At 37.6% G+C, this 72,089-nt stretch overlaps 3 protein-coding genes and 1 non-coding gene across 11 annotated transcripts in view; 2 read left to right on the forward strand and 2 right to left on the reverse strand.

The window, feature by feature from the left end:
* Nucleotides 1–829, reverse strand: part of LOC128514791 (zinc finger protein 501-like) — a 5,374-nt gene extending 4,545 nt beyond the window's left edge. For 3 of the 4 annotated variants that reach the window (XM_053488661.1, XM_053488659.1, XM_053488657.1), the window contains exons 1-3: nt 751–780; nt 413–533; nt 79–202 (exon numbers count right to left, since the gene is read on the reverse strand). In XM_053488661.1, coding sequence (XP_053344636.1) covers nt 79–202; nt 413–484 — 196 coding nt within the window. In that variant the 5' untranslated portion in view covers nt 485–533; nt 751–780. Of the gene's footprint in view, nt 1–78; nt 203–412; nt 534–750 lie in introns of all 4 variants that reach the window. The other variant, XM_053488658.1, reaches the window with a different exon arrangement.
* A 14,576-nt stretch (nt 830–15,405) lies between these two features.
* On the forward strand, nt 15,406–43,197 carry LOC128514804 (uncharacterized). Of its 5 annotated transcripts, none has more exons than XR_008356561.1 (9): nt 32,058–32,353; nt 32,555–32,675; nt 32,886–33,009; nt 34,732–34,800; nt 34,882–34,954; nt 39,130–39,186; nt 39,274–39,488; nt 40,707–40,866; nt 42,984–43,197. XR_008356561.1 is itself a non-coding variant. In XM_053488683.1 (9 exons), the coding sequence occupies exons 2-9, from the start codon at nt 32,604–32,606 to the stop codon at nt 43,079–43,081; spliced, it is 849 nt and encodes a 282-aa protein (XP_053344658.1). In that variant the 5' UTR covers nt 32,061–32,353; nt 32,555–32,603; the 3' UTR covers nt 43,082–43,197. The 5 variants fall into 5 exon arrangements, 4 of the variants coding, with proteins under 4 accessions (XP_053344661.1, XP_053344659.1, XP_053344658.1 ...); XM_053488683.1 differs by having other exon boundaries at nt 32,061–32,353; nt 34,901–34,954; XM_053488685.1 differs by having other exon boundaries at nt 32,061–32,353; nt 32,570–32,675; nt 34,901–34,954.
* Nucleotides 16,412–25,922, forward strand: LOC128514793 (zinc finger protein 585B-like). Its single transcript, XM_053488666.1, has 2 exons — nt 16,412–16,612; nt 23,416–25,922. The coding sequence occupies exon 2, from the start codon at nt 23,418–23,420 to the stop codon at nt 24,729–24,731; it is 1,314 nt and encodes a 437-aa protein (XP_053344641.1). The 5' UTR covers nt 16,412–16,612; nt 23,416–23,417; the 3' UTR covers nt 24,732–25,922.
* Nucleotides 43,198–45,485: 2,288 nt separating the features above from the next.
* trnae-uuc (transfer RNA glutamic acid (anticodon UUC)) lies at nt 45,486–45,557 on the reverse strand. The gene has a single exon. It is a non-coding gene; the product is annotated as a tRNA-Glu (tRNA).
* Between the last annotated feature and the right edge of the window lie 26,532 nt (nt 45,558–72,089).

Raw genomic sequence — 72,089 nt, forward strand, 5'->3', positions numbered from 1 at the left:
GTTGATTGATGAATTAGGTTTAGACTACAAATGATTACTGAACGACAGATTGGACTGTAATGTGTTCTGCTGACTTACAGAGGTAGTCTTCATCTTCACTTTCTTCCTTCTTTACATTCTTCTGAAGGTCCACAGGGGTGATGTGTTCCACAGAGGCTCCACCTGAAGCCTGACAAGTTTCTGTCTGCACGTCCCCACAAAGCTAACGAGAAAACAATAATAATACTTACGTACAAAAGAAAATCATCATCTCACATCGATCTGTCACTCACTGAGGAAATGATAATAACTTTACTTTTCCTTGATTAGGACAGGACGCAACCCAGCAGTAATGAAGCTGATTAAGAGAAGAAGGTAAATCTCTTCATATTAAAGATTACAGTTTAATTCCACACATATGATTAATGGTTACCTGTGAGCCAGCAGGACCAGGAGTGCATGGAGGTGTTTTAGAAGAACACAGTCCAACCTCTGCTGATTCCATTATAAGGTCTTCTGAGGTCTAAAGGGTCGTGTTTCTGGAAAAGGAGGATCTGATCAAACACCAGAACCCATTGTAAACACACACACACACACACACTTCATAGGGAATTCATACACACACACTTCAGTTAGTTTAACTTAGCTCAGGGTTTAAAGTACACTGTAGTGAACTCTCTTAAATATATTACCACAATATCAGGTTTATGTTTTTAAATCAAACACATCTGTTAATAAACCCAGTCAGGAATATTTAAGGTAAATAATTACCTCAGTGAGAAAGCTCAAATGAGATGGAAAAACACCAAGAGACTCTTCTTCTGTTGTACGTTTACAGCAGGGGTTAATGTTCACACTGCCCCCTGCTGGATGATTCTGTCACTGCCCCAATAAACAGCTTGTAAATTCTTCTGGGTGACCAGAAAAATATTGCAGTTTCATGTAATATGGTTGCAAAACACATGCTGAGAATAGTTTAACAGCGTCATTCATTCAGTAGCATTTGATAGCAAACATTATTTTAAACAGCGGGCTCGCTGCAACTTCAAAAAAAGTTCCTCCGGAATACCTAGAGGAAAGACACCAAGCACAGGAAGATCATCATAAAATATTGTAATCAGCATGGATCTCCACAGCCCGAATCAAAAATGTGTTTCCTTCTAGCTCTCCCTCTTAGTTATGCTGTCATAGTTAGCTTGCACTCTGCACTAAATATACATTCACATTATACATTGTTTGACTGTTATCTCTCCTTCTCTTTTGCTTTCTCCTCTTCTCCTCCCTCTCTCCCTCTCTCTCTTTCCCTCTACCCCTCTCTCTGCCGAGCTGTACATGTCGCTCCTGAGCTGCCAGTGATCCAGACTCCCTCTGCCCCCTGGAGCTGTCTGACTCGTCCCGGTGTCCTGCTTCTGGTTGGAGATCTTGTCGCATGGATGCCTCATGTGGTCTGCTTGGGATGTGTGTGTTGACTGGGGGCTGACTTCGCAATCTGAAGTTTCACTGTAATGCGATAACATTTGTGCACTGTACCTGTCTGCACTGATCTCCACTGTGACCCGCTCAAATGGCTGGCTCCAGAACAATGTATGTCTCCTGCAGTATCTCCCATTCGTCTTGGCTCAGAGGATCAACATGTGCACTGATAACAGCCAGGGAAGAGATGATTGCATCCTTGGACTTCAGTCTGTTTAAACATATGCAAGGTTAAGTTACACTCTGTAACACACTCTTGTGTACCTCAGCAGGCATGCCCATCTCCTGTGGAAGAATGTCCACTATCGCCTTTATTTTGTCCACAGTGGGGTTCATCATCTTTAAAGCATCTCTTACAAACAGGTTGATTGTCCAAATTCAAATTCAAATTTTATTTGTCACATACACAGTATGAAATGTAGTGAAATGCTTACACGACCGCCAGTGACCTTAAAAAGAGAATTAAAGCTTATAATAAGTAATAAATATGAATAAAAGAAATACGATAGAAAATTTAAATAAAAAAATAAAAATAAAATGTAACTAGGAAAAATAGAACTGAAAATAGAAATATACTGTACAAATAGAAATATAATGGTGTGCAAATATGCATAGAAAAAGTGACTTTGTGCAATGGTTATTAAAGTGTCTTTGTGCAATGGTCCAGAATGTAAATGTAAACATGTAGTGTAGATGAGAAGGTAGATGAGCGTGGAATTATCCATAGTGTCCATGGATGTATAAATATTAATTGATTGATTGATTGTGAAAAGATTGTGTTAGTTCTGCATAGTGGTGTGGTTGAGAGACCTTATCACCTGCAGGAAGAAGCTCCTCCTCAGTCTCTCTGTGTTGGCCCTCAGGGAGCGGAATTGCTTCCCAGACCGCAACAGAGTGAACAGTCCATTGTTGGGGTGGCTGAGGTCCTTCACGACCTTCCTGGCCTTGGTTTAGGCACCACTTGTGTAGATCAAGTGCAGGTCAGGGAGCTTGGTGCGGATGATGTGCTCAGCTGATTGCACCACCCTCTGTAGAGCTCGTCTGTCCTGCATGGTGCTGTTCCCGAACCAGGTCGTGATGTTTCCCGTCAGAATGCTCTCTATGGTGCAGGAGTAGAAATTCCTGAGCACCTTGGAGGGCAGTCTAAAGTCTCTTAAGCATCTGAGGTGGTAGAGACGCTGCCGGGCCTTTTTTACCACAGTGTTGATGTGACAGGACCATGGCCAGGTCCTGCGTGATGTGAACACCGAGGTATCTGAAGCTGTCCACTCTCTCCACTGGGCTCCTGTTGATGACGGGGGTCTGGTAGTTCCTCACCTGCTTTGTACTGAAGTCCACTATCAGCTCCTTTGTCTTGCTGATGTTCAGGAGGAGATTGTGTGTGCAATCAAGACATTTCAGGATTTTAATTGCTTTGGTTATGTTAGCTGCATTGTCACTAAAACAGCAGTTTTTCACGTTGCCACTCTTTTGCCACTTTAAGCAGCTCCTCTGCTAAGTTCTCAGGAGTGTTTCTATTACTAAACTCAAAAGAATCCAGAAGACCAGACACCAGTTTGTAAATTTTAACAAAGTGGCCTGTAACTGACATGTAGGATGTGGTAGTTCGGGATGTCCAGCAGTCAGTTCTAAGACAAACTGCTGCAGCTTTTTTTTTTTTTTTAACCCTTTCTTGCAGTAAAGCACATACTGTACTTTGTCATAAAGGCTTAGGATGACCTTTTGAGAGAGTGTTTTCTTGCTTGGAATTAAATACGTTTGATTAAGACCATGAGTAGAGTTTAGGAATCCTTTATTATCCATGATTGAAAATGATGGGAAATCACATGCAATTATTTTAGCCAATTCCTCATTTCCTGGGGTCATAGCCTTTTGTAGAAACTGGCTCATAGAGCTCTGGGTTGCAGGTTTCGATCACAGTGGTGGTGTACTGGATGAAGCTGTAGATACTGCAGCAGCAGCAATAACAGTGGCAGACACAGACACTTTCATTAGTAGCAGGTTCACTTGCTTGACTTTTTTCTCTCAACTGCTCTGATGGATGTACAGTTCTCATGTGCCTGGACAAGTTGTTTAAAAAATATATTTATTATTATTGTTGCATCAATAAGTAAGGGGACTGAAAAATCACCAAAATGACTTATGAGTTGCAATAAAAAAAAAAAAAAAAAAAAAAATATATATATATATATATATATATATATATATATGACTTATGAGTTGCAATAAAAATATATAGTTTATATTATGCAAGAACCCCACATGGGTATTCTAAAAACTGTGGTTTGACAAAGCCACCTTTCATAATAAAGTGTGCATGTCAGAGGACACGTACATCGCCCCGCCAAAAACGTCACCCATGGATTTAACTGAGCAAATTAAGAAAACCAAGCCTTAAAAAAAAAAAAACTTATCAGTGAAAACCACTTCAGTTTGCTAGGGAGGATAAAGAATGACTGTGGCGCATTGGAAAAAGGTCATGTGGGCTGATGAGTCCAGATTTACCCTGCTGCAAAGTGATGGGTGCATTGGGGTAAGAAGAGATCGGACGAAGTGATGCACTCATCAGTGCCTACTGTACATGCCTGTGGGGGGCAGTGTTATGAGTCAGGGTTACTTCAGTTGGTCAGGTTTATGTGCCCAAAAAATGAGGTTAGCTGATGACCTGAATGTAATGGATAACCAAGTTTTTCCATCAAAGAAGTTTTCTTCCCAGATGATATGGCCGTATTCCAAGATGACGATGCCAGGATTCATCAGGCTCAGATTGTAAAAAAGTACAAACAAATGGTTCAGTGAACATGAGACATAATTTTTACACATGGCCAACACAGAGTCCAGACCTTAACCCCATTGAGAATCTTTGGAATGTGCCTGAGAATGTTTTATGCAGCGGTCTGACTCACTCATCATCTGTACAAGATTTTAGAGATAAATTAATGCGACTTACAGTGTAAATAAATGTTAAAATGTATAACATTATAAATAAATACAGTGGAACGTAGGATTACGAGCATTATTCGTTCCGGAAGCGGGCTCGTATTCCAAAACACTCGTAAACCAAATTTAATTTTCCCATAAGAAAAAATGGACACTCAAATTATTTATTCCACAGCACAAAAAAAATACATAAAAATAATTAACACAAAATATGAAGTAAAAATAAAACAAATTAACCTGCACTTTACTTGTAAAAAAAAAGTAAAAATTAATCATGACAGATAAGTTTTTCAGTTTATGTGCGCAGATGCTCTGTTTGCGTGTATGTGTGTGTGCACACACACACACATTAATGGAGAGACTGTTTTATCGAAAGATTTAGCAAGGAACAACACAACTAGTTACACTCGCGTGAGCGCTTAATAACAGAATCACTACTTTAAAGTAACAACTCTCGCCTTTACATACCCCCCTCCCATCCCCTCCTCCTCTCAGCTTCCCGCACAAACACACACACACTCTCTGCCTTACACAGAAACTCTGCAAGCATTAAGACCCAGCAGGGGAGAACCACAATTCTGCAGCGCAAGGTAACGTGACGCTCGGCATCAAAACAAGAAGCAGATGCGTAAAACTCTGTACTCGTAAACTAAGACTTGTTCGTTTTCCAAGTCAAAATTTATTAAAAATCTTTGCTCGTCTTGCGGACACTTGCTAACCACATTACTGTAAATCCAAATAGGTATTTTTTAAGTATTGGGTCAGAAATGAAGCTATAAAACAATGTACTGAACAAACTGAACTTGTTGATGATTTTACACACTCTCACAACTAAGAAAGAGACAGAATGAACTAGTATACAAATTAAACCTGATCAGAGATATTTGGAATATTTCGTGCCAAATGGCTTGAGAATGGTGAGAACACTAGCTTTTTTTTTTTTGCTCTAGAAAAGAGAAATTATAAAAGAAAACTGTTGTCTTCTCTTCTGATTAATGACGTGCTTTGCACAGACTCAGTAGAAATCTCAAGTGTTGTCTCCACCTTTTATGAGAATCTATATGAGTCTCATTTCAATTAAAATGGGTGTTCTGATTATTTTACTATAATTAATAAGTTTGTACCGGCCATCATTAAGACGGAGAAATCAGATTGTGATGCAGACATATCACTCTTGGAAATAACTGATGTCTTAAAAAGCTTAAATCACCTGTTAAAGATTGTCTAGCTTCAGGATTCTACCAGCACTTTTGGGATGTCATAAAAATGCCCCTATTTTTAATGTTTATTGAATTTATCAATGAAAAAGAGATGATTGCATCAGTGAAGCAGGGTGTCATATGTTTTATCCCTAAGCCAGACATAGATCTCCTTCTCATTGAAAACTGGCATCCAATCACACTTTCAAATGTTGATTATAAAATGAGAATGTGATTGGACAACCTCAGACAGACTTTATAAAAGGATGTCATATCAGTTATAACATTAGGCCCGCTCTGTCATACTACAGTCTAGTACCTCAAAGATTACACTGTATTTACCCTGTTAATTCAATAATTCCTAAATATGTCAACATTGTAGACCTGTGTACATTCTGCAACAATCAGAAAGAATGTATTCCTCCTTTTGATTCAGGAATCTTACAATTTTACATTAAAGACATACTTATCTTCTTCCATCACAGTAATAAATCATTTGAATATATTGTCACATTTTATATTTTAACGGCTAAATTCTACATTAATAAATGTAAATTTTCTAAATCATCTTCTAAACTATCACCTTTCCTCTGTGAAATACAAAACCTTTTGAACTCTAATAGAAAATCATAAGTTATTCCTCTAAGCTTTTAGTTAGTTATTTGTCTGTTTATTTGTTAGTTTACTCTGTTTACTGTTATTACTTATTTGTACAGTATATGTTTGAACAGTTTGTAAATCCTTTGTGATAAAGTGGTTATTGATGTTGAAGTAGTTACTGATAAAGTGGTTCTAAATGGCTACTACCTTGCTTGTCGGAATTAAAGCTGAAGATGATTGAAAAAATTGAGCGAAATCTTGGATTGTGTGAACTTTTTTTTTTTCTTTGGTTAAACAGAGGATCTTCAGCAAGTGAATCAACATAAATATTTTTCCCATAATAAACTCAAAGTATGGAGGAGTGAAGCACAGAAAATAAAGGAAATCTCTGTGATCCACAGTGACAATAAAACTTTGGAACATCTGTACAATGTCTGTTGTTATAGCCACTGGCTCTTTCCTAAACCAGAGAAGACCGCCATGCAGACTGGAATTTATGTGTGGAGCAGACAGAATAACATTATTCAGGCCAATGCCTTGTGTCTGGGTGCTGGAATTAAAGACAACTCTGATCTGATCTGACCTGTCTTTTGTGGAAAGTATACCCCAAAGGTAGGCAGGTACTGGTGTTTATCCAGGACGTGGGCAACTTAAGCATGGCCATGATTAAAGATGTTAGTTAACAAACTGGGCCTTCAGCTCTGGCTTTCTGTTTAGGGTTTTTAAAAGTGCTATTAGATGAATGTTGTCTAAGAACATAAATAGTAGGAATATATAATACTAGTATTAATACACAAATACTAGAAAGCCATACTTATTCCATTCGTAAAAATGTGTATAGATCAAAATGATCCGATTGTCCTTAATGCACAAGTCAAGGGCAATGATGGCAAGAAAAACCCCCTGAGATGGAAGAAACCATGAGAGGAACCAGACTCAACAGGGAACCCATCCTTATTTGAGTCAAAACAGATAGCAGGAATTAAAATTTAAGAACACGCCTGAAAATTCACACAGAAAAACCATACCCATGCTGGTATGAAGTTGTTTACGTATAAAGGTAATCTCAAAGTCCATCATCACCTTCACACTGGAAAAAAGTCGTATCAGTGCTCACAGTGTAGAAGGACAATTACAACAAAAAGCATTCACAGTGGAGAGACGCCGTATCCTTGTGCAGACTCTGGAAAGAGTTTTAATCAACACAATATTCTCAAAACTTACCTGCATATTCATACGGGAGATAAGGGTTAGGAATCAGAGCTCACAGTGTGGCAAGAGTTTTAATCAACAGAGCAGTCTTCACTAAGGAGTGTCTGTTTCACAATGGTTTGTCCTTGCTCATGTTTTTCTCCTATCCTATAACTTTGGACATTATCTCTTTGGTAAAGATTGTGTCTTTGGGAATGCACACTTTTGGTTGTTTAGACTATTCTCATTTACACTAGAATTGTTAATGTTCAGCTAAAATCATAAATCTTGTTTACACTAAAGTTGTTAATTTTAAATAAATTCATGAATCTATCTCAAGTTACCAAGACTACTTTAAAAAGGTAATTAAAAGTCCAAGTAAAGTCCATGCAAGTGTCCATTCAGTCAATAGGTCTAAAAAAAACATTCAGTCTTTTGTCTTGTATGATGTTGAAGACTAAACTATTTTGTTATGTTTCTTTGTCATTCTGTAAATATTTCCTTTTGTTTCTTCATTCCTCATTCATTCTACATTAACACTCTCTTGTCTGCCTTAACTGCCCATCAAAATAATCTTGTAAACAGTCTCTTCTTTAAAACACTTATATCACTGCCTCCTTATGATTACTTACGTGTATTCCTAGTTTTTAATTGCTTTTAATAAAATGTCTGACATTTGAATAAATATTTTAAAAGGACTTCAGCTAAAGCAAACATTTCAGTTTTTTTTGACAAAATTATCTTTATAATGATGAAGAAAATAAATATAAACTAACTAACACAGATCTTACACAAGGCTGTTTTACTCTAAAGCACATTCTTGCCAGAGACCTTTCATTAACTTTTCGGCTAACCGAAACCCACCCAGATCTCAGCCGAATATTTCCTTTTTCTGGTGGATCACAGTCAAGCCGGGGCTCAGACAAACAGATGCGATTTGCTTTTTGTTACCTTTGGTTGGCCAGACTCCAGCACTAGCACCAGAATTATGCCAGATGTGCAGAATGTAAGCCAGACTCTGTTCATACTCTGTTGCTATCTGGGGCATGTAAGGGCTAGTTACCAAACTTCATTGCTTTTATAGCATCAGCTGAATTGCTTTAATGCCACTGAGTATTTAAAAGTGCCTTGCTATTCAGAACCCAATTTCAATACCTAAGCAAATTATATTATTATCAGTGAGGCAATAAGCATGAAACATGCTAGTTACAATGCCCAGAGATGAGGCTTGTGTATGTTTCTAGTAGTACTGTCCCTTTAAGAGCAGAACTTTTTCCTCCACAGCCAGGAATGTGTAAGGTCCCTCAGCCAGGATTCCTCACAAACACCATCAGGGAAATGACAGGAAACCCTGGTTAGTCTCTGGCTATGAGAAGATGCCTGAGGAAGAACATCAGATAGCCACAGTCTGCTGGATCGAATCGTATATGAAAGTCATTCATACATTAACATGGAAGTGGACTAATGTTTAGAATGTGACAGCATCAGACCATTTTGCTTAGAAATCTCTGTGTGCATGAACCATGCGGCAATCTCATCCTCTGACCTACAGCGAGGGCCAAATGTTTTTAGAGTGAACCGAATATTAATTTTCACAAAGTCTGCTGCTTCAGTGTTTATAGATCTTTTGGTCAGATATCACAAGCATTTCATAAGTGTCAAAGGCTTGTATTGTCAATTGATAGATAATGTTTTTTTTGCTTTTTTTTCCAGCCCATCATCAAGGGAGAGAATGAGTCAACATTGAAATGCTGGTTTTGTTTAATTTTTTTTCTTGTTGTTTCCATAGTGGTAGAAATAAAAAAATTACTATGGTTAATTTACTGAACATTAATTTCACGATAATGCTTTCTGAGATAAAAAGGTGAAGAGAAGCACCGGTGAAATCAAGGGCTCTTCTTTGACAGGTTTTAAGTAGTAATGTCATGAGCGTCATTTTATTCATTTATTGTTTTTAAATTGCTGTTTAGGATGGGAACTCCTTTTCCTCCAACTGTTTTCCCTCCACTTAGCTTACGAAAAGGCAATATTTAACCACTGTTGGGGGACGATACACTGCAAAAAAGCCAACTTCTAAAAAGTTATCTAAATAAAGTTTAAAAAGTAAACTGAACTAAGATGTTTTTATTTGAAATGTTCAGAAATAATACGTAGTTCATTCAACAAATATGTTGCGTCAATGTTAAAAACTGTATTATACTAAAAATCTTTTGTTGAACTTACATTAAAGTGTTAGTTGTGCGTTAAAGCGTGCGTTTCTTGTTGGTGTGTGCACATGAGCGCATGGTAATTTGAAACTTCAACTGCCAGTGTTACTGAAAGGGCAGCATCGCGCCAACAATTCACTTGTTTCTGCCAAGTTACAGGTGAGTGCAATCAGTTTCATGATCGAATAGCTTTATTATTATTATTTTTTCATATGTGATGTGCTACCAAGCTAACTGCCTAATCTGTTTTACTAGTCTAGTGTTGATTTGAAAAAGCGTGCCGTTTTAAAGCAGTCCAGCTTTTCTGCCAAATTATAGGTAAGTTACGTATTAATCATTTTTTTTATTATCATCTAACTTACAGTTGTATTATTTGATGTGTAAGATTGGATGTTGGTTTCCCAATATAACTATCTATTCGAATGTAGCTGCTTGCCAACGATTTCGCAGGGTTAGCTTTTTCCGCATGCCTGTTGGCACTGTTTAAACGTTGCGCATATTCTTAACGGTTTTGATAAGTATATCGAGAACATCGTGTGACAATCAGGCAATGTGCGTCACTTGAGATGTTTGTTAATTGGTTACCTCGACTAAACGGCCAATAAATTGTATTGTGGCGCTGGCTATCCAGACCAACTTAACTTACCTCAAGACAGTTCACTAGCTGGAAATTACATTTTAGCTATGTGAAATGGCTGAATTATTATTATTTTTTTGCAAATTAGTAGTCCAGAAATGAAGACACTTTTGGATAAGGAGGTACTCTTTAAGATTCTTTAATATACAACATATATTTAAAATACTGAAGTACCTTCTTGAATAGGGTAATTAAAGCAAGTTTGCATATCTTTCGTTTGTGTTGTGTGGGAATCCAACGGAACTGTGAAAGCATTGTGCAATTAATCACAAATGATCCTATTTACTCTCAATTTGAGATCCATTTAATCCATAAGACTTATAAGGTGGTAAAGCATCTGCACCCTTTGTAAACTTTTTTTTTCCAGGCCAGTGATATTGTCACTCACCGAAAAAGAGCAGCTCTTGAGGGACTGTCACTCGTTCTGCATGAAAATTCGGTTTTCTTGTTCAAGATGTATCTGGTAAGTTGCCTTTTTCATACCTTATTTGTAATTTGTTGGCATGCTTAGTATTACATTTGTTTATTTTGTTTGCACATTATAAAAATAATAATTAAAGCTGCAAGCACCACCTTTGCTCAAGCCCTAATAACAATAAGTAAATATGTTCACATGTCAATTAATGCAGCTTCCTATCACTTAATCTTCTAGGACGTTGACCCTGAAGACCACAGCACCAGATGTGTAAAGATCGGAATCCTTACTGTAGTTGAGGATGATGTTGGCACTCCTGCTTCACTGGCCACTGTGATTAACCGTGCAATAATCCTGGAAGAGGCCATTGTTCTTCAGGATATGCCAGATCGGACTGATCCTTTGCTTACTTGTTCGGTTCCTTGTATGCACTCAATATGGAATACCCAAAAGAACTGAAATATACTTTTGAAGTCATTCAGAAAATCTTCATGGATCTTGGTGATACCTGCTCTGCGTCCAGTCACTTAAATAAAATGTGTTGTAGTTGACCATTTTGTGGATGTTATTGAAGCTACGGCAAATGGGACAATGATTGTTGCAATCAAATTTAATAGTACATACTGATTTATCACAATGTATAATTTGGTTCAATCTTTGCAGCCAATAATACTGAATCTTTGAGCTTTATTTTTATCATGCAGTAAAATGCAGTAAAATAGTTCATGTTATATATGAATCATACAGTACTTTACTAAGATTTGAGGTTTATTCAGATGCAATGTTAATGTATTCTTAAGTTGATCTGTCGAAATAATACAAAATTCTTCATCCAGTGTTTGAATCTAGTATACTGTAGTTTGACATATACTCATGTTCTTTTTTTCATGTTAGTTTTGGATTTTATGTATTTTGCTGTTCTGTCGAATAAGAATGCTTTATACATTGTGGTTCAAGATTTTGCTCGGATGCTTTTACTTATGTTCGTTTTGGGTTTTTGGGCAAAATATAACTTGTTTTTTGGAGCTCATCTTTCAATTCATTTAAAAAAAGTGGGAGTTTTTATAATTTACAAATTTTCCAATTATTAACATTTCTGTACTATTTTTCTATAAACATGCCTAATGCAGAAGACATGTATGGCATATCGTAGACTGTATTTTAATGTCTTCAGACAAACTAGTAAAATAGAGAGAGAAATTTGTTTTGTGGTTTATTAAATTTTAATTATGAAAATAATCATGAACACATAATAGATCAATCTGTAGTAATTGCCTTCAGCAAACAAAAAATATTTAGTTTTGTTATTTGTTAGGTAAACAAATATATTTATGTTGTGAGAACTAAGGATTTTAACAAAATACTTTGAGTTGCTTTGTTTTCAGACCCTGTTTGTTCGGTTAATTTATAAAAGTGCTTGTGATAGGTTGCCTTATTATTTTAAGTTAACTCAACTTTTTTTTACAGTGTACTTTTTAAAGTAACATTATATTACAAAATTACTGTAATTAAAAAGTAATCAGTTACAGCGTTACTTTCTGATAAAAGTAACTAGTTCGAGTACTTTTACACTGCAGAAAATGAAAACTCCTTTGTGATTCTTTATTTATGTTGTTTTAGTCAAGACCTTTATAATTATTCTACCATCATCACTCAGTGAAGTTTGGCCCATCATTTGTTAACTACAGAGGGGCCATTTATATGGATACATCTTAATAAAATGGAAATGGTTGGTAATATTAACTTCCTGTAACTTTTGTTTTTTCAATAGGAAGAGGGTCATGTGACACATCAAACTTATGGGGAATTTCACAAGAAAAACAATGGTGCTGCCCATAGTGTTGAATTGTCCATGCAACCCTCTTCTCCCACTGATAGCAACACCGCAGGAGAAATGCACAGGCTAGCACAGGCTTCCAGTATCCGTAGTTTCAGGTGCTGCACATCTCGTATCTTCACAGCTTAGACATTTAGGCATTTTGGCAGACGCTCTTATCCAGAGCGACTTAAATTTGTTTATCTCATTACACATCTGAGCAGTTTGAGGGTTAAGGGCCTTGCTCAAGGGCCCAACAGTGGCAACTTGGTGGTTGTGGGGTTTGAACCTGGGATCTTCCGAACCGTAGTCCAATGCCTTAACCACTGAGCTACCCCTGGCCCCTAGACAATTGCCTTCAGATGGTGTTATGCGCTAAAATGCCTCCCTGCCATGGATTGCCCCACCCCTACATAATCGCTATCAAATATTATATTAGAACATAAATTCATAGGTTAATGGTTTACAAATTAAGTGAGACAATAAAATAAAATAAGCAATATGAAAATAAATATGTTGTATATGAAAAAATAGATTTTTTTTTCATATACTGTACAACATGTATACTTTTGGATTGTTTATTTTATAATAAAAATAGTTTACTCTAATTTTTCATCATGAACAATATTTAATTTTATTGTATATAAATGCTTATTTGTATATTCATGACAAAGCCCTTAAAAATAAATGTGCCACAAAATAAACATTATACAAGAATTTGTATTCATGGTCTTGATGGCTGTCACGTAACTAGGGTTTATTATAATATTAATATCATATTTATGTATGGGGGGGCAATCCATGGCAGGGGGGCATTTTAGCGCATAACACCGGAAACTAACAATGAAATGAATTGTTATACCTATTGGATCATTTTTCTGTAATACAAAAAGTTTTATTGTTGTACAGTGAGAGAAAAAAAAAAACGTTGAGCATGCCCAATAGAGCTCAAGCTGTATTCCTTCTAGCCTTAACTGTATTAAACCCATAATCAAAATCAAATTACAATTATTTAAAGAATATAGTACCACAAGCTGTTCATAAATTTTTTTATGTAATTTTAATATTTTTGGAATACTATTAACTTTGTATTGGTTAAACAAGACCAAAAAAAGTTACAGAATTAGTCATTCAGAATGTTTTAAACTGACAGTTGTTTTCTGTAGTTTTACTAGAAGTGCAACTACGTTTAAAAGTATAAACATTCTTGTTTATACTGTTTTATATTGCTCTTTAAAATGTCACTTTACACAACTAAAATAAGCACACTTGCACTATTCTTATTGCACTGTTTCATTTTTCACCATATCAGCCTTCTGTGTTGTAAACTGTCCCTTTTTGCAGAACAGTAACTCAATTATCTTACCTCTGTTGTTCTCAAAGTTCTCCAGTGTTAATTAAGTTTTTTTTTTAGGTTTTTAAAAAGTTTTCAGTGTTATTTGTAACAAGGGTTGAGAGAAATGTAATTTCAATTCTCTATATGTATGCACTGTACATGTAGCAGAATTGACAATAACGTTGACTTTGACATTGCCTGATAAGGACAAATATTAGATTAGATTCAACTTTATTGTCATTACACATGTACAAGTACAAGGCAACGAAATGCAGTTTAGGTCTAACCAGAAGTGCAATTAGCAGAAAGTGCAGGATAAAGGTATAAAGTCTAAGTACACTTAAGAGGGATATGTGCAGGGAGAAGCTATGGGTAACTATTACAGAAGGATATTATGGTAACTGGTATGGCTGGTAACTATACTTATGTGCAGGATATTATGTAAGCATAGTATACATATTGCAAGTAACTATAATTATAAATTTACAGTGGGTGGTCAATATATACAAGTTGTTATTAACTGTAGACAGGAATTTACAAATAGATATGAGCATAATGTAAAATGTATAATGTAATAGTTCATAAAACCCCACAATAAAGAGGAGGATGGGTACAGTTTAGTAACCTTTGAAGTGGCACTTATTTAGTAAACAGACACAATTTTAGCCAATAAAACATTTTATTTAGAGGCAGAGCTGCTCCGTTTAAGAGTGTACTCCACCCAACCTGTACACTCAATCTGCTCATTTATTCATTCATTTATTTATGCTGTAGTAGCAGTCCATGGAACAGAATCCTTCAAACTCTCGGTCAGAATAAAATGACGAGGCCTAAAACATAACGAGGCCTAAAAACATCTGTAGCGCAAAACGGACACCGATACAAACTGCCAACCCTTACTTCGAGGGAAAACCTGTCTGTGTTTTGTCTCACAATAATATGTGTCTGTCGACAACAATTAAACGAACAATTAATTGACGAAAATAAAGAAAATAATTACTTATATTGACTAACCACACCAAGCCTTACCGCCGCCATGTTTTTCCACGCTAAAATAAAGGTACTTACATATAAATAAGATTACCGCTGATTGGCCAACGCAGAAGCTCCTTTCACCAATGAGAAAGCTTTCGACCCGCCCCCTACCTTTCGGCACGCTGATTGGCCAACGCAGAAGCTCCATTCACCAATGAGAAACCTTTCGGCACGCCCCTACCTTTCGGCACGACCCCTACCTTTTGACACGCCCCCTACCTTTAAGCACGTTGATTGGCCAACGCAAAAGCTCCATTTACCCACCAGTTTCTTTTGACATGCCCTCTACCCTTCGGCACGCCCCGAACTTTCGGCACGCCTTATTGCTCCAGCCTGCAGTTATCCCTACTTGTGTTTTTCCATCTCAACTGAGTTTTCTCACTGAGGTAATTATTTACTTTAAATATTCCTGACTGGGTTTATTAACAGATGTGTTTGATTTAAAAACATAAACCTGATATTGTGGTAATATATTTGAGAGAGTTCACTACAGTGTACTTTAAACCCTGAGCTAAGTTAAACTAACTGAAGTGTGTGTATGAATTCCCTATGAAGTGTGTGTGTGTGTGTGTGTGTGTGTGTGTGTTTACAATGGGTTCTGGTGTTTGATCAGATCCTCCTTTTCCAGAAACACGACCCTTTAGACCTCAGAAGACCTTATAATGGAATCAGCAGAGGTTGGACTGTGTTCTTCTAAAACACCTCCATGCACTCCTGGTCCTGCTGGCTCACAGGTAACCATTAATCATATGTGTGGAATTAAACTGTAATCTTTAATATGAAGAGATTCACCTTCTTCTCTTAATCAGCTTATTAAAGTTATTATCATTTCCTCAGTGAGTGACAGATCGATGTGAGATGATGATTTTCTTTTGTAAGTAAGTATTATTATTGTTTTTTTTTCTCGTTAGCTTTGTGGGGACGTGCAGACAGAAACTTGTCAGGCTTCAGGTGGAGCCTCTGTGGAACACATCACCCCTGTGGACCTTCAGAAGAATGTAAAGAAGGAAGAAAGTGAAGATGAAGACTACCTCTGTAAGTCAGCAGAGCACATTACAGTCCAATCTGTCGTTCAGTAATCATTTGTAGTCTAAACCTAATTCAAGAATCAACTGCATCACTGACTTTTTACATTTTATTTTTGTATCATGTTTAGGATATGCCATGATTTAAATTTAAATCAATTTCAGGTAAAGCTCTGTCAGGTTCTGTGGGACACATCACACCTGTGGACCAACAGAATCAAATAAAAAAGAAAGAACTTAAAGAAGAAGAGACGTTCTGTAAGACCGCATGATTTATTTGTGTCTAGACTGGATTCAATAACTTAATATAATATTAACTGGATATTTCTTTTCAACTGTTGTTTTCTCACTATTTTATGTTGTTTGTCATAATTGTACTTGAGCTGAAAGTATTTAAATATATATTGTGGAATTTCAGGTGGTGGAGCATTAAACTCTGTGGAAAATATAGATGAACAGAGAACAGGATTTGAAATAAAGCATATAAAAAAGGAAGATTCTGAAGATGAAGATTACCTCTGTACAGCAATAGACTGGGGTAAAGTAACACTGACACTGTAACACTCATACACATTACTGTGTGGTATAATGGACTAATATTTGACATTTATGTTTTCTTTGCTTGATGCAGCCCAATAATTTCATCCTTTTGAAATATCCACAATTTTGGCCAGGCAGTGTATATTACTCAACTGTTACACATTAATTTTCATCATCGAACCGAGCCCTGCCGTACCTTTTGCCCTGGTCTGAGTAAAGGTACTTTGATGCACACTCTGACAAACAGTTGGTGAAGTGAATTGCAAAACAACAGAATAGATTAACTTCACACTTAATTTGGTAGCATTTTCTAACAGGCTTTATTTATTAATGATAAGTATTTCTTTGTCTAATCCCAGCAGTTTGAAAACCTCACCCAATTTCATGCTAATTACCGTGTGTGATGTGACTTAGCATGGGTAGTGTTATCCAAGGAGAAGTATTTTACATTTAAGAGCCAGTGATACTTAATAATTTATATTAATTTGAAGTCCTGCCCACTCTGTATGTCCAGACTTATAATCATATCGTTTCCTCTCATCATCTACTGTACATTTTTTAGAGCTTTTTTACAGGTGGTAAAAATCAGAATTACCCTCTCCTTATATGAATCACGTTTTGTTGCTTTGTAGCCTGAAAAGAAGACAGACAATGTTTTTGTTTAATCCAGCTGCATTCACTCAGTGCAACTTTTAACATCCAATTGAAAGATAAAACACCAACATGTCAGGGGAAAAAAAATACAGGATCACTGATTTGTAAAAGGATCACCCCTCCTAAAACTGACTTGAATTGAATCAGGTAAAGCTAATCACCTTCTCAGTGTCACACAAAGCTTTGCACATCTAACAACTAACTCTTAACAACCTTTCGTCAAACAGAATCATGACAGTTTTATTGCTCCCTTAAGTGTCTTTATGGCCCTTAGGAATTTGTAGGGGTTGGGTAGGGGGGGATGGGTATGCGTTTGACATCGGTTAATTTATTTTATTTCATTCATTTATTTAACTTATTTCTGTCATATATTTACTTCATTTATGTACATATTTACTCATTTATTTATTGTAAGAGTTTGTTTAGTGTGTTTTGTTTTATTTGAAAAATATGCTTGGTGTGGGGACTCATTTCAAGATGTTTGTGCTTAACCATTAAGACGGGGAGATTTATTTATTACCAAGGGAGAACATGGAAACGTTTATTCAGTGTGGTAAAAACCTGGATCACTTTGAATAAACAAATGAATGAAGCTGCGATTGGCCGGGTTTGTTCGTGACGAAACAGCCCCGCCTCCTCTTCATTTTTAGAAAAAAGACAGTTTTTCCAACGTTCATCTAAAAGCGTATGTTTTACACGACTAAAAAAAAAAAATTAGGTTTACGAATGTACCTACTTTAAAAATAGAGCTGAAGATGGTGTCTGAAGTAAATATTAATAAGAGAGAAAAAGCGACCCAGGGTCTGTGAATCATAAATGTATGATGTCTTACGACCTAATAGGACAGAATGTCTCTGGTTAGTCGTCACTCTCATGAGATGGGTTGTAGGCCAAACTGGGTATTTCTTATATCTTTAAGATATAAAAAAAAAAAAAAATTCTGTTAGTGTTAACAATCACTGTGTTATGATGGATCTCTTGGTAGTGATTAAGGCCGGTAGACTTGCTGCATAAAAACAAACAAACAAAAAAAAAACGTAGAAGGGGAGCGAAGACGTAAAAAACATTTGGCATTTCTTTGTCGGTCTGCATAACAATGTGTCTTCTCGCGTCATCGCTATGGCTCCAGGTAGAAACTAGATTCAGATGTTTTTTATCTACGCAAGTTTTAAGTTTTTTTAAAAAAAAAAAAGAGTTTTAAACTCCGCAGTAAACAACCTGACTATCGATCCTCGCAACATGGTATCAAAAGCCGGCTGGCAACATGGTGAGTTTTTTTTCTTATGTTATTGTATATATGTAGTCTGTTTAATTTTTACCTTCTAGAGAAATGTTGTAGCTTAACTAAGTTTCATTATTTTTAGATTTAGTAACATTAATTTACAAAACAATCGAGCCGTCACGGTCTACGCCTAGGGTTATCGGTGAGTTTATCTGAATTTTTAGATATTAATCTATAATAATAATATCACCTATATGTTGTTTCAGGAAGTGGTGACGGAATAGCGGATCGAGCTTCTGGTCCGCAACAGCAGCCGAGGCAGCAGTGTGATCCTAGCTACAGTGGGTTATTATCTTTATTTATTTATATTTATTTTTTTCATGTTGGTGCAATGAAAAAACAAATACTCTTTCTTTCTTTGCTAGTAGAAGACACTAAACTGTTGAGCGTCCTCAACACTGAACCCTTAGAGGTGCCTACAGCAGGCGGAGCGGAAGCCTCCGAGCAAACTTTGAACGGGCCTAAAAGCAGCAGCACCTTGCCGGAACAACCCGGGCGACCGGGAGCGCTTCCTCTTCAAGTTCGAGTTGAACGAGAGAGGTTAAGCGAAAGATCCCGACCCACTCTCCGCCGTCGGAGAACTTCAACGTCGTCCTCTTCATCCTCATCATCGTCTTATGGTGATTTTATTTATTTATTTATTTTTTAAGGGTCTGAATGATGTTTTTTTTTAGCACATATGCTAAAAAACTTTCCACAGCCTAATTTCTTTTTTCTCCCCGTTATTCTTACACAGAAATTTATAGACGAAGAAGAAGAAGATCGAGTTACAGGAGCGTTTCAGGACCGTATCATCCCTACGGTCCGCTGACCCCGCGGGAAGAGATTATTCTCCGGGCAGTCGGTATTGCGTTTGGTGCAACTTTACGCCCGCTTCTTCGTTGATTTAACGTGGTGTTAAAACCTATTGCCTCTTATGTAAATGCTGCTGATGTTGATGTTGCTATCATTGACTTTACAGAAATGTTAGATATGCATCATGAGTTAGTAAATAATAATGATAATCAAGACTCTTTGACGTTGTCTTTACATGCGTCTGATTCATCGGATTCTCAACCAGAGTTACACAGTCTACCATTAAACGTTCCCTCGATTCCTAACGACGGCATTGTGGATCACCAACAATATTAAGTATTAATAAATCAGATATTATCCCTTTACCGTCCAGACTCTGTAAATACTCATAACATAAACTCTATAAACAATGAAACACAACATGAATCAGCGACAGACAATGAGTCGCTGGCTTTTCAGCTTCCTGAAATAGAAGCTGCGCTACTACAGTTAACAAACGCTTTATGCGGCTCGGAAGAGGTACCGGTAGATGATGAGGTATTTTCTACATCGAGTCAGCAGCAGCGAATAGAATATCAGTCATTGATAAGTCAGATAAAATCCCTCCGACAGCCCGAGTCTGTAAATGACGAGGGTGACATACATACAAATTATCAGATAACGCTTCTACCCCCGAGTCTTTTGCTTCTCGACTCGCTCAAATAAAAAACACATTACTTCAACTGTCAAGCATAAACAATCTTGTAGAGGAACCTTCCACAGATCCTCCCTGCTCTGTTTCGGCCCCTTCTCAACCCGTAAACTTATCAGTAGACGATATCCAGAGGTTCGAAACAGAGCAAGTAGGAAGAGGAGGTGATCTTGACGCCTCAATAGTGGAACCCTCCGCTGATCCCCTCTGCTCTAATGATCAAAGTAGCGCTAATCCCCCTGTGGAGATTGCCTCTAACGAGCCCGGGTGGTGACGATGTCGCGATTTAATAATATAAAAATAAGACAGTTATTAAATATCCCGCAGAGCGAGGTAGCAGATTACAGCTCTTTTTACGAGAACGTGATGGGTGGCGTGTATGACCTGGTCGATAAGACGCTTTCATACGCTCAAGAGGAAGACGTGATACAACCAGAGTTATGAGCCGAGAGCCTGGGAAATGTCCTCTCTTCCATGCTACGGAAGCCTCTGAGCAAACTTTGTATATATCGGATCTCCGAAGAAGCCGATCTATCGATTTTCCGGGATTTACTAGACCGTGTAGTTCAGTCTAACATGTTTGTATTATGCGACAAAACCCTCGAGCTTGTTTTTCAGATTGATAGAAATCAACAAGGCGGTGGGAAGAGGTTGTTGGAAAAAAACATTGGACTGTGAAATCCTTAAAGCGAAGCAGAGATTGCCTTATATAGTCGAAAAATCTGACCGATTAGTTATGCTTTGCCATCAACCTAGCTCATTTGATTCATCCTGGAATCACCGATGCTGCAGCCAAAACACTTGGTCGGGAGATTCAGATAAAAGCGGGATTGTCTGATTAATTTACGTATTAATACGTATAAATTACGTATAATTTACATTAATTTGGAGTCCAGAGTCTGGATCACTGGCAGCTCAGGAGCAGCATATGTAACTCAACAAAGAAAGGGAAAGAAAAAGAAGAGACGAAAAATAGAGATAACAGTTATAAGGTGAATGTATATATACTGAACAAAAATATAAACGCAACACTTATGTTTTTGCTCTCATTTTTTATGAGATGAACTCAAAGATTTGAAACATTTTCTACATACACAAAAAAACCCCATATTTTTCAAATATTGTTTACAAATCTGTCAAAATCTGTGATAGTGAGCACTTCTCCTTTGCCGAGATAATCCATCCCACCTCACAGGTGTGCCACTTCAAGATGCTGATTAGACAGCATGATTATTGCACAGGTGTGCCTTAGACTGGCCACCTGTAAAAGGCCACTTTGAAAGGTTCAGTTGAATCACACAGCACAATGCCACAGATGTCGCAAGTTTTGAGGGAGCGTGCAATTGGCATGCTGACAGCAGGAATGTCCACCAGAGCTGTTGCTCGTGAATTGAATGTTCATTTCTCTACCATAAGCCGTCTCCAAAGGCGTTTCAGAGAATTTGGCAGTATATCCAACCGGCCTCACAACCGCAGACCACGTGTAACCACACCAGCCCAGGTCTTCCACATCCAGCAGGTTCATCTCCATGATCGTCTGAGACCAGCCACTCAGACAGCTGCTAAAACAATCGGAGTGCATAACCAAAGGATTTCTGCACAAACTGTCAGAAACAGTCTCAGGGAAGCTTATCTGCATGCGCGCCGTCCTCATTGGGGTCTCGACTTGACTCCAGTTCTTTATCGTAACGGATTTTGACAGATTTGTGAACAATATTCTAGAGATAGGGTTATTTTGTTTATGTAGAAAATGTTCCAGATCTTTGAGTTCCTCTCATTAAAAATGGGAGCAAAAACAAAAGTGTTGCGTTTATATTTTTGTTCAGTATATATATAGTGTGGAGTGCAAACAAGGACTTCGGCAGGACTAACTATGACATCATAACTAAAAGGGAGAGCTAAAAGTAACAGACATAAAGGGGAACTGGGTTGTAAAGCAACCAGTCACACCACCATGAACAAACTTGAGTGGGAAAGACAGCATCTGAACATACCAGTTTACCATAATACTCTATATCCATGAGTCCCCCAGATCTGCTCCTTTTCCTAAGAAAAAAAAATCACGAAAATGCTTGGCTAAATAGTTTTTAGTCTAGCCTTAAACACAGAGACTGTGTCTGAGCCCCGAACATTAATTGGAAGGCTATTCCATAACTGGAGCTTTGTAAGAAAACTCTGCCCTTGTTGTAGTTTTTATAATGCACGGTACTGATGAGAATCCTGCATCCTTTGATCTAAGTAGGCGTGGCGGTTTGTTAGACTCTAGCTGTTTACTCAGGTACTGTGGCGCGAGACCATTTAATGCTTTATAGGTCAAAAGTTTTAAATTATTTTAAATAAATGTGAAATTTCACTTGGAGCCAATGCAGTGTGCTAAGCAGCACTAAAGTCAAGTAACACAAGCAAAGAGACACAACCCTGATTAGTGGCCAGTAGGTCATTTACTACTTTAACAAGTGCTGTCTATGTGCTGTGATGAGGCCTAAACCCTGACTGATACAGTTTGAGTACAATATCTCTATGTAGATATATACATAGCTGTTGCGCTATTATCTTTTCTAGAACCTTCTTCCCATTGGCAACTTTCTGACAGAAGCCAGCAGATTTTCCTCAAGAATTCCTCAAGCATGTATTTTGCCCCATCCATTTTTCTAACAAGTGCTCCAATCCCTGCTGCTGAGAACCACCTCATAACAGGACATTACCACCTCCATGCTTCACTGTTGAAATGGTGTTATTTGGATGGTGAGTGGTTTTGATTTTCCGCCAGGCATATCGTTTAGTGTTGTGGTCACATAATTAAATTTCAGTCTCATTAGACCACATGTGTTTTCGTGTAGTCGTGACTGCATGGGGCCTTTCTTGAGGAGAAGCTTTTTTAGTGCAACACTCCCATACGAACCAGGTTTATGGAAAATTTAAGATATTGCCCACAATGACCACTCTTTGTCATACATTTCTGCAACTGCTTCAAAGTTGCTGTAGGCCTCTTGGTAGCCTCTCGGTTTGGAGTGACGTACTGATCCACGGAGAGTCTGTGTTGTACCAAATACCTTCTACTTCTAAATAATAGACTTTATTGTGCTTCTAGGCAGTGAAAAACCTTAGAATATTTTTTTTGTATCCATCTCCTGACTCGTGCACAACTTTATCCCAGAGATCTTCTGACAGTGCCTTGCCACCCATAGTAGATTGTTTGCTTCAGTTGCATCTCCACAGAGTTAAATGCTCCAGCTTTTCAGCATGCTGTGCTAATCTAAATGACCATAGCTGGTCACAGTTAAAAGTCAAATGTGTGCTTTATGTGCTATTGAGGAGTTTATTAGCTTTACCTGGTTAAGTTTAAAAGTATTTTTAGAAGGGAGGTGCTTATTTTCCAAATTAGAGAATCTGTTTTTTTTTCCTGACGTTAAAAAAAAAAAAAAATTCACTTGGATGTTAAAGGTTATACTAAGTACATGCAGCTGAACACAAAAAATTGTCTTCATTTTATTCTACTAAGCAATAAAATGTAATTATTTTCTGTATGTTTATTATTAAAAAAATATTTGCATCTATTTTTACAAATAATTTCTAATACTGGTAACTTTTCTGCTGTAGAAATGGATGACTCCCAGGTACAAGTTTTCTCCTGCTCCTGGTGTTCACTTTCCTATACTTCTCAAATTTACCTCCAAAAACACATCAGAAGATGCCACAATGAAGATCATAAGAGACTGCTACAGTCAGAATTGTTAGCAGACAAGAACCATATCTCCACCATAAGCACCAGTATTCAGGAAACAGCCTCTGTTACTCTCAACAGTAACACCTCTAATAACCAAGTGCAGAAAGAAGTCTATCCCTGCTCACTGTGTGGGAAGAGTTTTTCTCGAAAGTGTAATCTCCAGCTACATCAGCGTACTCACAGTCGACCAAAACTGTATCAGTGCTCAGAGTGTGGAAAGAGCTTTAATAAACAGGATCATCTCAGGACACACCTGCATATGCACAGAAAACCAAAACCCCATCAGTGCTCGTACTGTAAGAAGATGTTTATGTGTAAAAGCCAACTTACCCTACATGGGCGTATTCACACTGGAGATAAGCCATATCAATGCTTACAGTGTGGAAAGAGATTTACTCAAAAGAACAGTGTTCAGCAACACCAGCGCATTCATTTAGGTAAGAAACATCAGTCCTTACAGTGTGAGACTATAGTTACAACAACAACTAGTGTGAAAGCACACTTATGTCTTCACACAGTGGAAAAGCCCCATCACTGTACCCAGTGTGAGAAGAGTTTTAAACTGCAAAGTGCTTTAAAAGAACACTTGTGTATTCACACAGGGGAAAGGCCGTACCAGTGTGCACAGTGTGGGAAGACCTTTGTAACAAAAGGTAGCCTAGAATTACATCAGTGGACTCACAGAGACGACAAGACTTTTCAGTGTTCATACTGTAGAAAGGCGTTTAAATTTAAATGTACTTTAATTACACATCAGCGTATTCACACTGGAGAAAAGCGATATCGGTGCTCAGAGTGTGGAAAGAGATTTAGTCAACAAGGCAATTTTCAGCTACACCAGCACATTCCTTCCGGAGGCACAGGATATCCATGCTCACAGTGTGGGAAGACTTTTACAAGAAAACGTAGTCTAAAAGACCACCAGCTCATTCACAGTGGAGAGAGGCCGTATCAGTGTTTAGGGTGTGGGCAGAGTTATAATCGAAAAGACAGCCTTCAGCATCACCAACGCATTCATACAGGAGAAAGGCCGTATGAGTGCTCACAGTGTGGGAGGAGTTTTAATAACAAGAGTAATCTTAAAGTCCACATGTATACTTACACAGCAGAAAAGCCGTATCATTGCTCACAGTGTGGTAAGGGTTTTACTAGATCGAGCTATCTTCGGCGTCACCAGTGCACTCATTGAGGAGAAAAGCTGCACTGGTGTTTGTTATAATTTTGATTATTATGGTTTACTACTCATGAAATCCAGTAGATCAAAATATTAGAATATTTCTTTTTGAGTTTGGGTAAATTACTATTCATACACTATAAATACTGTGTATCTCTCTGTCTGGTTCAATATACACATGGAGAAGACTGCCAACTTGACAGTTGTCCAGATGATTATCATCTAAACTCTCCACAAGAAAAGTAACAGGACGCCATTGCTGAAAATTCTGGCTTTAAACTGAATTCTGTATTGAAGCATATTGATGGAACGTTGACTGTAAGAAGATCATTCAAGACCTTGGAAGAGCTTTACAGCGTAGTGAGGCTGGAGCCACCATGCACAGACGTCTTTGGGAAATGGGTTACTTCTGTTGCATTCTTAGTATAAAGTCACTCCTGAAACAACGTGAGAAGCATCTTACCAGGCAGAAAAAAACTTGTCATTAAAAGTTTTATTTATTTCAGTAATTCAATTAAAAATGTGAAACTCGTATATAGATTCATTACACAGAGACCAATATATCTCAAGTGTTTATTTCTTTTCATTTTGATGATTATGGCTCACAACTAATAAAACCCCAAAATTCAGTATTTTAGAAAATTACAACATTAAGACCAATAAAAAAAGATTTTTAACACAGAAATGTTGGAATACTGAAAAGTATGTACATGTACAGCACTAAATACTTGTTCGGGGCTCCCTTTTTTATGCTCGCCTGAATTACTGCATTAATGCGGTGTGGCATGGAGGCGATCAGTCTGTGGCACTGCTGAGGTTTTATGGAAGCCCAGGTTGCTCTGATGGCGGCTTTCAGCTCTTCTGCATTGTTGGGTTTGGTGACTCGCATCTTCTTCTTATCCCAAATATCCTAAAGATTCTCTGTGGGAATTAGATTGGATGAGTGCTGGCCAATCAAGCACCGGAATACATTTATATTTAGGCATACGTTCTTATCCAGAGCGAATTTAGGTTACTAGGTTACTAACTATGTTCAAGTTCAAGTTCAAGTAGGCTTTATTGTCATTACAACCATATACAGTTAGTACACAGTGAAACGAAACAACGTTCCTCCAGGACCAAGGTGCTACTTGCAACATAAATTTACAACATAAATTAACAGACACACTAAACTAGCTAACCAAGAGGCCTAGTTAGCTGGCTAGCAGAGACAGGACAAAGAGACCTAACATAAATTACAACATAAATTAACAAAAACTAACTAGCTAAGTATAACTATGTACCTCACTCTACTATGGGTGGCAATATTTTTTTCTTTTATACAATTCTATTGTATAAAATGGTCCTTAATGGTCCTGTACTTTTGGCAGTGTCGGCAGATGCCACATCCTGCTTAAAAGTGAAATCAGCATCTCTATGACGCTGGTCAGCAAAGAGGGCCAGGGGTAGCTCAGTGGTTAAGGCATTGGACTACGGTTCGGAAGATCCCAGGTTCAAACCCCACAACCGCCAAGTTGCCACTGTTCGGCCCTTGAGCAAGGCCCTTAACCCTCAACTGCTCAGATGTGTAATGAGATAAAAAAAAAAATGTAAGTCGCTCTGGATAAGAGCGTCTGCCAAATGCCTAAATGTAAATGTAAGAGAAGCATTGCTCTAAGACGTACTTGCAGACAGCTGCGCTGACCAGTGGACCAACATCAGCAGATGACATGACGCCACACCCCCCCCCAAAAAAACAAAACAAAAAACAAAACACCACTGACTATGCAAACTTTACACTGGACCTCAAGAAACTTGGATTTTGCATTCCACCTCCCTTTCTCCAGACTCTGGGACCTTGATTTACAAATGAAATGCTCAATGTACTTTCATCTGAAAAGAGGACTTTGGCCCACTCAGCAAAAGGCTAGTACTTTTTGTCCTTAGCCCAGGAAAGATGCCTTTTTTGTTGTCCCCTTTTTAAGAGTGACTTGACACAAAGAATGCGACAGTTGTAGCCCATATCCTGAATACGTCTGTGCGTGGTGGCTCTTGAAGCACTGCCTGCAATTCCTTGTGATTCCTCTCCCAATTTTGGAATGGGCTTTGTTTCACTATCCTTTTAAGGCTGCGGTTATCCCTGGTGCTTGTGCAGATTTTTCTACCACATTTCTTCCTTTCATTTCATCAGGTCAGCAGTCTTCCTCATGATTGTGTAAACTACTGACCCAGACTGAGAGACCATTTTAAGGCTTAGGAAACCTGAGCTAAAATTTCTTTCAGTTAATTATCTGATTAGAGTGCAAAACTGAGTCTCCATTATTTATCTTTTTTACAATATTTAACTTTCCTAAGATACTAAGTTTTGCATTTTTACCTGAGAAATGTCTGCTAACCTGTCTGTTAACCTAATTAACTTATCTTGGAAAATGGAAAATTAAGGATTTTTGTGAGATTTGTCACCCTTTTTGCAATTATCATGCCTGTATAAACAACTGGACTGTCTTTGTCAGAACTTCTTTGTGTTGTAGAATTTTGGGTGGGGGTGTGTTGGGGGTGGAGGTAATAAATATAATGTAAAAATCAATTAATGTAACTGTGAAAAAATTTAGGTTCTTTTAGTTTTGGCTGCTGCCATTAGCGGTCACCACAGATATAGAGGATAAGTGGAGTGCAGTTAGTCCCTATTTGTGTAAAAAAGTAGCAATGTACAAAGTGCCAGAGATGTGCATAAATGTACATGATTAGTGTGTTAAATCATGACTTTTTGGTATGTTAGCAGGAATGTACGGAAGTGTTTATTATGTGAAAAAACAAAAGAAAACGGTTAGGGTTAGGGTTAGGGTCAGATTGTTAAAGTCTGATGATGGCCTGTATAGCCTGCAGGAAGAAGCTTCTTCTGGGTCTTTCTGTGCTGGTCTTCAGGAAGCAGAAGCGCTTTCCTGACTTCAACAGAGAGAACAGTCCGTTGCTGGGGTGGCTGAGGTCCTTCACTATCTTCCTAGGCTTGGTTCATCACCACTTGCTGTAGATTAAGTGCAGATCAGGCAGCTCGTGCGTATAATGCACTCACCCGATCACACCCTCTGTTGAGCTACATTAGTAAAGGTTGAAACAGTATGTAGCGAAAAGTCAATGAGTGCCAGAAGTCTAGAACCCATGGACATGACCAAATGCTGAGTTTTCTTCCTCTATATGCTTTGCCAGGCCTTTACTGCAGCTGCCTTTAGTTGCTGCTTGTTTGTGGCTCTTTTTCCCTCTCGCCTTCAGTAAGTGAAAAGCAGGCTGTATTGGGCTGAGATCAGGTGACTGACTTGGCCAATAAAGAATATCCGATTTCTTTGCCTCGGGTAGCTTTTTCTGTATGATTTGAGTCATTATTTATCTGCAGTATGAAATGGTACATCAGTTTTGCAGCATGTGGATGGATCTGAGGAGTGCGTGGGCGTTATATACTTCACAATTGTTCTGCTCCTTTTATCAGAAGTCAGGGCATCAATAAACACCAGGCACTTGGTTCTACCGGCAGCCATACACCATAATACCATACACCTTATACCATAATACTACCTTGACCATGTTTGACAGATGATGTGTTGTTTTGGATCTTAAAATATTCCTTTTTTTTCTCCATATTTCTTCCTTTCCATTATTCTGGTATAAGTAAATTTTGGTTTCATCAAACCAAAGAACCTTGCAAAGTTCCGGTAAAGTCGTACCTAACCTTTCTAACCTTGCCTTGAGCATTACCAATGGTTTGAACCTTTTTGTGAAGTCTCTGTATGTACTTCATAAAGCTGTCTCTTCATTGTGGGCTTCAAATGGGTTTCCAGGAGCACCTTGGTGCTGCCCGAAAGGCTTTCTCCACGGATCCTACGAACTCATCCCACATCCGCTACTTTGCCTGTGCAACCACTGCGGCTGTGAACTACAACTAGAGGATGGGTGTGAATATTAGGGCAATTAAACCCTGATAGAATGTATGGTGATTACAACGAAGAAGAGATTCTTTATGATGGCTAATGCTTAATAGTTGCGCAATTACAGTGGCTTGCAAAAGTATTCGGCCCACTTGAACTTTTTCACATTTTGTCACATTACAGCCACAAACATGAATCAGTTTCATTGGAATTCCACGTGAAAGACCAATACAAAGTGGTGTACACTTGAGAAGTGGAAAGAAAAGTGAGGTGAAAGTGCATAATTAAGAAAGTGCCTAATTATTCAGCCCCTTTTGGTCTGAGTGCAGTCAGTTGCCCATAGACATTGCCTGATGAGTGCTAATGACTAAATAGAGTGCACCTGTGTGTAATCTAATGTCAGTACAAATACAGTTGCTCTGTGACGGCCTCAGAGGTTGTCTAGGAGAATATTGGAAGCAACAACACCATGAAGTCCAAAGAACACACCAGACAGGTCAGGGATAAAGTTATTGAAAAAATTAAAGCAGGCTTATGCTACAAAAAGATTTCCAAAGCCTTGAACATCCCACGGAGCACTGTTTAAGCAATCATTCAGAAATGAAAGGAGTATGGCACAACTACCAAGACAAGGCCGTCCACCTAAACTCACAGGCCGAACAAGGAGAGTGCTGATCAGAAATGCAGCCAAGAGGTCCATGGTGACTCTGGACGAGCTGCAGAGATCTACAGCTCAGGTGGGGGAATCTGTCCATAGGACAACTATTAGTCGTGCACTGCACAAAGTTGGCCTTTATGGAAGAGTGGCAAGAAGAAAGCCATTGTTAACAGAAAACCATAAGAAGTCCCGTTTGCAGTTTGCCACAAGCCATGTGGGGGACACAGCAAACATGTGGAAGAAGGTGCTCTGGTCAGATGAGACCAAAATGGAACTTTTTGGCCAAAGTGCAAAACGCTATGTGTTGGGAAAAACTAACACTGCACATCACTGTGAACACACCATCCCCACTGTCAAATATGGTGGTGGCAGCATCATGCTCTGGGGTGCTTCTCTTCAGCAGGGACAGGGAAGCTGGTCAGAGTTGATGGGAAGATGGATGGAGCCAAATACAGGGCAATCTTGGAAGAAAACCTCTTGAAGTCTGCAAAAGACTTGAGACTGGGGCGGAGGTTCACCTTCCAGCAGGACAACGACCCTAAACATAAAGCCAGGGCAACAATGGAATGGTTTAAAACAAAACATATCTATGTGTTAGAATGGCCCAGTCAAAGTCCAGATCTAAATCCAATCGAGAATCTGTGGCAAGATCTGAAAACTGCTGGTCACAAACGCTTTCCATCTAATCTGACTGAGCTGGAGCTGTTTTGCAAAGAAGAATGGGCAAGGATTTCAGTCTCTAGATGTGTAAAGCTGGTAGAGACAGACCCTAGAAGACTGGCAGCTGTAATTGCAGCAAAAGGTGGTCCTACAAAGTATTGACTCAGGGGGCTGAATAATTTCGCACACCCCACTTTTCAGTTATTTATTTGTAAAAAAAAAAATGTTTGGAATTATGTATGATTTTCGTTCCACTTCTCACGTGTACACCACTTTGTATTGGTCTTTCACGTGGAATTCCAATAAAATTGATTCATGTAATGTGACAAAATGTGGAAAAGTTCAAGGACGCCGAATACTTTTGCAAGCCACTGTATGTTTGTATTCAATAATGAAAAACACTATTGTAATTATTTTAACAACAATCAAGATTATGATTGACGATCAGTTTATAGCCCGGTTATATTCTTTTTTTTAAAAAATAATTGTTCTTATATAGCTCTTTGCCAGGGTAAATTTACATTTAGGCATTTGGCTGATGCTCTTATCCAGAGCGACTTACATTTTTATCTCATTACACATCTGAGCAGTTGAGGGTTAAGGGCCTTGCTCAAGGGCCCAACAGTGGCAACTTGGTGGTTGTGGGGTTTGAACCTGGGACTTACCGAACCATAGTCCAATGCCTTAACCACTGAGCTACCCCTGGCCCGTGAAATAAATATTTAAGTTCAGTAAATAAATATTTTAAATGTATTTTTTGGACATTTTAGAAATTTGGTAACTTATTTTCACGTTATTAGTGTCGCGCTGTGATTCACATTCATTTACAGTATGTGCTTCAACTTTCATCTTAAACGAAGCATGCATTGCAATGTAGCCAGTGCAAGCCAAAGTGCGAACAAATGCTTTTATAATTAAGAGACCTTGATTATACTGCATAAAGATTATTCAGTACAACAAAATTACTGAAAAAATCTAGGGTTAACAAATCAAGATGATATACAGCAAAAATATTATTTAGTTCAACGAAATCTCTGAATCCTTGATGATACTGCATAAATATTTAATACAACAAATCTCTCAAAAAATCTTCTTAAACATTTTCACAAATGTAAGACAATATATTTTGGTTCAGTGTCAGATGAAGTGCGAACGAATAACGAATTTAGAGGCCCCGATTATACTCCATACATATTATTTGTATAAGTATAATTTTCTCGCTTTTGCGTTACACCTTTGTAAAAACAAATTTCCAAGCCCTTGTGCTGTTTTTTTTTTATTTTTTATAATAACACTAAACAGATACAAACAAAGAGTCTGTCTAAACAAAAGGAAACCAATGTTTTCTAACTCATTATTGTGTGGTCATGATTTTTCATGTTGTATAAAGTACTCGGCTGCTGTCGTTTTGTCACGGCGGTGAGCGCGGCGGTGAGTGCAGCGGTAATAGCCATTCCTCTTATCTACCTAGGATGTCACCATGACGCCTCCCTAGGGAGGTGTTCTTGGCACGTCCAGTTGGAAGGAGACCATCGGGCAGACCAAGGACTAGACTGAGAGATTATATCTCCACACTCCCCTGGGAATGCCTTGGTATTCCCCAGTCAAAGGGAAGGTTTGGCCAATCACTTCAGATCACTTCACTGTTGCACTTGAACAGAGAGGTCATCTAAAGTTACAGTGTAATCAACAAGCTTGCTTCTTGCTGCATGTTGTCCTATGACTAGAACTTCTGTCTTATGTGGATTAAACAGAAGGAAGTTAATTTGTTAAATAACATCCAGTCTCTTACTGTATACTGGCAAAAATATGTATACACACTTCAGGAAAAAAAAGAATTGCTTGAATATTTGAATATGATTCAATATTTTACAGGATGTTAAAGAAATTTATTATTTGATTGCACAAGACTTTTTATGAAGTCAGGATCGATATCAGTAAGGCCAGATTTGCCTTAGTATTACTTCATATTGGATTTAAAAGAAAAATCTGTGGTATTGATAATCTCTAAAATTTTGTGATCCTTAAGAGAAATAAAGGGTTTTATAATTTTATATAATACTTTGTTTAGTAATTTTTATTGGGAAATTCTTATGTACTTGGGTATAAGCATAAATTAGCATTTTAGTATTTGCAGGTTTAACTAAGTATAAAGTACGCTTCAGTACATCTGCTTAAAGTAATGTTACCTATTAAATGTTCTTAAAATGAGATGTTAAAATCACTTTTCCAACCATATTACAGTACATGACACTGAAGTATTTTTCTGATCATCCAGAAGGTTTTATTACATGTAAACTGATGCAGTGACAGAATCATCCAGCAGGGGGCAGTGTGAACATTAAACCCTACTTTAACGCACAACAGAGGAAGAGAATTCGCGTGGTGTTTTTCCCTCTCAGCGGAGCTTTCTCCCTGAGGTAATTATTTACTTTAAATATTCCTGACTGGGTTTATTAACAGATGTGTTTGATTTAAAAACATAAACCTGATATTGTGGTAATATATTTGAGAGAGTTCACTACAGTGTACTTTAAACCCTGAGCTAAGTTAAACTAACTGAAGTGTGTGTGTGTGTGTGTGTGTGTGTGTGTTTACAATGGGTTCTTGTGTTTGATCAGATCCTCCTTTTCCAGAAACACGACCCTTTAGACCTCAGAAGACCTTATAATGGAATCAGCAGAGGTTGGACTGTGTTCTTCTAAAACACCTCCATGCACTCCTGGTCCTGCTGGCTCACAGGTAACCATTAATCATATGTGTGGAATTAAACTGTAATCTTTAATATGAAGAGATTCACCTTCTTCTCTTAATCAGCTTCATTACTGCTGGGTTGCGTCCTGTCCTAATCAAGGAAAAGTAAAGTTATTATCATTTCCTCAGTGAGTGACAGATGGATGTGACATAATAATTTTCTTTTGTACGTAAGTATTATTATTGTTTTGTCGTTAGCTTTGTGGGGACGTGCAGACAGAAACTTGTCAGGCTTCAGGTGGAGCCTCTGTGGAACACATCACCCCTGTGGACCTTCAAAAGAATGTAAAGAAGGAAGAAAGTGAAGATGAAGACTACCTCTGTAAGTCAGCAGAGCACATTACAGTCCAATCTGTCGTTCAGTAATCATTTGTAGTCTAAACCTAATTCAAGAATCAACTGCATCACTGACTTATTTGATTTTTGTATTATAGTTATTTTAAATGACTTGATTTAATTTGAGTGAATAAAATTTTAGGTCAGACTCTTTGGGACATATCACACCTGTAAAAAAGGAAGAACTTATAGAAGAAGAGACGTTCTGTAAGAGAGCATGATTTATTAGTGTCTACAGTCGTGGCCAAAAGTTTTGAGAATGACACAAATATTAGTTTTCACAAAGTTTGCTGCTAAACTGCTTTTAGATCTTTGTTTCAGTTGTTTCTGTGATGTACTGAAATATAATTACAAGCACTTCATACGTTTCAAAGGCTTTTATCGACAATTACATGAGATTTATGGAGAGTCAGTATTTGCAGTGTTGGCTCTTCTTTTTCAGGACCTCTGCAATTCGACTGGGCTCTCAATCAACTTCTGGGCCAAATCCTGACTGATAGCAACCCATTCTTTCATAATCACTTTTTGGAGTTTGTCAGAATTAGTGGGTTTTTGTTTGTCCACCCGCCTCTTGAGGATTGACCACAAGTTCTCAATGGGATTGAGATTTTGGGAGTTTCCAGGCCATGGACCCAAAATTTCAATGTTTTGGACCCCGAGCCACTTAGTTATCACGTTTGCCTTATGCATTGTTCTTCACCAAACTGTTGTTGGATTGTTGGAAGAAGTTGCTGTTGGAGGGTGTTTTGGTACCATTCTTTATTCATGGCTGTGTTTTTGGGCAAAACTGTGAGTGAGCCCGCTCCCTTGGATGAGAAGCAACCCCACACATGAATGGTCTCAGGATGCTTTACTGTTGGCATGACACAGGACTGATGGTAGCGCTCATCTTTTCTTCTCTGGACAGCCCTTTTCCAGATGCCCCAAACATTTGGAAAGAGGCTTCATCAGAGAATATGACTTTGCCCCAGTCCTCAGCAGTCCATTCACCATACTTTCTGCAGAAGATCAGTCTGTCCCTGATGTTTTTTTCGAGAGAAGTGGCTTCTTTGCTGCCCTTCTTGACACCAGGCTATCTTCCAAAAGTCTTCGCCTCACTGTGCTGCCATTCCTGACCAAGCTCTGCACTGGTGGCACTCTGATCCCGCAGCTGAATCCTCTTTAGGAGATGATCCTGGTGCTTGCTATAAACACAGCATAGAGTCGCCACGTCGCCTTAAAGGAACACTCCACTTTTTTTGTAAATAGGCTCATTTTCCAACTCCCCTAGAGTTATACAGATGTGTTTTACTGTTTTTGAATTTATTCAGCCGATCACCGGGTCTGGCAGTAGCACTTTTAGCATAACTTAGAATAAATCATTGAATCTGATTAGACCATTAGCATCTCACTATAAAATTATTTTAATATTTAAAACTTGACTCTTCTGTAGTTGCATCGTGTACCAAGACTGGCAGAAAATGCAAAGTTGTGATTTTCTAGGCCGATATGGCTAACTATACTCTCATTACGGCGTAACAATCAAGGAACTTTGCTGCCATACCATGGGTGCAGCAGGCGCAATGATATTACGCAGCCACCTACACCAACTTAGTGCCGGTCACTTTCAGGCGCTGCTTAATATTATTGCACCTGCTGCACCCATGGTATGGCAGCAAAGTTCCTTGATTGGCATCCTGGATTAACTTACCCACTCCACCTTTTTCAGCTCCAGTGGGCATCTCTCAGGTAGACCATCACACAAACGGCTGGAGTGCTCATCCAACTAACACACAAGGTACAAAAGAATTAATTAGAGCACGGAGGAGAAAACACTTTATTCACAGCCCTTTACACAATCTAAAACTGAATAATACAGTTTTTTCTTTAATCCATAGAGCACACCTTTACTGTCTTGAGACCCTCAGGAGACCACCAAGGAAGAACACAGAGTAAGTTACCTTTTCTTTTTTTTTAATTCAATTCAATTCAATTTTATTTGTATAGCGCTTTTAGCAATTGTCATTGCCGCAAAGCAGCTTTACACAATCAAAAGAATTATTTAAGTTTGTATGAAATGTGAATTTGTATAAATCAAAATGGTCAGTTTGTCCCTGGTGAGCAAGCAGAGGGCGACAGTGGCAAGGAAAAACTCCCTGAGATGGTAATAGGAAGAAACCTTGAGAGGAACCAGACTCAACAGGGAACCCATCCTCATCTGGGTGAAACAGAAAGCAGTAAATGATCTGCATTTATACAGTGTGTAGGGTGGGAGGCAGTTCAGCTATAATAGCTGATGTTAATTGATGTTAATATGGAGTCCAGGTAGTTATTGAAGACCCAGGTAGACTTGTAGGAAGTTCCAGTCCTGAACTATCAAACTGTCAAGTCCCCAGAGAAACAGTTGACCACCAGTCAAGGCCAGAACCATTTTCTAGGTAGAGAGAATCAGCCCCAGACACCAGACGCACCCCAGAGAGACACACGGGGCATCCATGTGACGAGATCTCCAACCAGAAGCGGGGCACCAGGATGGGTCAGACAGGTCCAGAGGGCAGAGGGAGTCTGGATCACTGGCATCTCAGGAACGACATGTGTAGCTCGACAGAGAGAGAGAGAGAGAGAGAGAGAGAAAAAGTGAAAGGGGGAGAGAGGAAAGTGTATGAGGGGAAGGAAGAGAAGAAGAGGAGAAATGGCAGTTAGGTATGGTCACAGTAACACAATGTATAATGTGAATGTATATAAACTGTAGAGTGCAAGCAGAGACTCCGGCAGGACTAACTATGACATCATAACTAAAAAGGAAGAGCCAGAAGGAAACACAAACATGAGGGGGAACTGAGATGTAAATCACCTCACCGTCAGCAAACCTGAGTGATCAATGAGAGTGAGGAAGACAGCATCCAAACATACCAGTTCACCATAATACTCTACGTCCATGAGTCCCCCAGATCTGCTCCTTTACCTAAGGCTAATCTATTTATAAAAATGCTTGGCTAAATAAATAGGTTTTTAGCCTGGACTTAAACACTGAGACTGTGTCTGAGGCCCGAATACTATTTGGAAGACTATTCCATAATTTTGGGGCTTTGTAAGAAAATGCTCTGCCCCCAGCTGTATTTTTCATAATACGCGGTACTGACAAGCAGCCTGCATCCTTTGATCGAAATAGGCGTGGCGGTTCGTAAGACACTAGCAGTTCGCTCAGGTACTGCGGCGTGAGACTATTTAATGCGTTATATGTCAAAAGTAGTATTTTAAAATCAATGCGAAATTTTACAGGGAGCCAATGCAGTGAAGATAAGATAGGGGTGATGTGCTCATATCTTCTGGTTCTAGTAAGGACTCTCGCTGCTGCATTCTGGACTAGCTGAAGCTAGACAGTAAGGCATTACAATAGTCCAACCTAGAGGTGATAAAAGCATGAACTAGTTTTTCTGCACCGTTTAGCGACAATAAATTTCTTATCTTGGCAATATTTCTGAGGTGAAAGAATGCTATCCTGGTAATATTATCTACATTAAATTCAAATAAAAGGCTGGAATCAATAATCACACCAAGGTCTTTTACTGTTGCATTTGATGGAACAGAAAGGCCATCTAAAGTTACGGTGTGATCTAAAATTTTACTCCTAGCTGTATACAGTCCTATGACACTTCTGTCTTATCCGGATTAAGCAGAAGGAAGTTAATTAGCATCCAATTTCTTATGTCCTGCACACATTGCTCAACTTTAGTAAGCTGTTTTTTTTCATCAGGTTTTGCTGAGACATATAACTGTGTATCGTCAGCATAACGATGAAAACTAATACCATGCTTACGGATTATGTTGCCCAGAGGAAGCATGTAAAGGGAAAAAAGCAGTGGACCTAAAACTAAACCCTGCGGAACGCCAAACTCCACTAGAGAACATGCAGAATAATCACCATTTAAGTCTACATACTGATAACGATGGGTCAGATAGGATCTGAGCCAGGAGAGGGCTGTACCCTTAATTCCTACTACATTTTCTAATCTGTTAAGAAGAATAGCGTGATCAATGGTGTCAAAAGCTGCACTGAGGTCGAGTAATACAAGCATAGTTACACAACCCTGATCAGAGGCCAATGGGAGGTCATTTACTACTTTAACGAGTGCTGTCTCTCTGTTGTGATGAGGTCTAAATCCTGACTAATACAGTTCATGTATGTTATTTCTATGTAGATATGAGCATAGCTGCTCCGCTACAATTTTTTCCAGAATCTTAGAGATAGAGGGGAGGTTTGCTATTGGCCTGTAATCAGTCAGCTGACAAAGGGGCCGAGGTCAGGTTTCTTAATTATTGGTTTGATAACTGCTCATTTTAAAAGATTATGGAACATAACCAATGCTGAGTGAAGAATTAATTATTCTCAACTGGGGTTCTGTTATTGCTGGTACTATCTATTTAAGAAAATGTGTTGGTACAAAATCTAATATACAGGTTGATGAATTTGCAGAAGAGATGAGTGAAATTAGTTCATTCTCTTCAAGGGGAGTAAAGTATTCTAGGTTCTGATGCTAGATTAACATCTGCATCAATTACATGGTTCGGTTTCAAAACCTCAATTTTATGCCTAATACTTACAATTTTATTATTAAAAAAGTTCATGAAGTCCTCACTATTGCATGATGTTGTGGAGATTTCTGCAGTGGTCTTATTTCTGGTTAATTTGGCTACAGTATTATAGAAAATAAGAAAAATAATCCTAGATTTTTATTTAAGAGTGGAGAGATATGTTGATCTAGCTACACTAAGAGCTTTTCTATAGTTCAGGATGCTCTCCTTCCATGCTATTTGAAATACTAACAATTTAGTTTGACGCCATTTACGTTCTAATTTGCGAGTGGTCTGTTTTAAAGTGCGCGTGTGATCGTTATACCAGGGAGCAAGTTTCTTATCTCTAATAATTTTTCTATTAACTGGAGCTACATTATCTAAGGTATAGGGAAATGTCGACTCTAAATATTTAGTCGCCTGATCGAGTTCTGTGGGGTCAGACGGTGATCTAATCGAAATTGGGAACTCTGGGAGATTACTGATAAAACTCTGTTTGGTAGTTGATGTGAATGTACGTTTCATACGGTAGCGCTGTGCATACATTATTACTGTGACACACTTGAATTGATACAAGATAGTGATCTGAGATAACTTCAGATAGTGGAATTGTGAATAAATTTCTTATACTTAATTCGAATAATATTAAAGGGGTCCAATATTAAAGGGGTCCAATATTAAAGGGGTCCATTAATTACCATTTCATTTTTCTAACTTTAATAAGTGTTTAATGTGGCTGTTTGAGCATAAACGATATCTGCAAAGTTAGACGTTTAAAAGTTCAATACAAAGGGAGAAATTTTATTTTACAGAATTTGCTTTTTAAGGCTTACAACAAACGGCTGGTAGGGACTACAACAAGCTACTTCCTGGTACTTTGTACTACGTACAAAGTTCTTTTTTTAATTCCACCAGCCAACTTTGAATGTTGCCGTTTATGTGACCAGTGTAATCTATTCTTCAATTATAGCTTTTGTGCTCATTTAGCTACATGCACACTAAATATGGTTCGATTTGGCCACTTCCAGGTGAAAAAAGTTCCATAATGTACTGTATAAGGGCATAATCAGGGGTGCACATAATTTTATTTATTTATTTTTTTTTAAACCAGCTTACATAGGTTCTGTTGATCGGCCTCATCAAAATTCCCTGGGTCTGACTCAGGCTCAAATTTATATGGCAATACTGATGCCATTGTTAACAATACATGCAACTGCTTATAGTAAGAGACGTGACGTTTCTGGACAATGTGCACTAGGCGGTTAGTAAATCACAAAACACTGGGCCAGCTAACCAATCTGAGCCCATTGTGTATTTCTGAGGAATGAAATCAGGAAGTCAACAGACCATTTTTAGAAGAACTGAGAAGCTGTACAGAATAAAGATGAATGTGAAAAACGATGTACCCTATAAACAGTCAAGTCTTTGAAAAAAGCCGGTAGTACCCTTTTAAGTAATGTTATAAAAAACATTATAATTAGCTTCTGTCAAGGTAGATGCATGTGAGAGTACATTAAACATTTAAAACCTTACATTAAATTTATACTTACAGGTACTTCTGGTGTGCGACAAAATCCAGTCTTGAGTTCTGTCCCAAATCAATGCACACGTATGTTATCAATTTTAATAATCAGCAAAATGCATTATTTCATTAATCAAAGCTACATACCAAATTAAAATACCTTCTGTATTACAGCTGTAGAAAGGATCATTCTAGAAACACTAGAGAAAATGGACATGAAGATAAATCATCTTACTTCATTGGTCCAGTCTCTAGTGGGAAACAGGCGTGGTGTTCCCCAAATGCAGATGGCTGAAGAGGAAGAAAGTAGTGTCTTTCCTATAGCATCTACAGAGGATCTAGATAGGCTGGAACAAAGATTATCTGACAGAGGGTTTATGCAGAGCATGGTAAGAATCACTGAAATTGTCAAACCTACAACAACTAACAAAATGTAAACAACTGTGTTTGTGCGTAACTGTATGTGTGAATGTTTACAAACTACCTCTGAAATGTTTTTGAAAAAAGTCTCTAATGTTCAATAAATCTCCATTTGCAAATATAAGAAAAAAACTTAAATATATTGAAATATTTATTTTTAACTAATATATATACTGTGAAATATTATAACAATTTTATTTGTAGATATTTTAAGTAGCTCATTACATTAGCCTCCAGTATCAAACGACCATTGAAAAATCATAATTTACTGATTTCTGCTCAGTTATTAGGAATTATTACATGATAAAGGTTCAATTGCCTTATGTTTCTTTCCAGGATTTTTTGATAATTAAAAATAATGCTGATTTGCAGGGTTTTATTTTTTATTCTTACCACCACAGTAAAAAACATGTTTTTTATAGAAATCTTAAAATATAGTGGTTAACTTTTAAAGTGGATCAAGAAAGTTAATTAAAGTTGTCCTAAAACAAGAACGGCTATTGTTTTGGTTTTAGGACAACTTTGATTAAAGGTTTTGATCCACTTCAAATGTTGACTACTGTAGATATTTTGTACAAAAAGGCAAATAAAAATGTATCTGCATTTTAAGTGTTATAAATTATATGCCCAATTATATTTATTATGCTTGAGTTTGAAATTTGCAATTTCTGCAGGTTTACATTTTACATGCAACCTGTCACTGTTTTTGTGAACTTGTACTGTTTTGTCAAACCACATTTATCACATAAAAGTGTTGCACAGGACATGTCTCAGTTACTTACTTGTTTCATTATTTTACTCATTTTAATCTGCTATTGTTTTAGAGTCTTATTAGTGTCTCAATAGATATTTAATAAATGTTAATAAATAATAAATGTTTGTTAAGCAGCAAATCAGCATATTAGAATGATTTCTGAAGGATGTGACACTGAAGACTGGAGTAATGATGCTGAAAATTCAGCTTTACATTACAAAACAAACCAGATTTTAAAACAGAAAAATTCCAATAAATAATTTTATAATATTGCTGTTATACTGTATTTTCAATCAAATAAATCATCTTTGGTGAACATAAGAGGCTTCTTTCAAAGACATTCAAATCTGAATTATTCCAAACTTCTAACCAAGTGTATAGAATACAGGTCAATGTAATGCTAAAATATAACTTCAAAATTTACTCGTTAAAGGTGAACAGATTATCCATCAGTGGCGGGCAGAACATGAAGAAAACTGTATGGAGGATTTGCTCCAAAGTGTTCTCCACTGACGTCGCCCGGCAACTGAACTGGTGCGGGAGGGGAGACAAGCGAGGGATCAGAAAATCTAACATCGTAGCGCTCATATTAGGTAAATGTTGTACATATATATATATATATATATATATATATATATATATATATATATATTTTTTAAAAGATTTACATTTTAGCATTATATTAAAATAATAAAGAATCATAAAAAATAGATAATTTTTTCTATAATTCATGCATGAACTGGTGAATTATGTTGCTTGTATACTGCTCAAAAAAATAAAGGGAACACTATTTTGTACATTGTTGGTTAAGTGTCCCCTTTATTTTTTTGAGCAGTATACAAGCAACATAATTCGCCCTTTCATGCATGAATTATAGAAAACATTATCTATTTTTTATGATTCTTTATTATTTTAATATAATGCTAAAATGTAAATCTTTTTAAAAAAAATAAAATTCAGTTTTATAAAAAAAATAGTTACTTGTCCACGTATGTGGACACTATGCAACATAGGAGTAAAATGGGACATAAAGCCACAGCTGACAATATGTAATATTGTGTTTTTTTAATGGCATGTTATGCTAGTTATATTAGTTCAGTTATTAAAAACAATATTACAATATAACAGCAATAAAATGCATATTGTGGGAACAACAACAGTAGGTACATATATGCGGAAACCTGTTAGCAATATTCAAATACAAATTTTATTTGTCACATACACAGTCATACACAGTACGATATGCAGAGAAATGCTTGTAGGACCGCCGGTGACCTTAAAAAGAAAATGAAAACTATATATAAGGAATAAATATTAGTTAAAGGAAAAACAGAAGAAAAATAAATGTAACTAGTAAAAATAAACAAACTGTACAAATAAGGGCATAATAAAAATATTACAAAATATAGGAATATGGGGGGTATATATATAAAAATTTTTTAAAGTGTTTTCAAGTGGCAATGGCTGTGCAAATAAAGCCATTTATTTAGGCAAATCATAAAAATCAAATCAAAACCTGCTGATATTAAGAACTTTTTTTCATCTTTATCTTACTTCCACTGTCCTCTGGAATATTCTCGATTATTCTGACTCTGACTCCTTGACCTGTGCTGTACCTGTTTGGCAGGGAAAATGCACATTTGTCTCCATATATATTTGTATAAAATTGTAATTATTATTTTTTAGTGTAATAATAATTAACTTTATGTTAATATATTTGTTATATCACAATATAATACAGTTTATAGCATCTCTGGAAAAAAAGAGAATAGATATAGCAGATTACAGAAATCAGACCTTATGGAATCTGACTCCACTGATGCATGACATGCACATATGTGGACAGTTGGTTTTTGGTGAATAAAAACTAGATTTTAATTAAAAATTACTAACATATTACTCTAAATGGAGTTAAATAACTGTCCATAATGTGGACACAATGCATGAAAGGCTTAATGCGGAGTTGTTATTACAGAATTAGTCAAGTACTGCAATGATTTATATCAGGGTTCAAACTGGTCAAATAACATGGCATCAGCTGTGTTCAGAAATAGTTAGAAATGCTAATAACTTAAGAACTTTAGATTGGAAATTTAGTTGCAACCAAAATGCTCGCTAAACAACGCATGGTCTCCTCGCTAGTTAACAAACAAGTGAGAGTCATAAACAACTGACACGAAATTAATTCGGAAGTAGTTATAAAACCGATCGCAGGCACCGCAAAATTAGTTTTAAAATATACACCTACCTTAACAAAATCTTTCCTCGCAATTTTCTTGTCTTCTGCTCTGCACATGGTTAAGTTAAAATATGCAGGAAGGGTTTTGATTCACTTCAACTCACATGCGTAGTTCACTTGCGCCCTCCTCTTGTTTATTGGCGGTTGGCAAACTAGCTCTAGGTGTTGTTTTTGCTTATTGATAACTTTGTCTGGTTTATATGGGAGCCCATTACCGCCACTAAATTAAAAAAATATATATATATTGCGACTTTTTATCTCGCATATATATAAATATATATATATATATATATATATATATATATATATATATATATATATATATTTTTTTTTTTTTTTTTCAATTTAGTGGCGGAAACGGGTTCCATAGGTTTATTCAGAAGAACTAAAGAAAAATAACTGACATTAATTACGTGTAAGTGGGAAAAGACTGGTTTATATTTATTAAATTATTGTAATTTTTTCTTACAGCTTCAGCTATGAGGAATCCAGTCCTTCAGTCTCCGACAGAATCGGATGCTGAAAAATTCATCAAAGATTTTCTTCGATTGGCCCCAGGGAGGATGTAATTTTTTATTTATTATGCATGTATATATGTTATAAATATAAAGTGTATTGATTTGTCTGTTTATAGTTTATCTTGTTTTCTCGTTTTTTGTATAAAAATAAACAAATCCGTGTTTTATTATTAGTTGAGTGTGGTTTATTTATTTATCATATTTGGTCATTGTAACATGCATTAGGGAGCATTAAAGACGTGCCGAGGGTATTTAATTAAAATAATGGGAGGGGGGTGTTTTAATAAAACCATGTCTATCCGACATGAATCAGACATTTGGCAGATGTATGAACTAGTGATGCGCTGGTCGTCTGGTAACTCGCAGACCCCGCGGGTAACCCGCAGGTCGGGTTGGAGCGGGTAAAGAAATTGTCACTTAATTTGCAGGTTGGGGCGGGTCATTAAATACAAAATTAAATTAAAAAAATGCATGTATGTTGCGTGCAATTCCCCATAGCATATATTAAATATTTGGGAATATCTATTTTCATATTTTAAGTTCTTTAAAAAGGTTTACATCACGTGACAAGTCACGAAAGCGCCAAGCAGCTACTGCTGCCAGTCACAACCAAAAAACAAAAAAATAAAAGTGAAGACAGAAGACGAGGTGCGGGAATTTACATCATTAAAAGAAAAAAAGGTCAGGCTGCTAAATTTAATGTTTTAGCATTCTTTTTTTGCACAACGAACGTAAAAACGCTAAATGAACATTTCCGTGTGATAAATGAAAAAAAAAAAAAGTGGTTATTTAGCGTAGGCTGTAAACTGTAGGCCCTATACAAATCTAAAATAAAAAGTTGTTTAGCTCAGATTACAAATGCTGCTTTTTAAATGTTTAGAATGTTTATCATTATCTTGTTATTAATATGACCTGATTTATCGTTCATATTCATAATCATATGTTGTTGCCAGTTTACAGGTCGATGTTTCCAAGCACTTTCAGGCGGAAATAAAGGTTGTTTTCATTTGAATTACAATGTCTAGTATGTCTATTTAATGGTCGCGGGTGCGGGGCGGGTTGTAAAAATAGATACAGTGGTGCGGGGCGAGCCAAATAATTTGGTGATGTGCGTTTGTCCGGCTGCGCGTTTATACGGCATTAAAAAAACGTCGCATGCAGCTTTTTCTTGGCGTTCAAAACCCAACGAACGCAAGAAAACTGCTTCTAGTGCGTTTTCTTCACGTTCATTTTACGCTTCGGAGGACCGAATATATATCATGATCCTACATGCTATACATAGGAAATGCAAAATAAAATAAAAAAATTATTGTTGAAAAACTTACGTGGAAATTTTTGCATTTCTTCATATACCACAAAAAACTTCCTTTAATCCGACCGAATAAATGGTAATAAAAGAATAGTTATGTCCATGGTTGTGCAATCCACATATTAAAAGTGACTTATGCAGTGCAAATATGCTTAAAGTGATTTATTTAAAGTGGCTTGTGATGGAGTGATTTGATGTGATTTGATGACCACGAAGTGTAGTTGTGCAGTGGCCAATAGTGTAAACAAATGTCCAGAATGTCCAGTGTGTGTGTAAAAACCATATGTGTGGGTCAGTACTGTGTGGTGGTGTGATTGTGATTGAGAGACCGTATCGCCTGCGGGAAGAAGCTCCTCCTCAGTCTCTCTGTGTTGGCCTTCAGGGAGCGGAATCGCTTTCCTGACCTCAACAGAGTAAACAGTCCATTGTTGGGGTGGCTGAGGTCCTTCACCATCTTCCTGGCCTTGGTCCAGCACCGCCTGGTGTAGATTGAGTGCAGGTCAGGGAGCTCGATGCGGATGATGCGCTCAGCTGATCGCACAACCACAAAAGTGAGCTAAGTACCTCATATGAGTTCACACTCACTTTGACCTCAAAACTTACTCAGTTACCTCAAATATACTCTACACACTAATGTTCTTTTGTTTTAATAATTATAATTGTTGGCATATTAAACTGTAGCTGTAAAATCTTGTGATGGTTAGATAATGAGTGCTCGCTGAGACAGATGAGCTGTACAGTACACACTTTTCCTTCTGTATACTGTTAAACGTCAAATAGGGAAGTGGTGCACTACCGCCACCATGCGGTAACATAGTGAAAATAACTCGTTTTAAAACTCGATTTATGTCAAAAACAACAATAAAACCCCGAACAACTTTAAGTTATTCTGTTTGGGGTTAAATTAATTAAGTTACTTTGAGTTATTCGGTTAATTGTATAGCATCTGTGAGACTTTTATTTCATGGTTTATTTATGAAGGACATTCCTTTAGCTATTTTTTTAAATACTTATTATCTCTTTAAGGCGTAAAAACACAGCTATTGATAATCTTAGTAACATGAAAAATAAACTCATACACGATGAGTGTTAAACGAGGAATATAACAAATGTGATAAATAATAATTCCAATATCAAAATGAGGCATTCCCATACCGGGAGTCGAACCCGGGCCGCCTGGGTGAAAACCAGGAATCCTAACCGCTAGACCATATGGGAGCTCTGCCACCAGCGTGCGGGCAGGCCTTTTAAAGTGAATAAATAACAAAGTCAACAGAACTGTTTAAAAAACTTTTAGCTGTTTTTAAAACTGTTCCAACTTAAACATTTAAATTATTGCAGTTATGATGTTTTACCGCTAGATAGAGGTATTTAGTTATTTTATTTATAAAATACTTATAATTTTACGTATATAATATTGTATACTGAATCACACCCACGTAATTCCGCCGAGGCATAAACTGGAGCACAGTTAGCATGAGAGAAGCCTAACCTTTACAATAACATATCAGTAAGCGAATGTGTTAAACTGCATGAACCTCACTATTGTCAGAGCTCGTGTAACAGAGAACTAATCAACACCTCACCCTTATACCCACCAGAGGGCAGAAGTGAGGTGAGAGAGACTAAAGCAGCGGTGTGTAAATGTGGTCTGCCACCGTAGTCTTGGCCACCAGAGGGCACTGCAGGTCTCCTCAAGACATGGAATACAAACAATGTCAAATCACTTCCATGCTTTCACTTTTTCTGTCTTTCAGCAACTCCACAAGTTTTTTTTTTTTTTTTTTACTCCCAGCTCTTTTAGCATCACGGAAAAGTAGGAAAACAAGCTGATAGCTGATGCTTTAAAAAAAAAAATTGTTTACTTTTTGTTTACTTGTTCGAAATCTGTAAATCTAGAAGCTCACAAACCTGTCAGTTTAAGAGTCTAAGCTCGATTAAAGATAACAGACTTACAGATTTTACACACATACACACACACACACACACACACACACGTCTCCAGACTGCAATGTCTACACATGTTTAACACAAATGATCTAAAGAAAACTATGAGTTAATTTATAAATTATTCATGTCATAGCACTTAAGATGGCATTAAACTGGTAAAACGTCTCGTAGTGAACACAATAAAATCTTTTGTATAAATTCAGAAACATGTTTAGGGTTGATTAGATTAGATGTATTATTCCTCTCTCTGAGTTCCTCCTTCTTCTGACGTTATTAATAAAATATTTATATCTGCTTTATTAATCAAACACACATTCCTCAAAAACTTCAACAGTTTATTTCCTGCCACGAGACAAACATCCGCCCGATTCTCGTTTCACAATCCAGAAACAGAAGAAGATGACGTTAACGTCACTGTTGTGCTGGAGTAACTGGAGGTTCTGTAAACACGGAGGAGACAAAAGACGAGCGACTCCGCACCTCCTCCCCTAATACTCCTTCGTTCCACTGCTTTACGTCTCACACTCTCACAGCGCTGAGCTCAGAGTCAGGCTCAGCACACTCAGACCCCGCTACAGACCCCGGTCGTGGTCAATGTCAGGAACAAAGTACAAACTGGTGACCTGATGAGAATTAAAAAATCGTCACAGAAAAGTTTAGTAGAATGGTTGAAGTGATTTTTAAGTGACCTCTAAACTCTTCTTTTGTGTAGCATCTAGACAGCATTGTGAGGTGTTCAGTGTACACTGAGACTTCTTAATATCTCTCATTGTTCCTCAATGTTCCTCAGCCTTTCTGAGATGTAAATTCTTGAATATTGTTGTTTTTATCAGTGAATAATGGATGTTAAAGCTGATGAAGGATGTCTCAGCTGATTTACGACATTTAAGATGAAGAAAATTTTAACAAATAAAAATATACAAAATCCAGGTTGATATACTTCATGTGTCTCATTACAAAGATGGCAATACAAACAATAATAACAACAACAACAACAGCAATAATAATAATAATAATAATAATAATAATAATAGAAACATTAAATAAAATAACAGAATCAGCAATTTCATAAATGTATTCTATTTTAAATTATTTTTTATTTTAAATGAAAACAATATTTAATAATAAATATAGGCCTTATAACATTATGTTATATGCAATGAATAAATAAATAAATCAATAAATTAATGAATAAAAGTCTCATGATCTCATGACCATTTAGATATAATAAATGTATTTTACTTGCTTGGATTTTGTGTAGATATAAATCATGAATATATTGTGATTAAAATTTTCCATAAACATTACAATGAAAATAAATGAGGGAGAAATACACTGAAACGGAAAAAGGGATTTTTTTTTTTAACACACAAACAACACACTCTCTGTCCAGGAAGAGAGAAACTCCTGAGAGTGTTCACTGTTTTCCTCTCTCTCTCTCTCTCTCTCTCTCTCTCTCCTGATCATCTGTCTGGTCTTTCTGTGTCTCTCAGCTTTTTGTATCTGAACACAACAAATATTTATAGAAAATATATAAAAATCTACAAATAAATGAAAAGCAACTTTGAGCTTTATGTTTAAAGTGATTGAATAAACTCCTCGTCAGCAGTTTGAATACAACGAGGTCTAAAAGTCTGGATCAGCAGCGACGTCTCTGTGTGTAGAATCCTTTCGTACATTAAGGTTGTATGAGTTCTGTTCGATTTTCTAGTGTTAGGCTCGAAATAAAAATAAAATAGATCAAGTTTCATATAAGGAAATATCTTTATAGCTCCAGACATCTCGGCTGCGCTATGGAGTTTAATAATCAATGACTAAAAAATGACTAAATAAAACATATTGGAAAATAGATCATTATAAATTATCAAACTATCAGTAAACAAAAAAATCTATTATTTACAAATGAATGAAAAAACTTCATGAATTAATTTCAATCCAAAGTCAATTGTCTAACAGAATCATTGAAGATCCTTAAAATTAATTTGTAATAATTATTCATTAGTGTATTTAATTCATGAACTTGTTTTTAAGGAGCCAGCTCAATGTGGAAAGTTCACCAGAAACATCCTCTCATTGTTCTCAGGTTTCTGAACACTTTCCTTTAACGCGGGTCTCAGAATATGAACATGACTTCATTTCGGTTCATGAGGTTTCCCGGCATGCGTCTGCGTTCTATCACAGGAAACAGATAATGCGCTCTCATTGTGATGAAGATGACAATAAGGCTGAATGGACGCTCGCTTACTGATGTGTTTAACTAGGGAGGTGAAGAGGTGAAGGAGGACAGATCTACTTGCATATGTAGTACTTTAATATATAACTTTTATTATGCTGACTTATCAACTGATTACCCCAGGGTGAATCCTAGCCTAACCGTCCAGATGCTTCAGTGAATTAAATCTCTGAGAATGGACAATGTTAAATTTCTCAGGCATAGAGACAGCTATGGCTAGAAGGTATCAACCGTCTGTCATTGCAGGAACCCTAGGGCACATGCACCAGTGGTGAGGAAAGCTTTAAATTTCAAGAAGAAAAAAGATTTCCAGGGTCACAGAGGGCTTTACTGGCTCTGTCAAGGGATGGAGGAGAGCAAGAAGTCAAAGCTCAGGCCTGAAGGAGTTTTAAGAGGTCATGGCAAAAGACATTTTGGCCTCATGTATGATAAAGAGAAGCAGACCAGACCATGCTCTACAGGGGATACTATGAGGCATTTGAAATAGAGTGCTTTGAGAAACTCTGTAATCCAGTTAAACAATATGTTCTTCATTTTATTGGCAGTGCCAGAAATCTCTGGTGTTTTGGAGTCCATCACCATGGCTGAGGTCACTGTGGCAGTTAGAAACCATCAGTGTTAGGATGAGATTTAGTTAGAGATGGTCAAGGCATTGGATAAGATTGGGATAATGTGGTTAGCACACGTCCTCAGTGGTGCATGGAGATCTGGGGCAGTGCCTTTGGGCTGCCAAACTGGGCTGGTGGTCCCTATTTAGAAGTAAAAAAACGAATGTTCTAATTATAGAGTCCTCAGGGCAAATCTGTGCCAGGGTTCAAAAGAGGAGCCTCAGATATTTGAACCTAGGATTCAGAAGGAACAATGTGGGATCTGCTTGGGGCGTGGAACAGTGGACTGGCTCTTTACGCCTCGATGGGTTTGTGAGCAGTCATGAGTTTATGCTTATCCAGTCCTAATGTGTCTTGTGGATTTGGAGAAGGTCTGTAATTTATGTGCTTGAAGGTTTGATGTGCCAATATAGCAGATTAATTAGGTGTAAAATGCTAATACTTTAATTAAATGTTAATGTACTGTACACTCATGTTCAAAAGTTAGTACTCCCTTTTTGTGTAAAAACATTTAAAAAAATCATCTGAACATATCAGGTATATTTTATCCACTATGCTTCAGTAGCTTGGAGTTCCACCTTTAGCAGCAATAACTTGAAGGAATTGTTTCCTTTGTGGCCAATTCTTATTTACAACACTGCTCCACATGCCAGCATTGGTTGTATTAATTCTCAGGTACATTCGCCTATTTACACTTACCCATACTGCAGGTGGCAGTATGCACCCACTTGGCTTGTGAGCTGCTATTAAACACGAGAGAGTAAGGGAACAAGGACAGTAATATTGGTGCTATGTCTAATGTTGTCTTTAGACTTTCAGTTGCTCCTGTAGAGGGGTTGATGCAGCAAACCATCCAATCCACACAACAACTTGGTACAGTTTTTACGCCAGATGCCCTTTCTGACACAACCCTGCCCTTTTTTTTATATATATATATCTGGGCTTGGGACCAGCACTCGTGTCACACCAGTGACTGGGGTTTGGCATTGGCTGGGAATTAGAATCAAACCCAGGCGTTCCACATGGAAGGTTCCAGGCTGCCATGTGGAACGCCTACCACTGAGCTACCAATGCCAATGGCAATGGCTAATTAGAGTGCCAGGATCATTTCTTAGAGCACTTGACCTCAAAGGCAGGTTCTGATCAGTGAGAACATAATAGTTTCAGGCCCAAGAACCTAATATTAGGCTATATTGAACACAATATTGTGCTATGCCTAATATAATTGATATTTTGAAACAAATGTCAAGCGAAATGCTCTCATGTACCTTTCTACTTTATCAGCTATGGCTGTGTAGGTCAAAGGATGAGATTGGTGTAGTAATTTATAAAGATATTTATTTTTAAACCTTGTGGATTTGGTATTATGTATGATGTTTATAAGTTATAAATTATGGAATAATGAAAGGAAGTGCTAATAAAAGTAATTTTATTTTAAATGGATGTTTTTTAAGCTGTGTGTTACAATTCAAGACCAACTCTTGGATTTAAGCCTTTTTCCGCAGCCAAGATGCATAATTGTTGGCACTGATGACATCACATCTAAACAGCGATCTGCTTCCATATCTGATTAAATTTGTGCCTAAGAAAGCTGCACTGTACTTGAGACCATCTCTTCAATGCATGGTGCCCAAGACTGGAACATTTATGTTATTTCTTAATTAACCCAACTTTGGGGTCATGCGTTCTCAGAAACGATCCTGGCACTCTAATGTTAAAACACCAATATGCCACCACAACATTTCAACTGGGTTCAGGTCTAGATTTTGACTAGGCTATTTCAAAACCTTGATTCTTTTATTTTTTTTAGCCTTTTTGATATAGATTTACTGGGGTGCTTCTGATCATTGCCCTGTTGACCAATTGTCAGTACCGCGTATTATGAAAAATACAGCTGGGGGTGGAGCTTTTTCTTACAAAGCCCCAAAATTATGGAATAGTCTTCCAAATAGTGTTCAGACTCAGACACAGTCTCAGTGTTTAAGTCCAGGCTAAAAACCTATTTATTTAGCCAAGCATTTTTATAAATAGATTTGCCTTAGGTAAAGGAGCAGATCTGGGGGACTCATGGACGTAGAGTATTATGGTGAACTGGTATGTTTAGATGCTGTCTTCCTCACTCTCATTGATCACTCAGGTTTGCTGACGGTGAGGTGATTGTTTGCTTTACATCTCAGTTCCCCCTCATGTTTGTGTTTCCTTCTGGCTCCTCCCTTTTAGTTATGATGTCATAGTTAGTCCTGCCGGAGTCTCTGCTTGCACTCTACAGTTAATATACATTCACATTATACATTATATGGATGGGTTCCCTATTGAGTCTGGTTCCTCTCAAGGTTTCTTCCTATTACCATCTCAGGGAGTTTTTCCTTGCCACTGTCGCCCTCGGCTTGCTCATCAGGGACAAACTGACCATTTTGCTTCATACAAATTCACATTTCATACAAACTTAAATAATTCTTTTGACTATGTAAAGCTGCTTTGTGGCAATGAAAATAGCTAAAAGCGCTAAACAAATAAAATTGAATAAAATTGAATTGAACTGTTGCATGACCTAATTTCAAACTTTAACGGTCAGGCAGATGGCCTCACATTTGTCTTTAAAATACGCTGGTATATTCAAATATGGTACTTGGGATCAAGAGCAAACAATCCCAGTTTGGTCTCATCTCTGCATAGGATATAGTTCCAGAAACCTTGTGGTTTGTTCAGATAGAGTTTTGTGAACCTCAGCAAACCTTACTTGTTCAGTCTTCTGAGTTAAACATTTAACATGCAGTGAGGCCTGTAGGGTTTGATATGTAGCTCATGGGTTATTAGTTTTTCTATGAGCATCACATGCTCTGACCTTCAGGTGAATTCGCTGGGATGTTCACTCCTGGGAAGATTGGAATCAATCTTGAATGCTTTCCACTTGTGAATAATCTTTCTCACTGTAGAATGTTGAATTTCAAGTAGTTTGGAAATGGCTTTAAAACCCTTTCAGCAAAATGTGCAGCAAAATTTGCTTCCCTAAGACTGTTTGCTTATGTCTTTCCCTCTTGGCATTCACACACCTGAATCATCCACATCAGCAAACTGCCAAAACCTCTGCTTTTATAGAAGCCTGCACCCCTGCTGATGTTTAATTAATCAATGACTGATGATTAGCAGCACCTGGATAATCTAACGTACTCCTTTAAATTCTGTGGAAGCAGTAAGGGGTTTTATTATTGCCCCAATTTTCCCCCTTTTTGGCATTTTTGTTAAATAAATAATAGCACAGGGGAAATAAAGTTAAATGTTGTTGTCTATCTAAGGTTGTATTTGGCAAATATTTAGACTCAATCAGTCCAAAAAATTTTATTATGCTTTTACACAAAACAAATAAGAAATAATAATAATAATAATAATAATAATAATAATAATAATAAAAATCCTCTACATTTACCTTCTGATAAAGAGAGATTTCCTTGAGACACATGACAGGAAACTGAGTGAACCATCAGCACTTCCTGTTTAATTCTCTTCACTTTGGCTAAAATATTGAAGCAGGCTCAGGTTTATAAATACCCCATTGTGTGATGGAATGAAAAGCATCCCATTGTGTGATAATAGGAAAAGCTGTGTGATGAATAGCCGGGTGTAGGACGCAAACAAGATATTTATTTCTAAACCTTGTGGATTTGGTATAATTTATGATGTTTATAAGTTATAAATTAAATAATGAAAGGAAGTGCTAATGAAAGTAATTTTATTTTAAATGGATGTTTTTTTAGGCTGTGTGTTACAATTCAAGACCAACTCTTGGATTTAAGCCTTTTTCCGCAGCCAAGATGCATAATTATTGGCACCCTAGTCCTTGATGAAGAAGGATTAAAAGGTCCATGGAAATTTTATTTGTAGTTAAAAAAACATACATTACAGAAATGTTTTAAAGAATACATTATACATTAAATAAAACACTTGAAAGGATTTTTTTTTTTACATTGAGCTGTGGCCGTGTGATTGGCTGGTTAGATAACCAAGTGTGCAGCTGTATATGTTTAGATGCACAGACTGTAGTGAAGCTCTGAGTTAATTTGTCAAATCTGGAGAGTTTGTTTGATCGCTCATAGTCATTGTGGGAACGTTTGGAGAGCCAGTGAGAGGAGCTGGAATCGGTCTTTGGATTCAAGAAGTCTGGACTGACTCCTAATCAGGAAAAGTGGAATGAAAATTAAATGAAAAATAGAGAAATAAAATTACAACCCCTAGAAAGTACTAGAAACAATAGAGTGTGTTAAACTCCATTACAGACCACCCGAGAGACATTTAACCCATCAGTGAATGATGAGAGCCATTTTTTCCCCTTAAGAGAATGCATAGAAATAAATGTAAATGTCTAAAATGTAAAAAAAAGTAAAATTTTATGGGTTTCTTTAAAATTGAGTAACTCCTCCAAGAACCATGTACTTAAAAGAGCCATAAAACTTTAATCTTAAAGTAGCATAAATCTCACTGCTGCGATAAATGGATGAAAGTCGGGTGGCTGAGTGGTTAACGTTGGGGCTTCACACCACAGTGGTTGGGGGTTCGAATCTTACCTGCATGTCTGGAGTTTGATTATTCTACTCATGCTTGGTTTATCAGAGTACTCTGGATGAGACTAATGCACATTAGGCTCCTGGCCTGTAGTGTTTGATTGTCTGTGTCAATGTGTGAGAGCCCATTCCAAATGTTCCCAACCTGTGCCCTTAATATCTCTGGGATAGGCTCCAGGCCCCCTGCGACCATCAAACAGATAAGTTCTATGGAAGTAATTAAAATAAATGTATGTTAAAGCACACTTTATGGTCAGGTAGACACAGTGGTATTATACTTACTGTACATTTAGTCCATATCCAGAGCAATTTATTATTTTTATATACCTATATACCTGAGCAGTTGAAGGTTAAGGGCATTGGCAACTTGGCGGTTTTGGGGTTTGAATCTGCAACCTTCCAATCAGTAGTCCAACACATTAACCACTAAGTTAGCTCCTTCTCCCCCTCTACTGTATCTCTGTATATTATAGTATACAGATCATACACCGATCATCTAACAGTAACACTTTAACACTGATTATTAGTTATACCTGAGCAAACTGGTGACAGGATCATGAGCACTCAAGGCTTACCCAATGCCATGTGGACTGAGGGTCAGCCCAATCCAGGTCCGATCCATGGACATTCCCCACCACAATGCACAGCCGCCAAAGGATCCGGTACCAACATCCTGGTGCCAGACACCACAGCACTGGCCAAAGGCTCTATGGAGCAACACCCTAACGGACCAGAACCACCATGGTGGTAAAAGAGGAACCCGAATCCAAAGGTGGTTTTAATGTAAAGGGTTTTAATGCCATGGGTGAGCAGTGTAGTATAATAATAATAATAATAATAATAATAATAATAATAATAACAACAGTATATTACACTATACTGTATGAAACTCTGGTTTCATAGCTTTTGGTTAAATGTAAAATTCACAATCAGTGTTCATTCAGTGACTACATTCCATTTCCATTTATTCACCTGGAAAATTATTTTTATCCAAATAGACGTCCAGCTGAGCAGAGGCTTTGAGAAAAGCGCTGGAATTTCAGCTCGGGACCTTCCAGTCAGTAGCTGAGCGTCTTAACCGCAGTGTGCTGCTGCTTCATTCTGAAAACAGGGCTAAATCTGGGTTCAGCTCAGTCGTGCTTCTGTGATGGTGGAACAAACAGCATGATGGTATTTACTCTAAAACTCCTGAAGCCATATATTTTGTTCATTTTGTATTGTTTGGTTTTGTTTCATCTTCTCCCAAAATTGGCCAGAACATCAACGCAATTATTTCAATTACTTTCTTTTCTTTTTTTCTCCTTAATGCTGTTCATTTTGTACTACGTCACTCACGCCATTGTTAAAGAGCCCATAATTCTTTTCACTCAACAGTCACTCTGTTAGATGGCGTTGGAGAAATTACAGTGAAATACTGTGTTGTCATTTTTTTTCTAATAAAACTAAAACATCTCAGTAGTCATGAAAGTCAAATCACTTGAAAGAGTGATCTCTAAACCCCTCGCTCTGATTGTAGATGTCTCGGTGGTGACAGACTGACGTGGCTGTGTTTTATTTCTCCGTCTCTCTCTGTCTCTTTCTCTCAGGTGGCAAAGTGATTATTTTTCTTCTCCGTGTCCTCAACCACAGAGCGTGATTAGGTTATGGGCCTAAAATTCCACGCCAAACTGGTTTCTTGTTAATGCAAGAGACCCATAAAAGTGTCTCATTAAGTTCAAGTCAGAGCCGATTTCCTGTCTGAGCCAAAAGTAAATGAGCTGCCAGCACGGTCCAAATGCGAACTCCATCTCAGTGTGCTATAGTTACGATTACATATCTGCGTTTAAACGTTTTAACTGCTGCGTGTCCATAAAACCTTCACACGTTAGCAACATGCAAAGAAAAGTGCATATAAAAGGGTAATAAAATGAGGAAACTGGCTAATGATTCATTTTCATTATTTTAAAGAGGCTAAAGATTAACTAGCATTGATGTAGATAATGTAAGAACTATAGAAGAGAGCGTTTACCTTAAACAGGCTAATACATAAACTAGCATTATAAAAAGCAGCAGAGCTAAATAACATTACGATAAACTGAAAAAAATAAATAAAATAAAGGTAAACATGTTAAGTCGAAGCGAATTTTATGGGGTTTAATTAATATGATAGAAAACTAGTTTAAAGTAACATCATAATAAATTAGCATAACTCATGAACTACCCCGTTAAACAGACTCGTCTGTAAATGAACTAGCATAAAATGTAAACAGGCTAGACATGAGCTAGCATTACAGCTAACTAAACTTGACATCCAGCTGTAAAGAACGATGTGAAGTTTTAAAATCCAGAATAAATTACAGTTTTTCCAGTTGCACATAACAACTCAGCCAGGAAAACACACACACACACACACACACACAGTGTAAGAAACACAGGGACGTCTGATGCATAGTCACAACAGATGAGGTGTGTGTGTGTGTGTGTGTGTGTGTGTGAGAGTTCAAGCAGAAACAATTTCACTTGGCAGCTTATTTTGCTGTGGAATTTATTCCAAGTGTGAACACTGTCTTGTGTAGAACGTTTAGCTTTTCAGTGTTTAATTATAAAGGGAAGAGCACAGATGATGAGATGCGGGCAGCGTGACGGTTCTGTAGAGGACGGAGTTCCTTCTCCACGTCGCAGGAACCCGAGCAGAAACCAGACAAGCATCGGCGTGTCTGAGGGACGTTCTAACTTTCTGAGAGAATAAAAACAGAGTGTCAGCGCAGAAACATAACACTGTTCACACACACACACACACACACACACACACACACACACACACACACACACACACACACACACACACCTCTCTTCAGGAAGTGTTGAGTGTGTTCCTTATTATTAATATTACCTTGTAGTGCTAAAATTACTTTGCTCCTTTTAACTTAAATAAAATGGCATAAAAAATAAAGCAAAAGTTTATGTATGTAAGAGTAATAGTGAATGTTTATTAATTATTACTTATGCATGGGGGGTGTGGGGGTGCAGCTTTTACATATTGGTTTAATGTTGTCTTGTTTTTTACTAAAAATAAATAGTTTGTGCGTAAACAACTTAAACATAAACCTACATTTTTTACTTTAACTTACACATTTTATCTCGGTCGAATTTCGCTCTACTATATAATTTATTTATTAATTAATTAATTTATTTATTGTTGTTGTTGTTGTTGAGTCTAGTTACACACACAGAGTTATACACACAGAGCTCGAATGGACCAATGCATTCACTTGTAAACTTTCAACAATAAACCAATAAAGAAAGTTGCTGTTTGTTCTGAAATAATATCACTTGTTTACATACTCACTGTCTCTCAGTGTCTTTTTAATTTTTACTGTAAAATAATGATAAATAAAAGTATCATGAACACTTTCTCTTTTTCCCTTTTTGGAGAAATTTTTAGTTCCATAGATTTATTTATCTATTTTTAAACTATTGTACAGTATTTATTGATGTAATATTTAATAAAGTCAAAATAAAAAGTTTGTTCTGTTAAACTGCCTTAGGTTTATAAATTATAAAACACCATAAATAAAACACCATTATTATGTATTTATGGTGTTTTGATGTTTTGTTAATTTGTTTTGTAATTTTTATTATTACATTTTATTCTCTGTAAATGATGTGGACAACCTTTACAGCATACATAATTTTTTATGGAAGTTCTGAATGAAAATATATTCTTTATAATAAAAAAATATCTCTCTATTACCACCACCAGCAACAAATAATATATTTTGTTACTGAAAATAATCATACCTAGTGTGTGTGTGTGTGTGTGTGTGTGTGTGTTCTTCCCCAGGCTCAACCAAATTTATTTAAAATTTATTATGTACATTTTAACTTAAACATATCAACTATAACTAAAACATAAATTTTTCCACAGGAGATATCGGTCTCTTAGTCTCAGTCATTCCTCATGTTATAAAGAATAATCAGATTAAAATAAAGAGTTATTTTAAATAAGTGATGAAAGATGTGGTTTCATTTTGTTTATAATCCAAATAAAATTATATTTATGAATATTTGATGATAGTTATGTATGTATGTATGTATGTATGTATGTATGTAAGTATGTATGTATGTATGTATTTATTTATTTATTTATTTAGATAGTTATAATAATTGAATAGAATATGGATGGGATTTTCAATAAGGTCATGTGCTAAAAATTATTAAAAGTACAGGGTGTTTTTACATTGAATGGAATTAAAATTATAATAAGCAATTTAAGCATTATTAGAAAGAAATATAAAATAAATAATTCAAGATAATAATAATTGATAAAACTATGGGCCTTATCTGTGCGGTTTTAGTAAAAAAAAGTGTTAAAAGTTATTGTATAATATATAACACTTAAAAAACTAATATAAAATAATAATAATAATAATAACATAAAATAATAATAATAGAGACAATAAAGATAAAAACATTTAATATGGACATAATACAGACTAGCATCCTATATTACTAATAGTTGTGTTACTACGAATAATAATGAATTAAAATACTTTAATAAATCTAAAATAATAAATCTTGACCTTGTTAAAGTTACATTATTATTATTATTATAATTATTATTATTATTATTATTATTATTATTATTATTATTATTAACTGCACAGCACAATCAAAATAATAGTAATATTGAAATGGCTTCACCCTGCCAGGATCCCAGGCTTGCCTTCGTGTCTCCTCCAGTGACGTGACATAATCACAATGCGATAAGACCTGGTGTTCGTGGTGTTCTCACATGTCTCTGAGAAAGCAGGTTTTCTGTCTTGCAGGTCAGATCACAGCTGAGTCTCATTAAAATGCTTTGCATGACCCTTCCTTTTTTCAAAACTTTTACATTTCCATGAGCAGAGCTGACGGTAGAGCTCAGTCTGACCCAACAATGAAGCTTTAACCAAGCCAAAGCGGTTATTTTCTGCTTTTTTTGGATGGAGGACAGCGGCAGGGCAGTCGGGGAGGCTGCACCGGGCCCAGCGTTTATTAAAAACGTCTGTGGCCCTAATTTCGGCAGAGCACTTTCACATCTTGGTCAGATCCTTCTGAAATGGTTCTGCTGTGCCGCTCGTTAAAGAACCCGGAGCTCAGCTTGAGGAGAAACAGCTTGCTTTTCAATGAGGTACTGGAGGTGTTAACACCAGCTCGAGGTCAAGGGCTTTGGGGTTGAAATCCTCCATATGAGGTGTTGAGCTCTTGAGGAACACTCTCAAGCTTTTTAGAAACTCAGAAGCAGAACAATATGGTTAAAAAATAAAAAAGAAGAAATGAATCATACACTATCTGGTGGAGTCTGGGATAACTGGGGAAACTGGTGGAGGATTTTAGTGGGTGTTCTGATTTACAAAATGTAACATTGATAAATAAATAAAAAAATCTGACACATCTCTCATCATCTCAGATGGCACCAATCAGTGAAGACACAGGGCTGATTGATGAAGTAGGCACGGCTAGCCTGATTGCAAACGTAACTTTGTAAATCTGCTCTCTCTGTCCACATTGTCCACATGGTCCTTTCCTCACTGGCCACTGATGTGGGAATGGCTAATACAGGCAGAAATGTCATTCTTCATTTTAGGCTTGAGTAACTTGTCTATCCTGGGCTTGTCCTAGGAGGATGGCCAAGATGGCTGCCACATGGACAGACTTTTCCAGACACGGACTTTAATTAGACTAAAATCTCATCCAAGAAATATGTATCTAGTGCATGTATAAAGTGTCTCTCATGCATGAGACTAATATTTCTCTGTGTCAGGTGAATTCTTTCCAAAGGAAATAAGAAAATCAGAAAATGAAGAACAGTCATGAGCAGATGTGTATTTCGGTTCCTCGGTTCTCCTTCTTATTACTCTATGAAGCTAACAGGAGACAAAAGGATTGTCTTTAAAGGACCTTAAGGCCTGTTTTAATCTCATTTCTTACTTAATGCTCTTGTAATGAGCCTCTGATTGGTCCAAACGTCAGATTTCTGGACAGGAAGGCAATATCGCTGATGGTGCCAATCCACTGATTGGGGCTTTTGGGTTAGACCACTCCCGCTAGCGCTGATGGATTTTTGGCCTAAGTGGACATCCTGGTCAAATTACACCTTCACCTTCTGACAACATAAATGAGACGAGCGTGGATTTATTGTGCGCTCCGGTCGCGGCCCGAGTACATCCGGAGTAGAGATGGAAATGATTTATAACAGCTGTCAGCCTCACAGCAAGCGCAGGCTGCCAACAGCCGAGTCGTTTTTCACTCTCTGTGCACTGTCCCTGCTCTGTTTGCTCAAATGCTTGTAGTTTGTGCTGTGAGAATAGAACCTTTCAAACCTGACACTGGAGTATACAGGCTTGTGATCAAACATCAAACGTCTGTACGCCGGGTCGCTGCGGCTCCGTCCTTATGACGTTCTATCTTTAGCTAGTTTGTTTTTCTTTTGCTCATCCTGCACATCCTTATGGACAAACGGAAGAAAGACACACATTAATACTAACTAGAAGCAGTTCAGCTTGTAGGTATGAGTGTCAGAAACTGATGTATTTTTTCAGTGGTGTGGCTCCTTTCAGACGGTCCTGTGATTGTTGGCTGCAGTTTGATGCTACGTGGTTCTTCGTCTTGGCGTCATGCTTAGCAACCGCACAATAAGCAAAAGAAATCCTGCCCTGTTTTTGTAGGTGGATTTTATTTTCTAAATAAATAAATGTCTGGTTTGAGGATGGGATAAACCTTTCACTTTGATATCCAACTGAACTCAAATAGTTTTAACCCTTCAGCACTTTACTTTGGTTAGCTTGCTAGCAATCTTTGCTACCTATCAGGCAACACTAATGCTAGATAAATAATTGTGTAAACCAATAAAGGAGGTGTGGCTTTTGTCTAAGTTGCCAAAAGGAGGTGTGGCTTCTGTCTCAATTCCAGTAAAGGAGGTGTGGCTTCTGTCTCAGTCCAGTGAAGGAGGTGTGGCTTCTGTCTTATCAGCACAGAGGACACACACACATACAGGGTTGTATTGGTTAGCACTGCAGCCTTGCACCTCAAGTGTCTGGGCTCAATCCCCTCCTCGGTAGTTTGCATGTTCTCCCCATGCTTGGTGATAAGATTAACTGGCGTTCCCAAAATGTCCCAATTTGGCGTGCCCAAATGTGATCCTGTTCACAGGATAAGTAGAAGATAAATGAATGACTACACACACACACACACACACACACACTCAACCCCACTTTTCTACTAAACACAAACAACATTTTTTTTAAAACCATACAGTTTAGTGAATACACACCTCGGCTCATGCACTGAAGGTACTGTCCTGATAAATCAGTGTGTAAATTACACTGAGGACACCCTCTTGGCTCTCTGATGCATCTCTGAGCACATGTGGAACATCTGGGCAGTGTTTAGTGCAGGAGAAGCGGTGATGTATTGCTGAATGTTCAAGGCTGAGTGAGAGTCACCGAGGGCCTCCTTTCAGAGAAAACACTGCATCCTGCTGCTTCATACCCCGCGTCTGAGTCAGTCTGTCTCTACCCGTGACCTCAGCCACATCACACACCACCCGGGTTCTCTGTTTTGACTTGGCTGTGGTTTATGCGCGCGCGCGCGCGCGTGTGTGTGTGTGTGTGTGTGTGTCACATGCCATGTTTTGTCTATTGAAGATAACAAAATTCAAAAGGTGTTTTGTTTAGTGCGAATGCATGAGTCTGGTCTTTTTATGGGTCGAGATGATGTAATCACTTCCTGAGCAGTGCACAGTAGGCCACAGCTTTCTTGCTGAGTTAAAAATAAATTCACAAAAAATCCTGAGGACGATGAGAAAGATATTATATCTAAGCTGCGATCATTTTTTCTGAGTAACGTCAATGAAAGTGTGGAAACTATTTAACCAGGAAACTATTAATGCCCCCATGGTGTACTAAAGACACCAGAAACCCAGGGTGGAGCTCCTGGAATAGGACTGTGCTACAACTCACACCTTTTTATTTTAGTTTAAAGCTGTTAGTGTTTGACAGTGTTAATGTTAGGGCACTACATGATGCAAGTGAGGTACTTAATATTAGAAACTTAGAGTCAACAAGAATGACATCAGTATTTACATTAGGAAATTTCCTGGTGATCAGAATTGAGTTACACAGATGCTTCATTTGAATTTCTGAGCTCGGCACTCAGAATATTAAAGGCCTTGCACAGACTATATATAAATATAAATGTTTGTATGTATACAGTGAGGTCAATAAATATTTGATTTGATTTGATTTCGCAGGTTCTCTTACTCAGAAATCATGGAGGGTCTACAATTTTCAGCATAGGTGCATGCATGGGTCATAGGTTCACTGTGAGAGACAGAATCTAAAAAAGAAAATCTGGAAATCACATTGTATGATTTTTTAACAATATATTTGTGAATTACTGTGTTTAATAAGTATTTGATCACTTGCTTATCAGCCAGATTTCTGACCCTCAAGGACCTGTTATTCTGCTTTTAAATAGTCCAGCTACACTCTGCTCATGATTCTAAATTAGTAGCACCTGTTTGAGTGATGCTAAGAATGGTGAAGAATCAGCCCAGAACTACACAGGAGGAGCTGGTCAATGCCGTGAAGAGAGCTGGGACCATCGTTTCCAAGGCTACCATCAGTATTACACTAAGACGTCATGGTTTAAAATCTTGCATCACACGGAAGGTTCCCCTGTTTAAGTCAGCCCATGTCCAGGCCCGTCTGAAGTTTGCCAGGGAACATCTGGATGATCCAGAGGAGGCATGGGAGAAAGTCCTGTGGTCAGATAAGACCAAAGTAGAACTTTTTGGTCTGAAACACATCAAGAACATGATTTTGGCGAGGTGGGGCGCAGATTTGGTGAGGTTTGTATTTAGTCTAGACACTCCATTACCATTACGTCACTGATGCTGGAGGTTCAAGCCTTTGAAGAGCACTTGAATTTAAATTCTACAGTAAATTCCATTTCCCTTTTTTCTTTATTGTGTGTACTCTTGAATTTGTTATTTATTTCTTTTTAAAACTATAATTTTGTGGAAGGGTAGGTTGCTGTGTTTTAGGAGGTCACTGAGGGTCTTTTTGCACTATTAACAAAAGCCACACCCATGAATTTTCCGTGCGGTTAAATTAATCACGTTGTCAGTAATCGCGTCTGGCTTAACCACAGTATGGAAATGGGGAACGATAATCCCTGGACAGGGGACAAAGAGAAATGTCTGATAGCATCAGTACAGGCAAAGCTAGAGGAAATGTACAGTATCATGGTTGAATCTGTGATGGGTGTGCGTCCTAATGTTTCGTGCCTTGCTCAGAAGGAGAAACAGAAACTAACAATCTCGCTCAGTCCTGATGATTAAGGCCTCTGACTCTGCTGCTGAATAAGAGGCAGTGAGAGTGCTGGTTTGCGAGTTTGGATAAAATGAGAAAGATTGGTGTAGACATGGTGCAAGGTGTGCTATGAGGCCCCATTGTGTTAGCGTGCTTTTTCAGGCTTCAACACTGTGTTATGTTATTTACCACTGGGCAGCTTGCCAAGGGTAAGCCGTTGATGGAGTGGGGCCGCTTCCTCCGCAATTCCGCCTCTAGTTACGGCCAGCTCTTGAGATTCACCCGACGATGTCAGCCACTGTCTCGACTTCTACACCTCTGGGTATGGTCTAGTGCCTTACTGCAACCGCCACATCGGCTTCTTTGCTTTTTAACTCTGCCCGCTGCCACCGAAGTGTGATTGGCCCCTTTGGCCATCAAGGGAGACTTTCTGTCAGCTAAATTGTAATTGCTGCCTCCATTTCATGCCCACCTTTTCAGCCTGCCCCTGCCCCTGCCCCAGTTCACTGGTCTCATGCCCTCATGCCCACTAGACCCTGCTCCTGACCCACAATTTATTTCTATTCCCACTCTTCCCCAACTCGTTTTAAATTTTATCTTTATTATTAAATAAAAATGCTTTTTTGGTAAAGACCCCATCTTGTGTCTGAGTGTCGGTGGTGTTTTTCCCGAGTCGAGTGCTTACAAAAGAAACGGGGCGATAGATGAGGGAATATCACTCTACATATAAGACCCTGGTGTCCTTATCACAGAAACAATGCAGACTACTGTAGGTCGACGATGTGTCAGATTTGGGTTGCCAGTCTGAACAGAGCCAAATCCCATCCGATCAATTTCAAATAACAGTTATTACGATCAGATTATTACAAACAAATCGCACTTGCCTGCTGAGTTGGGTCTGAGGTTGGGTTTCCAGTAGTCTTTACCAACACCACAACCTTTATAACACCACACACCGTGTGTGTGTGTGTGTGTGTGTGTAGGCAAGCAAAATTTATATAAAAAAATACTTTTTTTCCACCTCAACTTCTAGACCCTTCTAGTCTAGGGATGTCCCTTTCCTGCTCTGTGATTGGCTGGAAAAAAAGGCACTTCCACCATGGGGTGTAGCAGGACGGTAGCATGTTTAATTTAAAGCTCCAGACAGTGAAACAGTGTGTTTGGAAAAGGAGAGAAAGAGTGCTGCAAAACTTATATAGCTATAGAAATAGCTCATGCTGGTTAATATATTAGGGGATGTTTCTCTCCCGGGTGCCACAGTGACCAAGCTGATGGGAGGATCATTACCAGTGACTAAACTTGGGCTCCTCTGCTTAATTATTGCAATTAATAAACACATTACTAGAGTCAGATTTATGTTTAATTTAGAAGTTTGACATCGTTACGCTTGTTATGAATATCACTTTACACATGCATGATTTTATTCCTCATATATAATAGGTATGTTTTGAGATATGGATCTTTCTATCCATTAACACTAAGACACTTCTGTGAGTCAGTCAGACATGAAGCCTTATATCTCTGAGTCAGCACTGACGCCTCCAACTCTGTCCCACACCGAGAGGAACAAGTTTCAACACACTCTGTGTCTTATCATGTCAGAAGAAAGAATCCTGCAGGAGCTCATATTACACAATCTTTCATTTGAACATGTTCATCGTGAATAATGTTCTATATTTATGCTTTTCCACAGTAACTGAACTCACACACACACACACACCTACCCTGGACTGCGTTTATCATCGTCCTGTTTAACACACTCATGCTCATACCCTAAACACGCATTATTCGCTGATAAGGATTTCTCACTTTTTGGTTCAGTTTTTATTTTTATTAAACAGATTTCTGTGACATGATTGAAAGGAGTCTCCAGTGTCAGAGGTAAAGGTGTAGCTGTATTTTTACCCATGAGGATTTTATGCTTCTTTGTAGCTTCTCAGCTACATGACTGTGGCTGTAATTTTTGTAACTTCAAAGAATAAAGAGAGACCGGAGAAGGAATGAGTTTTTTAGCTGCTATAACATAAACGATAATAAGAACGCACCTGTTCCATGAACATTGCATGGTGTCATTGTGTAAGAGGATTAAACACACTCATAGACTAGCTGTTTTATAAAAAAGATCAAATATTTTTTAATTATGGAGTAATCGTGTATAATAATAATAATAATAATAATAATAATAATTATAATAATTGTGTAAATCATTAAAGCTGGTGGAGAAATCCACACTCAGGGACCTGCACATCAAGATTTTATTATTAAACCTGATACTTGGATTCAGTTTATCATGAAATTCTGAGATTTCTGGTTTCTTTCATACGTAATCGGTTTTTGCTTTGCTTATCCTTTAACTAACTTTTTTTTAAACACTATCTATCTATCTATCTATCTATCTATCTATCTATCTATCTATCTATCTATCTATCTATCTATCTATCTATCTATCTATCTATCTATCTATCTATCTATCTATCTATCTATCTATCTATCTATCTATCTATCTATCTATCTTTATTTCTCTATATAACCCCCTGATACACTAGTGCACAGTGTTTCACTATAGTTCTTGGACACTTGGGGGATGTACAGTGTTGGTGAATGATTGTGTGTACTGTTACCATAGACTGATGCATCTCTTCTGAAAGTTGGTGACATCGACTTTCAAGGATCAGGCATTCCACTCGCTGAATGTTCCATGTGTGTGTGTGTGTGTGTGTGTGTGTGTGAAGCTAAAGTAAAAGCAGAGGAGGAATTAGACCTCCTCTCCCTCTTCTTGTCTTACACAGTAACCCCTCCTCATCCACTCTTATTTAAGTTTCAAACACACACACACACACACACACACACACACACACACACACACACACACACACACACACACACAGATAGACATTAACAGAAAGACTGTTTTATTGGGAAAATCAACACATATTAATGGAATCACTGCTGTAAAGTATAAATAAAACTAATGAACCAGCACTTTACCTTTAAAAAGAATCGCGACAGAGTTTCTGAGTGTTTCTGTGCAGAGAGAAAAAGTGTGTAATAAATTATTTTTTTAAAAAGAGGAATCTGTGTGGCTTTAAAATCATTCAATAGTCTCACAGTAATTTTACAGTGTAAAAAAATTATATCTGAATAACAATATACAATTATTATTATTATTATTATTATTATTATTATTATTATTACTACCTATTTTGGTTGAAATGCTTATGAATTTAATTCAATAAAATGTATTATGTAGACATTAAATTATATTTTTTGTATATTTAAGTGTTTTAAAATTTAGCCAAATAGACTTTTAACACACACCAGATCTTCTGTCTTTCATTTTTCATCTTTCTTTTTTAAATTTTTTATGAACTATGCTTCTAGGAGCTCTACTTGAATGATACAGTATTTTAATTACAAAACATTCAAAAGCAAAAGTTATGTATTACTAGAATATTTATTTAATCGTCCTTTATTTAAAAGGTCTTTCTTTCTAACTTTAGGACATGAGACAGCAGAAACAGATGAGTACAGGCTTTTAAAAATGTAATTAAAGACAAAAAAATTTAAGAAAACTTTTGAAACTGGAGATCGCAGCATGATAAACGCAATACACAACAACGAACCATCTCAGAACTTTAATAGGACCCTGATCAAAGTGAAACAATGTGACATGGTCATGTGATCTTTCTGTAGCATGTGAAGCTGATGGGAAATTAAATCAAAACATTTTGAAGTTCCAATGAATCCTGGGAAGTGCAGTGTGGTGTAACCGCTATTAGCTAGCGTAGCGTGATAACCTGTTCATGAACTGATGCTACTGTGATGGTTTTGTTTCATCTGGACTGGAGCAGAAATCACAAGTGAAGATACTAGATGATCCAGCGGAGTAACATCCATGGTAGACATGTGTAGAATATTTGATGTAAATTAGCTAGCTAGCTTAGAGAGGATTTTTTCCAACAGTGACTAGAGAGCTTTATTTGGAAAATGTTCCTAAAAACAGACCCAACAACAACGTAAAAGCTATAATTTTGTCTGACTTCCTGTTCTGCTCTTCCTGAGGCATTCTGAACCCAAAGTTTCCAAGCTGGAGATGTGTAATCGTGGACTGGGTGAAATATGAGGTACTTGAGACCCAGATGAACTGCGACTGCTTGCTTACTGACCTGACTATTACTCAGACAGTCTGCCAGGACAGACCATAATAATTATCTCTTTTCTTCCAGGTTGTTCCTCTTTGGGAGTAACATGTACATACGCAATGACCATGTGATCACATTTCTTTCTGTTGTTTTTCCTTTACAGTAAAAGAAGCTTTTCCTTGTGTGCTCGGCGTCTCCCAGGGTTTTACACTGTACCATTTTTCCATTAGGTTGGGCCACGTTCCCGGAGTCCAGGCTTAAAAACTTCTTAAAAATATTAATATGAAGGCTGTGTTTTAGTCCAAGAGCTTGAAATGAGCCAGTGAAGGTGTCCTTTCTTCTCTCGCCCAGCGTTCAGACACAATCCTGGCAATACAACTCATCATTACTGTGTTTGTTTGTGTGTGTGTGTGTGTGTGTGTGTGTGTGTGTGAGATCCAATCATTATATTTTGAAAGCTGAAAATGAATATTTTCATGGCATCCCATCCAGTTGGATCATTTTATTGGCTCGTTAATAAATAACTCTAAACATTAAATGCTCGTTTAGAAGGTTTGAGAAAGCAGGCTGTAAATCTCAGCCTCTGATTATCCTCGTAATGTTGATGTATCGCCAGAGGGTTGTGAACTGGATGGGCTGTTTTCCTCTATATAGAAGGTGTGGTGGATAAAATCACAGACCTGTTTTAATCTAATGGAGAAACACAGCAACAATTCTGTAGCATGCGAGTTTTATTTACATTTGTGCTTCAGTTGAACAACATAAGTAGATGCTTTTAACTTTATTTAAAGCTTTAATGTTCTGCTCAACTTTGTGGTGGAGAACATTTTCAGTAACTATAATTTATATATTGACCCTAACCCGCCCGTGACCTGTAGTTATGATGTGGACATGGTGTACACCGACCCTCTCTCCCATGCAAGACGTTTCGATGATGATGAACCAGACGGTGTGAGATGTCTGAGTGAGTAAGATGCAGCTGTTCACACATGATTAACACTTTGCTGACTTGGCAGATGGAGTATGAGATATCTCGAGAGTCCAGGTCTTTACACTGAACTATAATTGAGGAAGTCTAATTTCAGGATTCCTAGATCTCTTCTTATTGAAATAGATACTGAATCAGATATTAGTGTAGAATTGTCACATGTAGACTTAAAGACTGTTTATTTATATTCCAAACTGAAAAGAAGGAACTGCACATGATAGGCATGATAGAGGCAACAAATGTTGGTGTATACATTTTATTATAATCCTTTAGGGGTGTATTTACTTCTCCCATGTTGGTATATTCTATGAAAACAATGTTAAATAAATACTTTATAAAACTTGCACATTTTCCTTGCTGATGGTTAAAGTGTTTTGGAAGCTGAAGTCTATACTATCATATTTGGACTGCAGATGAGCTGAATTAGTCCTGAGGAGGAGAGAGCCCTTCACCCTCCCTCACCCCTCCTTCACCCTCCCTCACCCCTCCTTCACCCTCCCTCACCCCCCCTTCACCCCTCCTCGCCCCTCTTTCAGAAATCCCCTCTGACAGAATCATCAAGAATAATAGAGACCTGACGCAGATGCCATGTTTCCTGTTGGACCTGTAGGCCTGGAGAGAGTGTGTGGTAACAGATGGAAATGTAATAACCTGACCTTTGACCCTGCAGCTACTGAGGAGGCTGTGGATGATATGTGACGCGTCCGGTGGAGGGGCCGTCGGTGTGGCCAGCTGTTTGAAATAGTTTTGTGTGGAAGGGACATGAATCAGAGAGAACAACAATGATAAGGTGTTTATAGCTTGTGTGGGACAGGAGCGCCTCAATGACCTGGAAATCATAATAATAATAATAATAAGAAGAAGAAGAAGATGTAAACCCCTGAGCATAACCTACGTTTAGTTTCTTTTTATTTTCAGGCGCTGCTTTTCTCTATCTGATCTTGAAGTGTGTGTGTGTGTGTGTGTGTGTGTGTGTGTGTGTGTAATCTGCATTCACAGTGCCGGTCGTCCCCCAGCCTCATTTTTCTCAGCAAGGTCGCAACGTGCGCTTTGTGAACCCCGCTGTTTCCTCACATGTCGTCTCGTCGCTCGAATCCTCGTGGACGTGTTCGGCATCTCTAACAGACTCGCTGATGTGTTTCCTGACTCTGTATGACACATGGATACCTATCACCATGGACAAAAGAACATTATACAAAATATTTTCATTGAGTTTAAAATGTACAGTATAAAGCGATTAATAACGGAGGCACAAGTGAACACACGCCATTAATGACACGTCTGTCATCTCAGCGTGATGTAGAGACCTCACTGTTCCTTGCGGTTTAAAGCAGGACGAGGAAGACATCTATGTGGATAAAATCCCTGCCTCTGCCTCTGAGCAAGTTTCCTTCTTCTAAAAGCATTTCTACAACATTAATGATTTTTATTCCCTCTACAAGCCCATGGGCTCCTCTCAGACATGTTCTGGATCCATCCTCAAAGTCCTGGTAAAAAAAACAACATGCTGAACAAAGACATGTCCATCCTCATAAACCAGGAAAACTCGATATAGTGTGAACTCCAAAACTGGGCACTGAACAAAGGAAAGAACCGAAGAGGTAAATAAAACACGGCTGTGGGAAAGATGGCGCAGGATCACTGAAAACATTCAAGAAGTCATAAAAAACCAGCTTTAATACACAAGGCAGTGAAGCTAATCACTTAGAGAATGTTTCCAGCTACTCGCTTTGAAGTGTTTACGCATTAATGTTTTATGTGCAAGATCAAAATCCTTAACGCAATAGTTTTGTAGCTAAACATTATCTACATCAGGTTGGACAAAAGTCCAGGCAGCTGCTACTTTTCCATCGTTTAACCTGTAAGTCAATAATCGAATTACAGTATCAATTTGCATGTCGTGACGTGTTCGCATGCATAACTACACGTGTCTTTAATGTCATTAATGACTCCAATGTCTAAAACAACACGCACATGCACATTGATACCTACATGCTCACATTATCTCAGTTAAAACACATCATATTTGTGCCAGTGCTCAGACATTTCAAACAATAAAGGCGATTTTAGCAAAAAAAAAAAAACATCAGGGTCTGTATTCACAAAGCTTTTTAAGCCTAAAACTTGCTCCTAGTGATTAAATTCTTAGAAGATTCTTAATCTTACGCTAAAAATTGTTAAGAGTAGAGAGGAGGACTTTAAAGAGCCTTAAGAGTTTCTATAGCAGCACATAAATGTGAACACGGCTCTTCTGTCTAATTTGGGTTTCTTGTTCTTTTACTCCCTTCCATCTCTCTTGGATTGTTGGCTTCATACCATCCAAAAGTCCAACCTAAACAGACTGTCCTGTAATCATGTAAACTGGTAAAAATCAGCCATTTTGCTCCTGTACATGAAGTGATAAAATCAGTTTGGTAAATGAATGTAGGGAACTTAAATATAGAAACTACTGTGTGGAAATTGGTTGCTTTAAAAGCGGACACATTTTCAACATTCGGCTGTTTTAACTATCTTTACGATATTTAGCCTTTAACAAAAACTTTGCATAAAGTAGCCTGTAGTCATAATTATACAATTTCTTTATATAGAAACATTATGATTTCACTGTCTGTTCAATTATCGTATATTCTATTTTTATAAAGAGCAAAGACGTATACAGATCACAGTTCTTGGATTGCTGCATCATCCCCAGCAACAGGGTCGACCACGCCCACTCGCTTAGATAAAGGGTTTCGTACTTTCCCTTACTCAGAGTTTCTCTGAAAAGTTTCCTAAATCACTTCTAGTCCAGGACTCCCAGGATGTTTAAGTTAAGATAGGAGCTCTCTAAGAGAATTCTAAGAAGCTTTGTGAATACGGGCCCTGAGTTACAAGCATAACGGTACGAGTAGTGACCCAGTACTAACTCTGCTAATCTGCACATCAACCCAGGATTAACCGTAAAGATTCTGGCTAAGCCTACAACCTGGGTGGACTTGGTCATAGTAATAGAACTGAGACCAGACCAGTGCAAATACAAATACAGATCCAGGTAATATCTTAATCTGCAGTAAAGATAACATTATAGCATCTATTATAAAGGGTGGGTGAAAAGTAACTAGTCATTAAAAATTAATAATAAAGGTAATAAAGTCCATATTTCTAATAGAAATTGATTCAAACTATTTGTACACGTACTGCCTCCATGTCCTCCAGTGTGCGAGGCTTCGTCCTGTACACCTCTTCTTCCTTGCGTAGCCTCACAGGAAAAAAATCACATGGAGTGAGATCTGGACCTCTTAGAGACCATTAATCTGGTCTACATCATTCCAGCTAACGTCTGCGATGGACACACTGGAGGAATTAGGAGGTTCTCAGCAATATACCAAACGACCTTCCTCAGAAGACTGTATGTTCCCTTCCTGGCCGTTTGAGGAAACTGGTTGACGCCACAGCCTGAAATTTTAAGATTGACTTTGATTTTTGAATGTTCATTGTAAAAAAAAAAAAAAAAACTACATGTATAGTTTGCTTCAATAAATTTGTATTATGGGTGTGATGGTCAGGGGTGCGCATACTTATACATAGATTAGCCTGGTTAATGAATGACACTGGGTTCAATCACTACTAGGTCGCTAAATTTAACATGACAGATACATTGTGGTTTATACAATTTCATACAATTACTTAGATGTTTTTTAGTACCTTCACGTACTGAGAAGCAGCAATCGCATGACATCATCATGCTTCTGCCAGTAAACAATGAAAACAATATACAGTGTATGTATAAAACCATGCACGCCAACGTAGTTAGCATCAGATTTCTAAGAGCTGAAGGGTTAATGAAGTCCGTGGATGTTTGTATTGAGACGGTTACGTCCAAGGATCATATTTCCGTATCTGCAGAAATGCCTTCTGTGCTTAGTAAAAAAAAAAAAAAAATACTAAAAAATTTA

This window comes from Clarias gariepinus, chromosome 27, assembly GCF_024256425.1.
Source record: "Clarias gariepinus isolate MV-2021 ecotype Netherlands chromosome 27, CGAR_prim_01v2, whole genome shotgun sequence".
NCBI classification, from domain to species: Eukaryota; Metazoa; Chordata; class Actinopteri; order Siluriformes; family Clariidae; genus Clarias; species Clarias gariepinus.

What these genes read in the sequence shown, in the direction of transcription:
- LOC128514804 (XM_053488684.1), top strand. Translation starts at nt 15,491, where the DNA reads ATGGAATCAGCAGAGGTTGGACTGTGTTCTTCTAAAACACCTCCATGC. An exon ending in TCATCCAACTAACACACAAG is followed by an intron (nt 34,801 to 34,900) that starts GTACAAAAGAAT and finishes TTTAATCCATAG; the next exon opens with AGCACACCTTTACTGTCTTG. An exon ending in CCACCAAGGAAGAACACAGA is followed by an intron (nt 34,955 to 39,129) that starts GTAAGTTACCTT and finishes TTATACTTACAG; the next exon opens with GTACTTCTGGTGTGCGACAA.
- LOC128514793 (XM_053488666.1), top strand. Translation starts at nt 23,418, where the DNA reads ATGGATGACTCCCAGGTACAAGTTTTCTCCTGCTCCTGGTGTTCACTT.